This window comes from Podarcis raffonei, chromosome 3 (assembly GCF_027172205.1).
Source record: "Podarcis raffonei isolate rPodRaf1 chromosome 3, rPodRaf1.pri, whole genome shotgun sequence".
NCBI lineage: Eukaryota > Metazoa > Chordata > Lepidosauria > Squamata > Lacertidae > Podarcis > Podarcis raffonei.
In genome coordinates this window covers 71,283,124-71,344,104 of record NC_070604.1, presented here as the reverse complement: position 1 = coordinate 71,344,104, position 60,981 = coordinate 71,283,124, and the positions used below count along the sequence as shown (strand labels likewise).

General features: G+C 43.7%; 2 protein-coding genes and 1 long non-coding RNA gene across 8 annotated transcripts; 2 read left to right on the top strand and 1 right to left on the bottom strand.

Moving 5' to 3' along the window:
* Positions 1–15,369: 15,369 nt before the first annotated feature.
* On the top strand, positions 15,370–30,431 carry TAGAP (T cell activation RhoGTPase activating protein). 5 transcript variants are annotated; one of them, XM_053382293.1, is made up of 11 exons: positions 15,370–15,536; positions 19,585–19,663; positions 20,336–20,420; positions 20,531–20,584; positions 22,494–22,564; positions 23,552–23,717; positions 23,845–24,006; positions 24,140–24,249; positions 26,417–26,612; positions 27,092–27,197; positions 28,675–30,431. In XM_053382293.1, the coding sequence occupies exons 2-11, from the start codon at positions 19,644–19,646 to the stop codon at positions 29,958–29,960; spliced, it is 2,256 nt and encodes a 751-aa protein (XP_053238268.1). In that variant the 5' UTR covers positions 15,370–15,536; positions 19,585–19,643; the 3' UTR covers positions 29,961–30,431. The 5 variants fall into 5 exon arrangements, with proteins under 5 accessions (XP_053238268.1, XP_053238266.1, XP_053238269.1 ...); XM_053382291.1 differs by lacking the exon at positions 15,370–15,536 and having other exon boundaries at positions 19,535–19,663; positions 22,494–22,560; positions 23,548–23,717; XM_053382292.1 differs by lacking the exon at positions 15,370–15,536 and having other exon boundaries at positions 19,536–19,663.
* On the bottom strand, positions 19,046–48,566 carry LOC128410705 (uncharacterized). The gene is made up of 3 exons (XR_008329582.1): positions 48,379–48,566; positions 46,060–46,174; positions 19,046–19,632 (listed from the first exon to the last, which is right to left on the bottom strand). It is a non-coding gene; the product is annotated as an uncharacterized LOC128410705 (long non-coding RNA).
* On the top strand, positions 40,894–57,702 carry RSPH3 (radial spoke head 3). 2 transcript variants are annotated; one of them, XM_053382297.1, is made up of 9 exons: positions 40,894–41,075; positions 44,012–44,099; positions 45,121–45,265; positions 46,052–46,197; positions 48,061–48,264; positions 49,375–49,537; positions 50,392–50,478; positions 52,368–52,513; positions 57,518–57,702. In XM_053382297.1, exons 1-8 carry the CDS (start codon positions 40,951–40,953, stop codon positions 52,487–52,489), a joined length of 1,080 nt encoding a protein of 359 aa, XP_053238272.1. In that variant the 5' UTR covers positions 40,894–40,950; the 3' UTR covers positions 52,490–52,513; positions 57,518–57,702. The 2 variants fall into 2 exon arrangements, with proteins under 2 accessions (XP_053238272.1, XP_053238273.1); XM_053382298.1 differs by lacking the exon at positions 52,368–52,513.
* The last annotated feature ends 3,279 nt before the right edge of the window (positions 57,703–60,981 follow it).

Below are 60,981 nucleotides of genomic sequence, written 5' to 3'. Positions count from 1 at the left end.
GATGTTGGTACTCTGTACTAGTTAGTAGTGTCACAAAAAAAGCACTGATAACACTGCTATTTTAGGGAACAGGACAAAATCCCATCTACAGAAAGAGTTGAATTTGGCACTTAGATTTTGCATAGTGTTCTAATCTTCATGTCTGTTCACCACCTTTTCTAATCAATAATTAGAGCAATATAACACATCTCTGTCAAAGTCAAGTTTTTTTCTGTAGGAAAGATTTTGTCCTGACTATTTTTCATTATAGGAACATTGTTATAGTTGTCATAGGATTATTGAGCTGAGAACCAGCGCTAAATCAAGCACAGATGAAATCATTCATGACACATAATGTGGATTAAACTGCATTAAACTAGAATCTGTTTTGAGACCTTCTTTCTTGCACTTGGATGGTGTCGCTGTGACATGAATTGGTGCACTGGGAATAAGTTTTCCAACAGTCTATAAGGTAATTTTACTGACGGGATCTTCCTTTTCAAGAACCATTGTGTCTTGTGCTCACAGTGTAAGCCGCCGCCACCAACACCGCAACCACACACACACACACACAAAGAGAGAGAGAGAGAGAGTAACAACAAAGATATCTGCTTTCAGACATAGGCCATAGTATTTCTGAAAATTCAAGAAAGCAATTCTATTTTTCTTCTTATCATCCTATACGGCAAGCACGAAAATAAAACTCCCCAAAATGTTCACCTTCCCAGCAACTTCTCCTCCTCCAAAAACACACCCTAAGCCTGTTCAAGTAGGTACCACGTAGTGCCAGTGGTGGGGGAACCATCAATTTGATGTTGACCTTTAACTTCCCTCCTACATTCTTCTAATGGTTGTCTTCAGAAAGGCAGAACTTCATGCATTACTCATATTAAAGCTTTTTTTTAATCACATTTCAATGCTTTGGAAATAGCAGCTCTAACCAACAGCTTTCTGAATCAGCCTTGATTTCAGTATTTGCAAAAGTAATTATGAGATTTGTTTCCCATCACTACTATTAATTTTAGTGTGACAAACCTACTGAAATCTTATGGCAGGCACTGAGAACTAAAGCAATTTTTTCAAGTGTGGTATCTACAAACTTTGCTGTAGAGGAGAAAAGTTTGTACTGCTGCCCACCCCCCAGCCTTCCACACCTGGGGTTGGTCTCTCACCTTTGATGGCTGTTTGCCACTCCCTTAACTTGCCACCCAGGACACATTCCCCCTTTCACTGCCCCACCAGCTAGATCTGGTGATGTATCTATGGCCTCTCTTCCCTGAGGAGAAGTAACATTTATATACAGTGGTACCTCGGGTTACATACGCTTCAGGTTACAGACTCCGCTAACCCAGAAATAGTACCTCAGGTTAAGAACTTTGCTTCAGGATGAGAACAGAAATCGTGCTCCGGCGGCACAGCAGCAGCAGGAGGCCCCATTAGCTAAAGTGGTGCTTCAGGTTAAGAACAGTTTCAGGTTAAGAACAGACCTCCAGAATGAATTAAGTACTTAACCTGAGGTACCACTGTAATACTTAAGTCTGTGCAAAAAATGCAGCAGATATAACAATCTTGTAACCGTTACAGCATAGAATGTAGGCCGATTGTATTATATTTTTATTGCAGAAAGTTGTTGAGGGTGAGAGAGAGTTGCTTGCTTAAGGCTGAGGGAGATTCAAAGCAGGAATTAACTTTTAGCTGCTGAGTTTTCTTTTTAATGACTGTGTAGAACTTGCCCTGCCATTAGACAAAGTGAGGCAGCCCCCTCAGGTGGCTGATGCTGGGATGCAGTGGCAACACACACACACACACCACATTTATTCTGCACCTTCCCCAGACCAGTAGCAGGTGACATGCCTGGGCTGCACCATTCACCTAAACTCCCTCCAGTTGTATCACCGCTGCACACCAGGATGGAGAGGGAGAAAGGTGAGACTGCAGTAAGGTTGGCACAGAGCAAATGTGCCGGCGGAGAAGGAGGAGGAGAAGAAGAAGAAGAGGAGGAGGAGGAGTTTGGACTTGATATTCCGCCTTTCATTCCCCTTAAGGAGTGGCTAACCATCTCCTTTCCCTCCTCCCCCACAACAAACACTCTGTGAGGTGAGTGAGGCTGAGAGACTTCAGAGAAGTGTGACTAGCCCAAGGTCACCCAGCAGCTGCATGTGGAGGAGCGGAGACACAAACCTGGTTCACCAGATTATGAGACTACCGCTCTTAACCACTACACCACACTGGCTCCCTTGCCCCAGACACTCTCCTCTGTTGCAGGATAGAACTGTGTGTGCTATATGGCCTGACATATGCTCCTATGGCTAGCCAGCTGCGTTCAGGTCTGGTGAAGGATGCCATCTCCTCATAAATGTAGACATAAGATTCAGCTTCCAATCTGGCCAACTTCTGTACAACAAATGGGGTGGGGGCCATTCCTGATTGTGATATATCTTTTTAGCCTTAGTTTGAGGAGATTTCCATTATACAAGGTATTTCAGGTGTGTGGATTTGTGTTTTAGGTGCTTGGCGGGCTTCCCACACACACCTAGTTCTCCTTTGGCTGTTTAAACAAGAGGCACTTAAATAGCTATTGGAAGGATTCAAATCTGCTTGATGATGTCACACAATCTGACCTTAATATTCAAATAGAACTGTTTTATGCATCTAAATATACCAGTGTGGGAGAGTTCATGCCCTATATGGAGTCCCCAGATGGCATGTTTCTCTAGGGCAAAAATATAAATAAACAAAATGTACTTTTTTTAGAATGTGCATTTTCACAGATGCAAGAAGATGCTTATTTACCAGCTATTCAATAGCCTCTAGGCTAGTATTCAAATTAAATGTGGCTGTTTCCCATGTTACATGACACAAGAGCCATATGCTTAAATTTACAGCTCCTGGGCTTCCTTATACCTGTCTGCTCAGAAATAGGTCCCATTGCATTCAGTGATTTTTCTCCCAGGAAAGTAAATATCCTAAGGCAGATTCAATCACACTCGCCTCCGTTTTGAACTGTGGCCATTCAAGCATTACAAGTGAAAAGAAGCGCATTTTGAGGTTCTAGGGGACACAGAAAGGGATCTGTTTTCCAATTACTTGCCTGCTCAAAACAAGTACATATCTTAGTAAAGGCTTTTTGAATATGCTCAGCCAGTGTCTGAGGTGAAAGAGATGTCATTGTTATTTTACAGATAATTAAAGGTGCGACTCACGAAGGCATCAACATTCAAAAACTAACTGGGCAATCCTAATCATGTTCACTCAGTGGCAGGGATGGGGTTAGAAATGTGATTTAGTTCACATTTAAAGACAAATCTACCTAAATCACACTTTCCAAAATAATAAGCAAACTGAAACATAAGTACAGTGGTACCTCGGGTTATGAACTTAATTCATTCCGAAGGTCCGTTCTTAACCCGAAACCATTCTTAACCTGAGGTGCACTTTTGCTAATGGGGCCTCCTGCTGCCACTGTGCTGCCACCGCACAATTTCCGTTCTCATCCTGTGGCAAAGTTCTCAACCCAAGGTACTACTTCCAGGTTAGCGGAGATTGTAACCTGATGTGTTTGTAACCCGAGGTACCATTGTACTATTCAAGATTTGCTCTTTGAATTAAGCAATTCTCCAGCCAAGCAATTTGTACAAAAATGCATATTAGTGAAAGTAACATCCAAATGTACATTGTATATTAGGTAGAATGGCATAGAGAAATGTGTATATCATAAACATGCACTAAAATGTTGGTGGATTTTTAGAACTTTTTTTAATTGCAAACTGATATAGAAATGTGAAGAACTGAATTTAAGTTTGGAAAAATTAGCATCTGAAATTGTTAAATTCACCCATTGCGACTCAGAAATGTGTCTTAATGAGTTGAGTGAGTTCCGTGGGGTTTATTCCCCTAATAGGTTCCCTAGTAAATTATTGTTCTTGTTCAGTCCTTGCTTTCAGCTGAAATTAGAAGAAGTTCCAAAATACTGTAAGAAAGAGTGTGTTCCTGATGTGTCTAAAATTGCCAGAAATGGGAAGTTCCAACAAACAGACAGACTTGCTTTCACAAGACTGATCACTTAAGTTTCATTCAGAGTTTTTTTGTTTCACTATGAGTATATTTAAACAATTCTGAGTATATTTAAACAATCAGGTGTAAGGAAAACTGTCGTGATATGAGAAAACTTCAGTTAAAGCAACTGGTGTGACTTTGGCCAAAGTAACTGCTTTAGTTTCATAGCACAAGGATCAATACCTTCCTTGACCGACTAGCGCTGAGAATGCTTAAAAGCAAATGTTTGAGCAGAGCCAGTCCAAGGTGTTCTGCTGCTCTAAGCAAATCAAAAAAATGCCACTCCTCACTGCTGGTGTCTCTTTCTACCTTGAGCAGCAGAACATGTCTACCCTTTTCTTCAAATAGCTTAGGGTGACATGTGTGGTTGTCCCCCCCGCCCTTTTGCCCTCACAAGAACCCTGTGAAGTTGCTTTGTCTGAGATAACAACTGACCCAAGATCACCCAACGAGTTAGTGGGCTGAGCAGGCATCTATAGCTGGGTCTCCCTGGCAAGGGCAGAGGAAGGGGAGCGGGGGGGTGGCCCGCCTTGGGTGTCATTACGGAGGGGGTGACAATTGGTGCACTGCCCGCCCGTGACTCCCAAGCCTACCCTGAGCTGTCGGGGGAAGGGGCGGAACTGTGCCGCCTTGCTGGCGGCCTTCCCCCTTCATTTTGACACCTCGGGGGAGGCTTGGGAGTCGCGGACGGGTGGCGCGACATCCCCCCCCCCCCGCTTCTGGGCTGCTTCCTGGGGTGGGGAGCCTCCCCCAAGCTGTCAAAGGGAAGTGGAAAGGGAGGAAGGCTGCTGCAAAAGCGGCACAGCTCCCTCCCCCTGCCCAGGAAACAGCCCACCATGGGCAGTTTGCTCCGCCCCCCTGGGCGTCTCGCCCCCTGGGACTCCCACCCTACCCCCCTGGGATGCTTGCCCTGCCCCCATGGCCCCACCTCCAGGTGCACAGCATGTGCACCGCTCCGGATGCCGGAGCAGCTAGCTCCGCCTCTGCTCCCTGGTCTGAATCCAGTTAGCAAAATCACTTAAATAAAGTAGATGGAATCCAGGCAGAAATCCGGATAACTCTTTACTGAGGGAAAACCGAACAAAAAAAAATGTATACTTTGAGGAGAAATGAACAGAGAGGTTTTGTCTTTCTTAGCCTAGGCCTTGTACACAGTAAGGAGACATACAACTATGCATACAGAGGGAGAAACCCCTTAGAACTACACAGCCAATTAGGCAGGTGCTTACCTCAGCATATATCATGCCACTTTGCCTGGTTGCTAAACAATATGTCCTCAACCCTCTTGGTTAGCAAAACTGACATACTGATAACAGAATTAACCCTTGAGTTACAAACTAAATGATCACTTTTGCAACTCCAACACTTTCAGCATAATAACTTGCACACCACTCTGGCTGTTACTTCCAGGCAACCCCGCTCATTTTCATATGTTTATGAAATCTACACCTGCAGTTCCTACTGCTAGCAGTGCCCAATTAGAAGTGCTGACGGAACACTACCCAGGCCCAGAAGTCCAGAGGCTCCAGGCCTGGGCCGCAAGCTCAGTACCCTGAGGCTTAAGACTGTTTACACACATGTATTATAACCTTTTATCTAGGGTCTAGAACCTTTATAATTTTCTAAAATTTGTTAGAACCAACCAGAAGCTATGTCAGAACAGAACAAAGAATAATTGGCACATACTCTGTTTAGAAACACCACATAGACAATTTTGAAAGCTGCTTCTTCACAATGCATGATTAAAAGTTGAAGAGTTCATCTTGGCTGTTAGAAAATGCCGTACACGCTTCCACAAGAAACCACCAAATAAGGCCAAAACGCCAAGTTCTCCAGACTGGTCATGTGATTCCATTAGTCTTTTGGCTTTATAGAACAAGCATGCATTTCTTAGTAAGTTAATTTCTAGGATTGGGTTTTGTCAAGAATTTTTTTTCCCCTCCTTCCACCTGTCAAACTCTGAACTAACCAAACTTTATATCAGTCCAGGACAAAGCTGGAGAATGAAAGTATACTCAGTATCTGCCCCAATGTTGTGGAGCTCCCTTCTCACAGAGATGCTTCTGACAACTTCACTATACAGTTTTCTAGCAATGATGAAGACCTCTTTGGCACTAGAGATGTGAGACCCATCCAATTCCCCTTCTGACTCCCAGAAACTGGTATTCAGAGGCATACTTCATCTTACAGTGGGGGCAGAACATAGCTATCATGGCTTGCAGTCGCTAATAGCCCCATCCCTCATAAATGTGTCTATTCATCTTTTAAAACCAAGTTGGTAGCTGTCAGGGAACTGCCATCGGAACTAGAGGAGGAGGCGAGGCTCCACAGCGATGCTGGAGAGGGGCCAAGCAGGGAGAGAGGCAGGTCTCCAGTTGGGGAAGAAAATCAGCGCAACACCAGGGATAGAGGGGGGCCAATGGGGGAAGCAGAGAGCAGGCTCCGGGACTCTTCACTGGACACCAGCGGGGAGAGCACAGGTCCTCCGCTACCCACGCCCTCCCTGCGCAGAAGACTTCCGCGCAGGGAGAGTAGGAGGAGACTGGGCGTCAAACAACTTTTTTGTTGGAAAAGGTTTAAGAAACGCCCACTGACGGATTCTGCCAGCGACTGAACAGCCACGGAGTGGATGGCTGTCCAGCGAGAAATGGTTTAACCAGCCAACCTAGCCCAGAGCGGCGGCAACTTACGCACAAGCAACCCCTAAAGCCATTACAGTAGCCATCACTACTTCTCATGGGAGCAAATTCCATATTATAATTACGCACTGTGTGTATTAACCGTTGCCACTTTTTCTCTATAAAACAATAGCAGTTCTGAGGAAGCCCCCATTGTCCTTTAGTTTAGCAACTCGTGACAAGACACAGAGTCAAACCCACAGTCACCGGACCAAAGTTACGCAGGCCAGTCACTCTTCCTCTTTGTCCCAACTGTCACACAGACAGCTGATATTTTGTTGCCTTCCTCTAATTGCTGCAGCATTCTAGTAAAATGAAACTTAGCTTTTTTCCGTGTTTTTTTACTTCCAAAAACACTGGGTGGATGGGTCTAACTTAGTCATGCTCACAAATTTCAACAGGTCTATGTCATCCACTGCATCCATTATCTATGTCAGGGGTAGCCAGCCAGTTGCTGATTGTTCTCACCCATGACCATTGGCCAAAGTGGCTGAGGCTGATGGGAGTTGTAGTCCAACAACAACATTTGGTGGCCACCTAATTGGCTATCTCAGATGTATATCAATGGACAGAGAGCAGATCTAGTCAGTAAGAAACAACTCTTGCCATGTACTCAAATATAGAGTTCCAGTCTTAAGCGAGAGGGCAGCAGATCTATTTGTTTAAAGGTCTGGAATATGTAACATATAAAGCAGGGGCAAAGACCTCGTTTTTAAATGGTTTCCTCAATGAATTTGTCTAATCTTCCTTGAAAGCCCGTTCCTTGAGCTGTCTGGTTTGGCCAGCAACGCATGCCTTCATTACAATCCCGTTTGGATTATTGTAATGTGCTCTACATGGAGCTGCCTTTGAAAAGTGTTCAGGAAATTGAACTGGCTCAAAGAGCTGCAGCCTTTGTTTGCTGACTGGGTCTGGGAGCATATAACTCCCTTCCTACAACAGCTCCACTGGCTACCTGTCTGTTTTCAGGCACAATTAGAAGTGTTGCTTATGACCCATAAAGCCCTACACGGCTTAGGTCCAAGCTATCTAAAATACCGCATTCCCTCATACGAATCTCCTTGGGCTTTGAGATCTTCAGGGAAGGCCTTTCTCTCAATCCCGCCACCCTCACAGGTACATTTGGGATGTGGGACGTGGGAGAAGGCCTTCTCAGTGGGTTCTCCCATACCCTCACAGGTACATTTGGGACGTGGGACGTGGGAGAAGGCCTTCTCAGTGGGTTCTCCCATACTTTGGAACTCCCCACCCCCACCCCCGAGAAGTTAGACTGGCTCCCTCCCTGTTGTCCTTCCACCAGCGGATGAATCCCTTCTTGTTCCAACAGGCTTTTAGGAATTGACTGCTTTTAATGAAAGGACTGGTGCTGTAATTATTTGTATGTTTTAAACAGATTTTATATATGTATATAGCTTCATATATGTATATAGTTTTCATTCTGTCATTGCTTAATTATTTCTTAATGATTTTTTGTTTTGTTTTTAATTATTCTTGCTTTTATCTGTTAGTTGCCTTGAGTCCTGTAAGGGGAAAAGGTAGGGTGATAATAATAATAATTATTATTTATTTATACCCCACCCATCTGGCTGTGTTTCCCCAGTTACTCTGGGCAGCTTCCAACAAAATAATAAAAAAACAATAAAACACCAGACATTAAAAACTTCCCTAAACAGGGCTGTCTTCAGATGTCTTCTAAAAGTCAGATAGTTGTTTATTTCCTTGACATCTGATGGGAGGGCATTCCACAGGGCGGGCACCACAACTTCACTTCTCACAGTGAGGGAACCGCCAGAAGGCCCACAGAGCTGGACCTCAGGGTATAAATAAATATATAATTATAATTATAATAACGTCATGCTGAGGTCATTTTGTGACATTATCATATCTGACAGCCCTCTGGAGGGATATGAAGGTGCTACAACCCTCTTGATAATACAATATGGCTCCACCCTGCATGCTTGATGTAGGGCTTGCCTCCCAACACATGAAGCCAACAATGCATAGCTGGACAGCAGAGGTATTCCCTGCCTCCAGAACTGATTTGCCTACCCTTGTTAACTGCCATTCTCTGCTTTGAATGATACTGTAATGTTGCAGCTAGGGCATACACAGATTCAACGGGTTCAAATAAATGTAACGTCACGGTCACAAAACCATGCGAGTTCTAAGATGAAAACTGGAACTGGCACGTAAGTCACCTTTTAAGTGATGTTTTATCTTATTTAGAAGAAAAGGATCTCCCAAATGCTACTTAAGGTTCCGGATCACCAAGCAAAAGGTCCTTATTATGGGAAGTTTCAAGATGAGACCAAATAAGGCTCAGTTCGTAAGCTGTCTTTCTCACAGGGAATGATCTCAATTTCATTTATTCATCTGATAAATGAAAGGAAAGGTGAAGCCAAGATTCCTCTTTAAAAGGAAACATACGACTGGAAACTGTTTTTGAACAAGCAAATGTTTTTGTGCTGTGGTTACACAAACCCAGTCAATATTTAAGAAACGGAAAGCATATCAGGGGAAATGGCTCTAAATAACATAATAGGCTGTGTCATTATCCTTTGTCAGAAAGCATATGTGTGCATACACACATGTGAATGTGTGCACACACAATCATGTTATTTGGTTAATTGAATATGGTAAAGGAGAAACATACAGGTGAGCTTGAAACCCCATCACATTTGTTTTTCAAGATCTGGAGAATCTGCACTTTATATTGCCACTCTTTTGCCTGCCCGTTTTCAAAAGAAGTCTCGCCACTTATGCAATCCTGTGAGGTCAGACAAAGCTTGCAACAACTTGAGAAGTTGTAAGGCACCATTCCCAATGCTATTAAGCTCACGAACACTAGTGTTTGCCTCTCAGCTTTAATAACTGAGCTGAATAACTTCATGAAGGGGAATTATCTTTATGTTGCATCACTTTCAGTGTAGGATCTGGGTGTTTCACTTCCTCAAAGGCCTTATACATGCATGTACAGCAGGAAGAATGATCCAAGTGGCAAATGTTTTATTCCTCTTGTGAGATTGTTTTGATAATTCATGAACTGGTTGGGGGGGTACATTTCTTGACGACTTGCAGTTGAATGTGTGGAATGGTGATGTGAAAGTTCTGTCTGTGGACTTGGGTCTGTGATAAGCTATGCCCACAGCATCTGTGGGTACCAAACTTGTGAAGGAACTCTCTAGAATATACCTGGCCAGCCCCATCATTTAGACAAGGGCGCACATGCCAGACACACACACACAATGGGGCGCAGAGGGCAGCTGCCTCCCTAAATCAATAAAAATCTGAGGTTCTGCCCCCCTAACAAAAGCCTGCTCCTCCCTCTAACAAAAACCCTAGCTTCACCCATGCACACAAAACCTAGCTGAAGTGCAGTCAGCATCAGTCTAAAGGGAGCCCCTTGCAGGTAAAGCTATTGGCTTTCTTCAGACTGATACCAAGTGATTATTGCCCAGCAGTATGGCCGGTGCACATATAGGCTCCTACTGATGGTATGTGTGTTTTGTGTGCTTGGCTTATAGATTGCTTCAGGAAGTGTGAATAATCCCCCCCCCCATCCCTAAAAGCTATCTATAGATGCATAACCTCTGCCCACAATGCTCAATGATTTGCAGCTCTTGAATGTGTGAACTCTTCTAGCTGACAAACTACAATCATTGTGATAAGCATGCATGCATGTGAACCACAGGTTCCTCCATCACCTGCATACCTGCCTTAGCCTGTTTTAAGTTTGTTCTGTATTCCAGCTCATCCTAATATTTTTCAAGGATTTCATTGGTTGAAGAACAGTATGAACTGGATTCTCACTATACATGTACCCTTCTCCGGTGTTTTGCATCTTGAACAATATCTTTGTTGTTGTTTAGTTGTTTAGTCGTGTCCGACTCTTCATTACCCTATGGACCAGAGCACGCCAGGCACTCCTGTCTTCTACTGCCTCCCACAGTTTGGTCAAACTCATGTCCGTAGCTTCCAGAACACTGTCCAACCATCTCATCCTCTGTCGTCCCCTTCTCTTTGTGCCCTCCATCTTTCCCAACATCAGGGAATCTTCTCTTCTCATGAGGTGGCCAAAGTATATTTTGCCTAATTCTGTCTATTAGAAGATCAGTCTTTACTAACCTGCTGCCCTCTAGATGTTTTGGATTACAATTCCCATCAGCACCAGCCAGCTGGCTAGGATTGATGGGACTTGTATTTCAAAACATATGGAAGTCACTGGATTTGCAAAGGCTGTTCTAGATTGTAGGTATGTGAATAGAAGGACTTTGATAAACTAGCATGGGGAAGCATTATTGACTTTAACAATTATTAGAGAGTGAAGGAAATCTGGAACAATGAAAGGCAATTAAGGGGTATAAACATTTTATTGTGGAATATTCCATATCCCCAAACTGCGGGTTCTTACTTGCCGCATAGTATGATATATATCATGGGAAGAAAACTAAACTTTCAAGTTAATTCAAAAGTCATTCAATTTTAAAATACTGGTAGCAGTACAAACTAGCCTGTTTAAAACAGTAAAAGAGCAGTAGCAGGTTGCTAATGGCAACAACACAATACAAAGATCACAATCTACTTGGAAGATTAGTTTTCTCATTTGGAAGCATGATTTTGATGAATGGTTATCACGTTGTACTTTAGAACATTTTGTTCTACATTTTCTCTGTTAAAAATATGCAAGACTTATACAGGGAGGAGCATGGGATATAAACTGCTAACACAACACATCGCTATCCAATATTGATTTGGATACTTAGCTCTGTGTTGAAATGTCGCCACCCTACCATCTTAAGTAAGTAGCATTCCAGTCTCTGCGGTCCATTCAGAAACATTTTTTCCTCAGGGTCAAACTCCTTTGGTTCAAACAGCTGAGAGAAGTGTATTGGCCACAGTTTTTGTATGTGGCCCCTACAAAGATTCCTTGAGCCAAAATTCTCAATTTGTGTATTTAAACATGATTTCAAAACCGAGGCTGGCTCCACATAGTTTGCTACAAGGTGAAGTCCTATAGACCATTTCTACTAAAGGCTTGGCAACCAGAATAGTTGAATAAACCAGAGGAGAAGATGGTGCCCCTCAAAATCCCTATACAGAAATTGCCTGGAGTGGCATTTGAATCTAATTTCAGCATTGGTGATGATGCAGTGATCCTCATCACACATGAAGACTGCAGACTAGCTTAGGACAGCTCTGTCCTCCTTCCGAGGGGACTGGCTGACTGGACTTAGAAGGAATGACTGGTGTGGCTACTGTTTGCGCCTCACTCCACCCCAACCCCGCAATATTATCTGTTGTCTGCAGTAACTACCACATTCTGCCCAATAACAGAACCAGCCCTTCATGAAACACTGTTTCTGCAAGCTGAATGCATTCTGCAAACTTTATCAATTTACTGTGCTTTGTACAGACTGGGGATAATTTCACAATTGGCAGTATGTTTTCCAAAGCAGTTTTCTTTTGGTAATAAATTGCAGAGGACTCCTGTAACTCGTAGAATACTGAGAACAAGGAATAGAAGGTGAGAAGGGGCTCAGTGAAGTGAATACGCCCCACTTTCTCACTTCCCTGGGGATTCTAAATTGTCCCTTTGAAACTGCTTTGGTTGCAAAGCCTTTAGGAGAAGCTGTCTACATTGCTTCAGTGTCTTCTCAACATTAATACAGCCATGAGTCCTAGAACTTTCATTAAAATTGATTGGAGTTCAAAGAAAAGTTGTAAAAAAAGGTGTCAGGTACTCCAGCTGATTTTAAAAATAATCATAATAATATGAAGAGGTTTCTAGCCCTTCTAAAACCCAAGAGAACCTAGTGTTGCTATACCCATTTTGCAGGTGGTTGGGCAGTGGAGGGACATAGTTAAATAGTGTATGACAACCCTGGCATGTTGGCTTACTTAAGGTAAATGCAGTGTGAAGTTAATTGTAGCAGCAAACCCTGCTGGAACTGGTTTCACTCAGAAGCTCCCATTCTGAGCTCCCAACTTGAGCCAATCCTTGCCAAAAGCAGCAGGACTTGCCTTTGGTGCTGAAGTTGAACAGCACCAAATGCTAAGCCCCACTGCCTAGGAACAATTGCAAATGCACAGCTCAGATTCACGTTCCAAGTTGTTCCTTTGCAATGGGACTTGCACCAGACACTGTTTAAATTCAGCACCAAAGGCAAGCTCGGCTGCTGTCTAGCCACCTTAGATCCACCTCACATTGTAGGATGCCAGGTGATGGATAGATGGGGAGACCCCTCCACCTGCCAAAAGTAGCCTGTAGAGGAATGGCCACTGTTTGATCCAGCCCACCAGACAAAAATGGTTCCCCACCCCTGCCATAGATGGGCCGCAGTTCTTTTTTCAAAAAAGATTTTATTCATTTTCCATTTTCAAAACAAATATCCAATATCAATACTAAACATTTGTTTTTCATTCCCCCCCCCCCCGTTGACTTTCCTCAGCTTCCATTTCTGGTTTATTACATCAAATGATACGTTCTGCTGTTTATATACAATACTATGTTATCACAGTGTTATATTCCTTGTTTTATGTAAATGAAATTGTAAATGTTTATTTAAATCCTGCCAATGAGTCCATTTTTTTTTTGGTGTTTCTGCAAATATCTTGTAAAAGGTTCCCATTCTTTTTCAAAGTCCCTGTTGTCCTTTTCTCACAGTTTGTCCGTTAACTTTGCTAACTCTGCATAGTTCATCCATTTTTCTTGCCATTGTTCTTTAGATGGTACTTCTCCAGTCTTCCAATTTTGTGCTATTAGAATTCTTGCTGCTGTTGTAGCATACATAAATAATGTCCGTTTTTCTTTTGGCAGCTCTTGTCCTAAAATACCTAACAAAAAAGCTTCTGGTTTTTCAACAACTGTTATTTTAAACATTCTTTTCAGTTCATTGTATATCATTTCCCAAAATGTTTTGATAATCTTGCAATGCCACCACATATGATAAAATGTACCTTCCCCTTCTTTACACCTCCAACAGTTCTCTTGTTCTGTTTTATACATTTTTGCCAATTTTACTAGTGTGATATACCATCATTTTCATGTAATTCTCCTTCAGATGGGCAGCAGTTCTAACCAATGAGAAACTATGGAGTGGTCGGCCTGGAACACAGGCTTATCAGAAGCCAGGTCTGTCTAGGCTTCGCCACCACTCAGTCACCAGATGTATCTGACAGACTCGCTCTAGTTTTGTTTGTTTGTTTGGTGTATTTATTGTATGGAGATAGCCTGACATATGTGTATTATTCAGTTTTGCTGCTGAAAACAATGTATACAATCAGCCTACACCATGTGAGTTAGTCCATGTATACTATTCATTTCAGAGTAGGTTGTGGAGGAGAAATTCAGCTATTATATAAAGGTGAAGCTACCAAATTAACATTTTTTCAAAACAATACGTCAGCCAGCGCACGGCCATCCTTCAAAACTGCTCTGAATCATGCAGTGCAGGTCTCCAACCAAGTAATGTGTACTAAAATGCATAAGTAGTGTAAAGTGAAGCACATCTATTTGCAAAGTGGTGTGGAACTGTGCAGAACTGAACTGAAGACAGGAAAAATGAAAAAACACAGAGAAACTGAAATTGACAGGTTTATCCATCCCTATTTCACATTTTGCAAAAATGTGTGTGTGTGTGTGTGTGTGTGTGTGAGAGAGAGAGAGAGAGAGAGAGAGAGAGAGAGAGAACAAGCTAAGCATAATGAAAGCAATAGAGATGGTCCTATAAATCTGCTCTTTGCAATCCAAAATATTACAGGAGGGAGAAGTGGAGAAAGACAAATAGGACGACCAGCCTGTCCATGGGCTTACGTAACTGCTCCCTTTTTATTTGGTCAATGTTGCTATTGTTTCCCAGGAGACGGTTATGCTGCCAGCTCTGGCAAAGCTGGAATACATTCTATATATGAACATTCAGAGGCACCAGCGCAGAACTTGGGTTGTTTTACTAGATTATAGGGCGGGGGGGGAGGTTAAAGTGTCAATCGCTGAGTAGCATCCTTTTGTCCGCTCAGCTCTGTGGTAAGCTCTGCTGTTTTCTCATTAGCATGACACTGAAACAAGCACAGATTTGTCAGCCATTTGCTGCCATGCAACTCCCATTTGCAACGGTCATCAGGGGTGCCTCACGTCAGCTGAAAGCTCTATTGAAACAGACAAATGTTTGCCATGGTTGGGATTTTCCCATTTGGGGTTTCACAAAAGAAGGAAAACAGATGCTGCTCCTTGAGGGGAGGGGAAAAAGGGGGGGACGTAGCAGTTTGGTTCCTTATTTTCTGATTCCCATGAACCTCTTAGCTGCCCTGGCTTCAAAATAAACTTTCTCTGCCGACAATTTATGTTTGCAAGTTTTCCTCTTTCATAACATTGACAAACAGTGCATGCCTGTGCAGAAGTAAGCCCTGTTGAATTCAATGGGGCTTACTCTCAGGGTAAGTGGGGTTAGGATTGCAGTTTAAAAGTGTGTCTGAAGTTGCAGATTGCAAGCACACTAATCTGATAGCATTGCTCAGGAAACTGTGGGACAACCAGCCTCATATAACCAACATGTTTAAGTCTAATTAAGACATGAAGGGGTTAATACGATAGAGTAAGCTGTCCTGCCAGGCTTAGCTTACCTTGGGATGAAATGAGTAATCAAGCCTATTGTTCCCCTTCAGTCTACCTGAGAAGCTGAGTGTGTGAAGAGGTTTTGAACTAGCTGCCCCAGCTAAAACAGCATGTCTCTCACAAGCCACTTTTGAGTTCCTCTACCAATAATTTAGCAACTTTCCCCACTTGGTAACTAAACCAAGTTTTACTGTGCAACCTTTGGAGAGTTTGTAAGTAAACCACTTTTTAATTTACCAAATGTATGGTCTTTTTCTTATGCTGGGGGAAGAGGGAAACGTTTGGAACTTCACTGTGTTTGGTGCCTGCTAAAAACTTTTTTGTGTAGCCAAGCCTACCCTGACATGAAATTCAGCATGTATTTTAAAATGCCATTTTAATTTATTTAGTTTTTAATTGCTGGTTTTATTTTATTATTCTTTTGCTAAGTTTTCATTAAAATTTGTAAATTTTGTAAATTGTAACAGCTCAGTTCCGGGATTCAAAATGTATTCCTGCGCTCAGAACTGATTAATTCTCAATTAATTCTGAAAGTATGTTTTTGACACCTGACTCCAGTGGGCAGACTGTGAAGTTCTAGTAACAAAGAAAGTACAGTAAACCTTGCAAACCCAAAGTCTGCTTTAAAGTATGGTTTAACATTGTGTGCGAACCTGGCCACAGTAACAGGAACAGACTATTTGTTATTGCAGAAGATATTTATGCATAAATAATTCAGCACAAGATATGGGTGGCCATATGTACTGTTTTACAGGGAAAGCTCTCAGTGAAAAGGGCTCCCTAGACCAGATCCAGTTATTAGAGTTATTAAAGTCTAAGAATGGGAAGCAGTAGGCTTGAGGCTGTCTGTTGACAATTGGCAGCTGTACATCAGACAGCAGTAAGACAGGTCTGCTATTATGGGACTCAGCTATACAGCTCCAATTAAAACTTTTTAAGTGTGTTTTAAATGTAATATACAATGTCACACTAGATGGCGATGGTGAGCCTTATGGAAAATTCAATGTATTTTTAAAAATGACTCAGCTTTGCTGAAAGCCCAACTCCATCAGGCATCTCCTACCCCCTCAACTGTGCCAGATGGTGCCTGAGTTTAATTCCCCCCCCCCTTCCCTCATTATCCGTTCTTGTGTGCATGGGGACTTTTTAGATGGTAAGCCACCCTGGGAGCCTTTTGAGGCTGAAGAGTATGGTACAAATGCTCTCAATAAATAAATATTATTGCTAAATTTGCATCCAGGCATAGAAATTATCATACAAAGGTTCTATGCACATCTTTGTCCTCAGTTGGTCCTCTTTGTGGGGGGGGGGTAATAAAATTTCCACTTTTTCAGCAAGGCATAAGTAACAACTTTAATAAGATGTCCCGGAATTAAAGACCTGTCAATGCATTTTATGCATTCAAGACTTCTGGAAACTAGTTTGCAAGAAGTTTGTGAACATTCTACAGTACTAAGCAATTTCATACTTTCTAAGCGGATTTGATAGCTTTTGGAGGGGGATAATTTTCTGGTATTTTTGTTTGTGGGAATATTGATGGCAGTGGAAAAATAAGATTAGTGGTATGCCTTCAGTTCACTCTGTTTCATTCTTTATATTTTTGAGCTCCCACCCCCACCTCATAATTCAGCGGTGTGGATTCTCTGGCCCACGTGCCAAATTGGGCTAGGACAGGAGTCCTAATTTAGACCACCACGGGACAGTTTTCCCCAAGCCATTTCCATTTTATATCCCATCAGGTAATGTAGGTAAAGACACAGTTGCCAAGAACTGGTCACCTTAAAATGCACTCTTATTTGTTGCTTGGCAAGCAGGGCTCATATTCAGTGCCTATTAAAGTTGGCACCCAGTATAAGACCTGCTGGGCTTGATCCCAAGTAGATCCAATCCCTGCTGAAAATGGGGCTTGATGTCAGCAGCTGATTGGTGGTGACTTCAAGGCCTGCTGGGATTTGATTGGCCTGGAGTTTCTGGTTGGGACTTGAGGTCATCAGTGACCGGCTGATCAGTCATGATACCAAACACTGCTTGGATCAGCTTGGATCTTCCTTTGCAATGACCCTGAAGTCAAGCTACACTGCAGAGATAAAACAGGTCACCTGATGCATTTTTTAACTGGTCAAGTTTATTTTTTCCCATGTTCGAAGCTATAGATTCTAAATCGCTAATAATGTCACACACTAACAGCAATGTGTGACTTATCTGTGAGTTGAGAAGAAACGGCTTCAGTGCTGGCAACTAAGCCTGGTGATTGGCTGCCAACTCCCTCCTAACTCCTTCGGTTGTGAGTTGCCCTGTCAGATGGGGAGAGAAAGGTGCTAAAATGTGTGACTAAGAACTGCTCATCCCACCTCACCTCAAGCTTCCTGTTCCATTTTCCCTTCTTGCATGCCACATCTAGAGCCGTCACTGCAGAGCTGGGTGAGGAACCTTTTTCCGCCAGAGGGCCACATTCCATTCCAGGTGAACTTGCAAGGGCCACATGCCAGGGGTAGGCAGGGCCAGAGGCGAAAGTGTGCAGAGCAACAAGCGTAAATTTTACCTTTGTATAGTAGGCTAGTTCCTACACAGACACTCCTCTCTACAGTCCACCCAGACAAGCCAAAGGCATTATCAGAGTTCAAGGACACATGCCAGCCCAGCAGAAACACACATAAAAGTTGTGAAGCAGAGCCAAGGAGAGACATGGCCTGTGGTGAGTTCCAAGGGCCTGCTGGAGAGCGCTGAAGGGCTCCATTTGACCCCTGGCCTGAGGTTTCCCACTCCTGCTGTAGACTAGAGCCTTCTTTAAGTTTTATCATGATAGTCAATCATGATAAAACTTAAAGAAGTGAACAGGGAACAGGGAAGGTGGGATAATTTAGAGTGGTTTCCACTGTAGTGAAAACAGTCTGAAAATGAGTTACGCCAGGCTCTCCATTTATAATGTGATCCTGAGGGGGTTTTGTTTGGCAACCCCACAAAATGCAGTGTCAATCCCTCCTTAGTAAATGTGCTTAAGGACTGCAGCCTTGGTTCCTCTTGGCCTGCCAGGATCTGCTCCCATGAGGCATGAAACCCATTTTGGCAGCACCTGCTGTTTCACAGAGAGCGTGTGCTCACTCCGCCAGCTGTAATAAACCCCATTGTTCCTTCCAAAAGCAGCTTCCCCACTACTGACTATTGTTCCTCCCCACCTGGCGCTGCCTGCCTGCCACCATTTCTTGTTGAGGGGGTATTGCAGCTGGTCTCCTGGCTTTGTGGAGTTGTGTGGCGTTTTGTGAGGCTGCGTAAGGGCCAAGGCTTAATTTAACTCTCCCTTTTTAATCTGCAAAGTCACCTGGGATGTTGGCTGCTCCAGAGAAGGGTTAGTCATATACATCCCTAGGTATCCAAATCTGCAATGCTTCCCTCCGAAGACGGTGCTGGCCTTGTTGAGGGAAAGCAGCATTCTGGGAAATTCGTGTACTTAACCATTTTGTCCATTGCTTTTTTAATGGGTATTTCATTTGATTTTTTCCCCGCCAAGTACAATACATATGGGAGTGTCAGCAAACTTAATAGAAGTATCTGAGGCACAAATGTGTATAACTAATAGATAACTTTCTGCTTTTTGACCCTCCTCCCTCAATTTTTCTCCCCATATGCTCTATCCAACTCCATTGTAAAGGCTCAGACCCTGACCTACTTGCCTTGATTTGGAACTTTTTAAAAAGATGTCGTTTATTGATTTGAGGTCAGATTTGACGTCTTAAGAGTCGGGCACGCGGTGAAAGAAAGGTCTCTGAGAAGGATTCTCGTGCCTAAAACTGCAGAATGCCCTTTAAAAGGCCTCAAGGCAGCCTACACAAGACCACTTCTTTTTCTTCACACATCCCACCTGATTCCTGTCGTAAGGTGGAAAGCTTACCTGTGAGGCACTTCATCTGTTCCATTGCCTTTCTGTCTGTAACAATACTGGGGTTTTTTTTTAATTCAAGTAGGAAAAAACAAAACACCCAAACACACAGCCAGACTGCAGCTGCCCTAAAAGGAAAGAGGAAGCCAAGGGGACTGGGGAGCATCTGCTGGGGAGCTCTGACTTCTGCCTTTGAGCCATGATGCTCCTTCCTGTGCCTCTTACGTTTGTGACTTTCCACCTGCCCCCCTTTCCACCACAACTCATTTTGCATGCAGCACACGTGGTGCGGAAGGGCTCTCTGTGTGTGTCTCCGCATCTCTCTCAGGCAAATTAGTCTGAGGAGGAGGAGAGCGTCATGCTGGTTCCCTTTCTGTCTGCAGTTCACTCGAGTTGAAAGAACTCTGTCCGGATACCATTCTCTGGAGAGCCTAGAAGATGAATGTCTGTTAAAAGTTCACTGTAAGTAGCTCGCTGGGATTTTTGTTAAGAGAAATGTTTAGGGCAAGGCACCCACTGCCCAACTTAACTGTACCTCAGTACAGCTGATGGGGGCTTTTTGATGTTTAGCATTGTACATGGAACTTAGCACCAATATCAAGCAGGTTAGGGGTATTTGTACATTGACAGATGTAATCCATCTGATTACAACTGTCTGCATTCACATAGCTTACTTCTATATCTTTTCACATGGTTACATATTTTACAGCATGCTGTACATAGTGCTTGAATGGAGTGGATTCAAGAGTTGTTGTTTTCACTAGTGTAATGATGCTTTTATGTCAGGTTGTCGAGAGAATCTTTGTATGTGAGAGCATCTTTTAGTTCACATCTGATGCTTGAGGCTAATCAAAGCCTTTTCAGAGGATTGAAGGCAGTTTGAGAGAGAGCTTACCACTTGTGGTGTGCACACTCAGTCCACTTTTCGCTTGGGTAAAATAGACTTTGCAGATTTTGTACTGTGTCAAACACTCTCAGAAACCAGAGGTGACAGGGAGAGAAAACTAATGTGTGTGCATGTCACAGCCTCTCTCTCAAATCACTTTCAGCTCACGGTTGTTGTCTGTATTGAGCCTGAGTTTGCAGAAGGGGGGAATAAAATATTGTTAATATTTGCCTCCTCATTCTAAACAGGCAAACGAAAGGACTCAAAGTAGCAAACATCGTTAAAGCTTCCTTAACCAAAATCCTGATGAAGGTGCTAAGCAGCTGCAATACAGTGAGTATTTATTGCCTCTTCAACTAATCTACTCTCTGAAGACTATAGTATGTTATTACGCATAACTGAATGGGATTTTCACGATATCCTGCCTTTGTTTTGATTTGCAGCCCAAAACCATAAATGCGAGTGATATGGAGACTTTGATTGCATGCCAGTCTGAGGTAAACACCAGCTTCAAATTCTTTGCTGAGTCTTTACGTTACAGGCTACAATCTTAAGCATGCTTCCTAGGAAGTATGCCCCATTGAACTTAGTGGGGCTTACTTCTGAGCAAAGCTGCTCAGGACTGTACTACACAGCTCTGCCACTATGAAATCACAGTCAGTGAAGGTTTTGCTATGCTTAATTGAAGTCAGAACAGAAGCACTGCTATTATTGCTATTGCCATTATTGTTGTCTTTTTAAATACCCAGAGGTACCATGTACCCCTTAGATTGTGCCTTCATGCTTATCGCATTAAAATCGTGTTTGCCAAAATTCAGTCATGAGCCTTGAGTTACAGTCTGCAGTCTGATAACTTGCAAGCAGCTCTACGTGGTCTGTTCTAGAGTGAATTAGGGTGACATGCTTAACTGATATGGATTTACATCCCACTGAAATGAAAAAAATAGCTCTTTTCAGACGCTCTCGCCTGCTCACCCAATTACAGTTGTGTGAAGGGAGGAGCGGGGCCCCATTCACACACTGGGCGCCCGCTGTATGAGGTAGCAAGGTGCCCGCTGTACGACTGTGGGCTCACAGTATGAATTAGAACGCTGATCAAACCAAGCCAAGTTCACGGTGCTTGTTTTTATATATACAGCCTGATATGGCTAGGGACCAAGATATTTGATGAAATGCCTTATCTCATATCTACATTGCCTGGGCATGAAGGTCAGGTGGGAATGCCTTCCAGTTCCTGATGGTGCCACGTCTGCCACAAATCTGGTATGTGGTTACTTGACAAAAGGCATTCTCCACACACTCTGGAAACCCCTTTCGCTCTCAGACAAGATCAGTGGCGGCACTTCACAGCTTTCAATCAAAATTTCACCCAGGCTTGATTTTTGCTTTTGCTTGATTTTTGTTTCCATGGCTTTTTGCATTTTGTCATTACAATTTGTTCTTGTTCTATGGGCTGATGGTGCTTTTATAGATGGATTATTTAACGGCTTGGGTTGGTGTCTTTTTAATGCAAGTATATTGTAGACAAGTTTGAGTCTATTGCTTGATTCTCTTGCACATCTTTTGAGGGGGTACACCAGCTGCCAAGTTTTAAAAATAAAATAAATACATTTGTACAGCAGGTTCCCTGCTTCAGACCTTGTCCCTGTAATGTCTGAATGGAAGGGGACAGGGCCAGCAAAGACTAGGCAGCAGCCACCAAGGCCCTATTCTCCCATTCCCACCTGAAAAGGACCTGAAAAGGACATGAGACTTTGCTAAAGATGTTTTGTAAAGCTGAAGTAAAGCTGAAGCCTGTATGACCATAATACTGAAGCCTAAACATATTTCACTTTAAAGCCCCATCAATTTCAATGAGACACTGTCCTATGATGTGCAGTTAGAGCCTTACTTGGGTCTATGGCTAGGATCCAAAGACCTGCTTAGGTTCACAGAAGAAGCTTGCACTACTCCCTCTGGGATTGTTGACTTTTTCTGTGAGCCAATAACCCCCCTGCCAAATTGCAAGCTGTTTTCGAAACTCAGTTGCTCAGTTACAAAAGCTGAGGGTGTTGGTGATAGGGGAGAAAGGTATCTGAGAAAGCAACTTGTGCCCAACTCATCCCATAGTTCACTCTATTATTGTTTTCTATAAAAATTGGTAAGAGCTCCGCCAGGGAACCTAGCATGCTGCGATTGCGCATGCCAGTCCATGTAACTTCCAGCCCAACTGTTGCCAAAATTGACTGCTTGCTTATCCCCTGCCAAGTGCCAGGCAGAAGTTGTGAGATAACTTGAAGGAAGTTTGCTTTCCATTTGGGGGAAGAGACATTGCACAGATATATTATGGCAGTGAGCTACGTGGAAAAGCTAACAAAATAAACCATTTAAGTGACTTTCTTTCTTGCTGCTTATTGTTTATTCCAGGCTGACATCAAGAAATGCCACTTGTTCATGCCATGTGACACTGAAGATGGACTGTGTCATCTGACTGGTGCGTTTTAACAAGGAAATGATGCCCTTTGATAAGCATGAAAATGAGTCATTCTGCCATGCCATAACTATGCTCCTTAATTTTACTATACAAGTGCAATCAAGTGCTGAAACATTTACTTTGCTCCACTGTGCAGTAGCAGCAGATAGTAGGATCTGTCTTTTCAGAGGTTATACAGTGGTACCTCAGGTTAAGTACTTAATTCGTTCCGGAGGTCCGTACTTAACCTGAAACTGTTCTTAACCTGAAGCACCACTATAGCTAATCGGGCCTCCTGCTGCTGCCACTGTGCCGCCGTAGCATGATTTCTGTACTCATCCTGAAGCAAAGTTCTTAACCTGAAGCACTATTTCTGGGTTAGCGGAGTCTGTAACCTGAAGTGTATGTAACCTGAGGTACCACTGTACTTTGTTTCTTCCTGCTGGGGCCATTCTGTGCCATGGAACAGCAGCAGCCTGGCACGCCCCCACATTTAAGACTGGGATTACAATCAGCATCAGCCTTCTAAATTGCCCCCTGGTGGCAGCCCTGCATAGAACTAAGGTTTCTAATAGTAGGCAACGAGTTTGGCTGGAAGGCCATTGTAAAGCCAAAGCAAAGTGGCTACAGACTAAGTCTTCCACCTTAGTTATGCTGCATCTGGACTGTACATTTAAAGCACTGTTATACCACTTTAAGGGTACTGAGAATTGATAAGGTGCCTCTATTTCCCTCATAAAGCTCTATGAGCTTGTGCCCTCTTTCTCCTTGTCTGTTCGTTTTACGTTTTAGGTTGCACATCATATACTCACTTAGCTGGGAGTCAGGCCCATTGAATCTAATGGGGCTCACCTCTGAACCATTGCACCATTAATCGTCTATACTTCATGGCTTCGCTTTATTCCATGGGCGTTTTCCGTCTCTTTATACAATTTAGCAGTAATATGTCATTCACCCGTGTATCTAATGTTACTCATTTTTCTTGTTCCTTTTTCTTCTCTCCAACAGAGAGTAATAAGAAGAGAAAGAAAGTAATATCTTGGCCATTTATGCTGAGAAGAACCACCACTGGATCAGAGACTCTGGGGAATCTGGAATCTGACCTGAAGCCTCCTCTGTTTGATCAGCCATTGTCTATTGTCTGCAGTGAAGATGATATGCTGCCCAAGCCAATACAGGTAAGCAAAGCATATACATATTCCAGGTAAACAGTTGTGTTACAATGACTGTGTTGGGTTCTCTGAGGCTGTTCCTAATGAGATGACAAGCAGCCTTTCTTTTGTTCTTGTTCTTTTGCGTACATAGGATATCCTTACAATGCTCTTCTTGGAAGGGCCTTTAACGGAAGGAATATTCCGGAAAGCTGCCAACGAAAAGGCCCGCAAGGAGCTGAAAGAAGAGTTAAACTTTGGAGGGAAAGTTGATTTTGAAGATAAACCGGTTCATCTGTTAGCAGTGGTTTTAAAGGTATATTTGCTTGGTTTCTTGCTGTAACAATTTGTTTCATTACCCAAACTCTTGGAAAAGGCACCAATGATTACTGTTACACTATAGCAAAACATGTTTCCTCCATGCTAAAATGAGGCTCATTATCTTGCAGGATTTCCTTCGAAACATTCCCCATAAACTGCTGCTCTCTGAGCTTTATGATGAGTGGATGATGGCACTGGAGAAGATGACCCACCACAAAAGAACTGAAGCAATGAAAGAGTAAGCTGATCCTCCTTCAGAAAGTCTCTTATTGCTGTGCCTGCAATGCAGTGGGATCCTGATCCTAAACAGCTTTTATCTCAGCTCCTACAGCTTTTATCTCAGCTCATATTTATTCTGGTAATGGTTTAAGGAATCTAGTAATGGTTTAAGGAAACATTTAGGTGGCTTTTAAGAACACCTCCATGATTCCTCATGATTCTTATTGAAAGTACACCTGAACATGCTTATTTGTGAAACTGATCGATATCAATGGTAATCATGCTTAGGAATGCAGTCTAAGAGTGATTCTAAGTATGTTTGCTCAGAAATAAGTCTCTCTGAAGATGGGCTTATTCTCCAATAAGTATGGGTCAGATTGCATCCTAAGGCTTGCAATCATATAAACTTAGTGGGAACTTACTTAAGAATAAACCTATATATGGTGAAACTACAGTTTGTGCAGTCAACAACAAGGGAAGGTTTGAGGGTTTTCTCTTCCAAGCTATGACCTTGCTTTCAATCATTTTTCTTCTCTAGTTCAAAAGGGTGTGAAAGTGGTCCTAAGGGGACAAATATGGTAGAAGGTTATGTATTCCCACTGCCAAGGCAATTGGTATGTCAAGACAGAAAATGTTGTCTCAGTTGCCTAGGCCAGTGGTTTTTCAACCAGTGTGCCATGGAACCCTGGGGTGCCTTGAATGATGGCCAGGGGTGCTGCAGGCAACACTGGCCTCTGTCCCTCTTTCCTCCCCTCCCTCCCCTCATGCCCTCTCACATCTCTGCCTCCCATGGGCTTACACAGCTATTTGTTGCAACAGCTCTGGCTACAAGCTCCGTAGGCAATTGGTGTTTCTGGGGCTGGCCAGGGGGTGCTTCCCAGGTCCCTGTGAGGCAGTGTGAGGAGGTGCCTCTCTTTGGGGCAGGGGGGCAGCTCGGAGACCTGGGGTGGCAGCTGTGGTTGCCCAGGCGACTCCCAAGGAGAGAGGAGAGGAAGCTGAGGGAACACTCCACAAGGGAGGGTATTTGAAAAAGGGTGTGAGGCTGCCAGCTCTGCAGGCAAGAGGTGACATAACTGGGCCCTTGAGCCCCACAGGAGCACTGCAGAAAAAAATGTAGTCGGTCAAGGGAGCCAACTCAAAAAGTTTGAAAACCTCTGGCCTAGGCAATGGGGTTGTATTTACTCTTTCCTACAATTCAGAATGAGGACTTTGTTTGCCTCATGAAGTTATCAGCCGAATCTGAATGGCTACATGGCATCATGAAGGTATCATCCTGTCACAGTGATCACATCACCAGATCTGAATGATAATGTGAAACATATCATCTCTATGTGATCCCTATGATCTCAATGTGATCCCTGAATGGCAAGGATGAAGCAGTGAAGAAGCCCTTCACTGACTGCAGCTTGGTGCAGGACGGAGGCGAAAGAGTGAAACGTACAGTATTTTTCATAAACATTTTTGCACACTTTGAAATAGCAACTATCGCAGCAAAAACAAAGCTCACACAAATTTGGAACATCGTAAATTGTAGTCCTAAGTGTATTTACTTTCAAGCAAGCTCCACTGAATTCAATAGGATTTACTGCTGAGTAAGCATGATTAGGATCTGGTTATAACAAGGACTGAAAGCTTACAATCCAGTTACCATTTTACTAAAATAAACAGTGAGTGAGTAATGGTATGCCGCAAACAAATACATTCAACTACTGAGAACTTTTAAGCCACATTGAAGTCAGTAGGAGTAAAATGTGCTCAACCCTGGATGAACCGTGACCATATTTTCAGTCACCTTTTCAATCCTGTAGGGAGAATAGCCAACCCTCTGTGATAGCTAAGAACTGACTTACATGGAATAAATGTCAATATTTGTTTGTTTGTTTGTTTAAAAAATGTGCATACCATGCTTATTATTGTTACAAATATCAAATTGGGTGCTTTTTTAACTCCATAGTTTTACATCGGAATTACACTGTTTGGGGCCTGGTCAGGAGTTTGTGGTTAGCCAGTTTCGACCATGCAAAGCTGCAGTCTGGGGACTTTTGAATGGGAATTTTGAGAGACCACTTTAAGTGAGCATTTCCACATTTGAGCGGAAGTATCACTCATACTGGTGAATCTGATGGTTTAAAAAAAGCAGAAGTTTCTGAGGATGACTTTTTCCTCTCATATGTTCATTTCTTTAGGGTTGCAAGCAAACTCCCGAGACCCAACCTTCTTTTGCTCAAGCATTTGCTCTGCGTGCTTCACCACATCAGCAAAAGCTCAGAGGTCAACAAAATGGATTCCAGCAACCTTGCCATCTGTGTTGGGCCAAACATGCTGACTCCAGTTCATGACCAAAGCCTTCCACTTGAAGCCCAGAAAAAGCTAACAGATAAGGTTGGCTTACTTTTGCTTCCTGTTCACTTTTCGTCTTTTGCTATTTATTTTCCAAAGTAAAGGCCATTGCTATGACACACATTGAAACACAGGAAGCTGACTTATGGCAAATCGGACCAATAGTCCAGCTATTTCCCCATTGTCTACCCTGGCTTCAAGCAGCGCATAGTTAAACTATGAAGCTCACTCCTCAGAGTAATAATAATGATTTTATTATTTATACCCTGCCACCTGACTCCAGGGTTCTCCCAGGCATCTCCAGCAGGCTTCAATGGTGATGGGCAAAGGCCCTGAGCCAAAACAGGTGGGGAGAGCAAGGCAGGTTAGCCATACATTTCCTTTCCATCCCATCTGCAGGACTACACCATATATGTCCTGCGAATTTCCCTTCCAGAATTCTTAAATGTGAAGAACTATACAAATAACTGTTGGTTGAGACGAATGCCTGATTAACAAATATCCTTCTTTGATCTGCACAGGTGAAGACACTGGTGGAATTTCTCATTGATAACTGCTTTGATATATTTGGGGAAGAAATCTCTTCACTGTTCAGCATCTCTCCTGATGATTCCCTGGACAGGCCAGGTACTAATAATAGTCTATATTTGCATCCGGCTTCTTTAGCGATTTGGGTAATCACGATTCAGAGAAATGTTTTCTCTTGAATGTGCCAGGATTTCGTTGAAAGTGCCACACCGCTTGATATAATTGTTCATTGTTGGTTTATTTAGACATGTTCTAAACTGCTGAGGAAGTGGTTAGTGATAGCCAACAAACCACAATGCTGGATCCTGTCCAACTGTTAAGCAGATGTATCTCAAAAGGAACATAGGAAGCTGCCTTTTGTTTATCAGACCAGTGGTCCATTGAGCTCAGTGACAGTGGTTCTTCAGGGTTCTGTCAGGGGTCTCTTCCAGCCCTACCTGGGGGTAGAGTCTGGGGCCCCTGCTGCATGCAAACCAAATGCTCTCCTACTAAACTCGGGTCCTTCCTCTGACAGTCTCATATGTGAGTCTAATCCTATTAACCTACCACTAAAGTGGCTCTCCTACAGGAGTAGGCAAAAAGACCTCATTAAGCCCCGTGAAGCTTCAACTGGAGGTACAGCCTTGAGTGGTGCTTTGCAGGATCAATGGACATATGAAAGAACCCTGGGTAAATGTGGAATGTCAATGTCTTTGGTTCTCACTTCCTTTTTATGCAGTTTGAGAAGGGTCAAAATGAGGTATCTGCTTCACACACAGAAGATACCAGGCTCAGTTCCCAGTATCTCCAGGTGGAACTGGGGGTGTTCCCTGTCTAGAACCCTGGAATGTCGCTGCCTCTCAGTGCTGATGACATTGAGATAGCTGGGCCAGCATTCTGACTCTGTATGAGCCAGTTTCCTGTGTCCCTATGGCATCTCAGGATAGCTGTATGTTGACCTAATAGCAGGCAGTTGTATTTTACCTCAGAAACGTCAATAGAATTTCTCTGGCATTTAGAATGTGAGAAACCAGGATGAAGCACCTCTCATTTCTGAAGATAAAAAAATTTGCTGTATATGTTTATATAGTATTTTTAATCATCGGAGATATTAGACAGAGCATGGAGGGGAGAAAAACCATGTGTATTTTTGATAAAAACATGAAAAATAAAAGTCACCAGTTCCCTAGGTTGGTAGAATTGCACACTACAATTTTTGGTAAATTCAAAAATATTGTTCTTAATATTATGGAATGTGGGCATTTGTTCATGACACTTTTAGAAGTAGAAAAATTTCAGGGGTACCCTGCCCTCCAGTTGTTGTTTGTCAGACCCAACCAACAGAGCCAATAGTCGGGGGTGATGAGAATTGTAGTCCATCAACATCTGGAAGGTACCACTTTGGCTACCCTTAAATTATAGGCTTTCATATTGAAGAACCAGATTTGTCTTTCTACTGTGTCTGGAAGGTTTTAGCCCGCCCCTCCATTGCTATTTATATGCAATATATACATTTTTGTTGCTGCTAATGGTAATTGACTAATTTATAAAGACTGGACCTGCCCCAGTTTGCTCACATTTGCTTCATCTCCTCCAGATACGTTGTCTGCTAGACGCCAACATGATTCTGCCTATGACAGCACAGATTTTGAGGAAGAATGCAATTCCAGTGAACTCCAGGCCAACGATCTACCACAAGCCAGGGGGACAGAACACAGGTGCAGCAGTACAGAGCTGTACTCTCGAGAGCCAGTAGCCCAGACTCCACCTGTCTCTTCTCCTGTGACCCGGTTTAAAAAATCCATAGGCAACCTGGATAGGAGGTTCTCTGAGCCAGACATGCTCTCTTCTAAGGGCTGCCAGGGAAGCTGTATGAGAAGCCAGAAGTTAGCCAGAAGTGAGGAGAGTGTCATTCAGCAGGAGGAACTGCGGTTGAAGTGCCAAGGCCTGAGAGAGGAAATGGCAGGAGAACGTCGTCTTGCAGGCCTCTATAGGAACAAGAAGCCATCCAACCTGACAATAAAAACTAGTCTGCTGTCAGAATTGTCAAACAATTCATTGCCCAGAACATCCTCTGGCAGTTCGCTAGACAGTGCTTCTCCAGTCTCTGACTGTTCTGTCTTCACCAGCTCACCACTGACGTCGCCTTCCATCGCCAAGAAAAACGCCTTAACTCGGCCGCAGTCTTTTTCTACCAAGGCTTCCAGTGGAAGTGACACCACCTCCATCAGAGAGCTCAAGAGGCATTCCATGTCGTTTTCTGTGGCAACCCGCAAGAAGGTGCTAGCGAAAACCCAAAGCTGCGGTATAGGTGGCTTTCAGAGGGACAGTTTCAAGAAGGACTCCAAGAAAGAGAGACATCTTTCCTGCCGCATAGTCCACGCAACTTGTGCTGATGACCACAGCCCAGCACCTTCGCGGGGTCAACCGAGGTCTCGTTTCATGTCAGCAGATGAAGTGTTTCGGCTTGTGGACCAGAGGAATCCTGGGAATCCTCCGTCTTATGAGGAGGCTACCAGAAACTGCTCAGCTGCTAGGCTTCCCTCATACAGTAGCTTAACGGTTCGAAATATGAGATCCACTGTGCTGTCTCCAGACTTTGAGCCTCAGCGTTCGAGACTCAATAAAGAGGTTACAAACAAAGTATACAAGGACTTTTTTAACGACAGGCTCTCTGTGACCAGTGATCCTAAGGACAAGGCATCAGCCGTTGACTTTGTTATTGGAATACATTCCCGAGCTAACTTGCCCCTAACCCCTCAAGTCTATCGCCTCAGGACCATGTCTGGGTCTTATCAAAAGAACAAACAAGAATACCTGACCCAGCCATGCAGCCAGCCAGCCTTTGGCCATATAAACTGTGCTAAGGAATCCTATGTTTAAATTATCTGTCCCCTTTCAACACAATGTCTGCTGTACACATGGCACGAAAGCAAGTCTTTCAACTGCATCTAATATAAGCTCACCTATGTCTACCTTTCCTTGAAAAGGTAGCCTTCTCAGTGTCATATGGAATACGCACTGTTCTTCCTGAAATGTGTAGCTTTGTACATAATGGATATATCTCTTGTTATTTGTGTCTGTGGGTTTTAAAGCTATACAAGAGGACTGGCGATTTTTTCATCTTGTTCCTTATACATTGTGTGATCATTCCTTTCCCCCTTAAATATAGTCAGGAGTCAAGACTGCTGTAGGAAATGCTCTAGACCATCTTAACAATGAGCTGCTTTGTCTGGGTTTGCATTAATCAAGTGTCCTAGTGTCTACCACTTCCCCTTTATATGCTATTTCCAACTGAAATAAACCTCCGTCTTATGAAATGGTCCCCAGCCAAAAATAAAAAATAAAAATGCAGGATCTGCTTTCTGTTTCTTTAGGTTATCACTAAAAATCCAAGCAAATACCCTCATCTGCAACATCTTTTCTGCTAGTTCAATGGATCTGAAGATTTGCCTTTCTGAATAAATGTTCATCCAGGTCACTGTTCTGTCTCTTAATGTAGCCTGTCAGATGCTTGAGCACAATGGAGATTAGATCAACAGAAATATGCTACCTTTGAACTTCATTATTGCTGTTAGCTAAGAACCCATTACAACCGGGTGCTGTGCAGAAAATTATTTAAAAACAAAAAGGCACCAACCCCAAAGTTTCCAATTTTTAATGCTGTCTCCTCCCAATTTCATTACCCCACCTCAAATTCTAACAAGATCCCGCTTTTCGAAACCTAGCAGAGAATAATTCAGGGTAGTGTTCAACTAGGTTTTACTTATAGTAGACCAATTGTAGTTAATGAACCTAACTTAGTCATGTTCATCAATTTTAATGGATGTACTCTGAATCAAACTTAGTTGAATATTACATTCAGTTTCCTTTTTCAAGAATCCTGAACTCCCATAGGCAACTTGCATGCACATTCAACTGGTGATTAGAACGCCAGCTATTGCCACTGCTATCGGTTACAGCTTTTGGCAATAGCCCCAATCCACTCCATGCATGTATAGTACAACTAAATGGTGACATGCATTGTCCCAATCAAAGGATGCAAGATTAAACCAACTTACTGAGATCTGGATGATCCTTCTGATGTTGATGTCCACCTGCATCTTCTTTGATTCTCAGTCTAAGCCAGTTTTGAAGGTACAGTGGATTGCAGGAATTCTTTCAGGCAGGTAAAGGCTAGCAGTGCCTGCCAGCTATACTGGCTATCCTCTGTCTCCATGGTCAGAGGCAGTAGGCTTCTTGAATACTAGTTGCTAGAAATCGCAGGAGGGAGAGTGCTCTTGCGCTTGTGGGCTTCCCATAGGCATCTAGTTAGCCACCATGATAACAGGATGCTAGACTACATGGGCTATTGGCCTGAAACAACAGGCTCTTACTACGTACTTGTGACACCGTGGAATTGTATAAAATGGAGATTTGAGACCTGCTGAGAGTGCTCTTCTGAACTTGCAAGATTACTTTTAAAAACACATTGTTCTTGCTATATCAATAGCAGCAGTCTTTTTTATTCATGGCTCACAGTAACCTAGTAGAGTGAACATAGCAATGTGAAAGCAATTGTTTTTAATTCAGAAGTAGAATAAAGAATAAAGCACTTTTCCTGCCTAGAATACCTGTACTGAAGTTGCTGTTTGTTTTCTAATATGCAACCAATGTCTGCAAAAGGGGGGGGCAGAGCTGGATGAAAATACAGGAATGACTATGTGGTAATGTGTGACCTGGCTCTTAGGAGGTAGTCAAAAGTTTGCATGTAGATGACAAGAGGAGCTCCTTAATGATGACTCCTTAATGACAAGAGGAGCAAGAGGACTCCTTAAGATGACTCCTTAATGACAAGAGGAGCAAGAGGCACCTTGGCAGTTGCAGGTCATGATCCAACGCACAGCTTACATAAAAACAGCGTGTAACTGTCCATATTCTCACTAGCACTTCCACAAGATCAGTGGCAACCCCAAAATTTCACACATACCCTGAACACTGATGGATATTTTTTGATTAAATGTAGCTGAATTGTTTTACCACTAGCACCCGCACACTCAGTGTTGCTCAGGAATTCTAAGGACTCAAAAAAATCTTGATTCAAAATGAGGTCTAACGGTATCCAAACAGATATGGAAACTGCTCCTTGACCTCAAGGACCATCGTGCAAAATCTGCTCAAAACTGATCCAGTTCGGAAAAGTTAAGTCTACCAACTTGATTCAAAGTGGCATGCAAGTGTCCATATAGACAAAAGCCATCATGCAAAATTTGGCTACGTTATTTTAAGAGGTGTCCAAATGCACAATGAACCAACAACTCTCCAAGATATATAGCAGATTAAACCCCCCCTTCCACTGCCCCCACAGTATAAACCGATGTGCATGATAAAGTCATAAGGTGTTCTTGGACAAATAGCTGTCAGTGTTAAAATGCTGCAAAGGTTATTAGTAACTTGCAAAATGCACATGGTGATGACAGGTGGAATACATATGGAAGCAAGGTCTGTACTGCAGAGTCTCTTGGGTTGGTGTAAAATTGCCTGACACCGCTCCCTATGGTTTCTGTGTCAATAGAGCCTGCACTACTCATTGTCAGGTGTTAAATATGTCTCTGGAAGGTTAGTTACACCGTGTGTCTGACAGTGGGCTCCTTCAGACAAACTACTTATTGAGCATTCATCCTGCTCTGCTTGCACAGAGGTTATACTAAGCATTCTTTGTTTGCAGGACAGTTATATGACATCCTGATTGGCTTGTGGGGTGTTTATGTGTCTTCCCAGAATTCATTCATCCCACACTTTTCAGTGCATTTTCCCATCACTTTCCTAACAGCAAAAAGCAAATTTCTTCATCAAAGTGGATTTGTTGCACTAGGGTGACAGAGCACATTAATCCACTCTAATTAAATTAATGGCATGCGCTTGAATTCCTCCCACAAAACGGTAACATTCTGAAGGCACTCTAGCTTTGCAGAAATGCAACGAAACCCTGAGCTATACGGATATGAGGCAATCTGCTGGCTCAGTGGGGTAACCCACAAGATTGCCTTCATTCACGATAGGAAGGGTGCCAGAGGAGGTGAGGAAATCGCTTCCGTTTCAAACTGCTTAATCCTCATGTGAAGCAAAGCATTATGGCAGGAAACTAAAAACCAAGCTCGGCCTCGGCTTTTTGTTTTCTATGAAATCTGTTGTCAACATCAGCATTTATCTTTCACAGTATATCAACAGGGGATCCAAAGTTCTTTATCTGTGTTTGTTAACACTTCACCGGACAAGGTCATTTCTTAAATTATTTCGATTACAAAGTCCCATCTTTCATACAAGCTTACAGTTACATGATCCCAAGGATTTCTTTGTCACAGGAATGACTGCCCTCTAGGATGGTGACTCACAAGTAGGATTGCAACACTTTCCTCTATATTTCCTTGGGGTTTCAAGACACAGCTTTGGTTGCTATGGTGATGTGTTTCCTGATTCATATCTCCCGTTCAGCTTGGGTATGATCAGTTCTTGTTTTCTTGTAAGCACACACACATACAAGCACGCTACTGAGATACAGTTGTTACATCCACTTTCTGACTGGCAAGGTACTAGCTGAAAGGACCGGTTGTATGGATGAAGCACAACTCTAAAGCCTTGGAGAGAGCAAGTCAACAGGCAGAAACAGCTAAGAGGAAGAACAGCAGGTCCAAGAGGCTCCAAGGAGTGGCAGTGGGTCTGCGGCTGAAGCATGGGCCGCAAAGGATGCCCAACAGTGCCAACACCTTCTGCACACAGCCACCATTGGCTTCACATGGAAATTGCATGGACTCACCAAGTTATGAACCAAGGCCTCCACATTGTTGTTGTTGTTTAGTCGTTTAGTCGTGTCTGACTCTTCGTGACCCCATGGACCAGAGCACGCCAGGCACTCCTGTCTTCAACTGCCTCCCGCAGTTTGGTCAAACTCATGTTGGTAGCTTCAAGAACACTGTCCAACCATCTCATCCTTTGTCATCCCCTTCTCCTTGTGCCCTCCATCTTTCCCAACATCAGGGTCTTTTCCAGGGAGTCTTCTCTTCTCATGAGGTGGCCAAAGTACTGGAGCCTCAGCTTCAGGATCTGTCCTTCCAGTGAGCACTCAGGGCTGATTTCCTTAAGAATGGATAGGTTTGATCTTCTTGCAGTCCATGGGACTCTCAAGGGTCTCCTCCAGCACCATAATTCAAAAGCATCGATTCTTTGGCGATCAGCCTTCTTTATGGTCAGCTCTCACTTCCATACATCACTACTGGGAAAACCATAGCTTTAACAGGCCTCCACATGGCATATGCCAATTCTGCAATTACAACTTGTGATCATGGGAATTACAGGGTACAGGTGCACAGTGTTTTATAAAGGCTTGAACACTTTCATGAGGTCCTCACCAAGGTGTGAGCCCACCAGCAACCATTATGGCAACCAACAAGTGTGCCCATTCTACACTTCATGTTCCTGCCAGCGGAGCTTTCCCCCTGCTGGAGTCTTCCTGCCAGTGTTCCAGAAGTTTCAGCCAGTGGAGGTGTCATCCTGCCAGTGCAGCTTCATTTCTGTCAGTAGGGACATGCACAAACCAGAAAATTCAGTTCAGTTTGGTGCTTCAGAAAACTACTTGCCTCGGTCAAAAGCACTGTAGAGACTGCCTGATTTGCAAAACAGCCCACATTCGTTCGAAACACTTTAGAGACTACCTGGTTTGGCTCAGGGTCCAAGTCTGCTTCAGGAACAAAAAGGCTTCATTTCCTATCGTTCACAACTGGAAAATTTAAAAATAGCTATTACATTTTCTCCTTGTTGACAGAAGTGGATGAAATTGCACGAGAGCGGATTCAGCCTGCCAAATCAAAGACAAATAGATTGGTGGGGTTTCTGCTGAGCACCTTAAAAAAAAATTCTTTTGGGCAGAATTGGAAGAAATCTGCAAACATGTTTGCTCCTTTTGAGGGGATGTCTCCTACCAAATGTCAGAAAGAAGGTGCAGCTGTTTTCCTTCAAGGGCCTTTACAGTTTTGGAGCAGGTAAAAAAGGATTCAGTTAATCTTGCCTAATATTTAACAGACAATTGGTTTTGCAATAACGGATGTAAGAGAGGAGTTCCTACAAATCAATCTTGCCAAATTCCAAACAAATAGACAGTGGCAGAACTTTATGCCCCAGCACCAGGAGGGTGGAGAGCAGGCGGGGGCATGGCTGGAGCGTGTCCTAGGGGTGTGGCATGCCACCCACAGGGGCGTGGAATGAGTCCCAGGGGTGTGGCACACTGCCTGCGGGGGTGTGGCACCCAACGCGGGTGGGGGGCAGCCACGATGGCACCCCACTGGGATCATGCTGCCGGGGGCGGTGCGCATCCCCAGCACCCCTCTTCCTCTGCCAGTGCAAATAAGTCCAAGGCTTTTTACAATAGACAGCTTTTAAATTTGAAATTTTGAGAAGGAAGAATTAAGACAAATTTGTTTCCCTCCCCAAGCCAGCTGGATTAGAGAGTCTGGTTAAATAATTCCCTCTGATTACAAGCGAGACCTGTCAGTCACATAGAGTTCTGCCTTGTCCTTTTTCTTTGCACCCTGGTGTTTGCTCTACTTTTCCCCTCCCCACATCCATCCAAACATTTTCTTTATATGGTAAGCTTAGAAACACTGATTTCCCTTTCAGCAGACTTTTGCCTGTTGCTTTTTTGGACATCCAAGTCACCACAAGGAGTGGAGAGGGCCCTAATTTGGGGTACCTTGTACAGATCCCACTTCAGCTCAGACAAGACCACAATTATTATTATTTATTAAATTTGTATACCGCCCTTCATCTAAAATCTTAGGCTGGTTCACAGCATAAAAATACAAAATAAAAACACAAAATATGTAAGAAAAACAAGAACAAATATAAAGCAAACCAATAACCTCCCACTTCCTTCAAACTACAGTGGTACCTCGGGTTAAGTACTTAATTTGTTCTGGAGGTCCGTTCTTAACCTGAAACTGTTCTTAACCTGAAGCACCACTTTAGCTAATGGGGCCTCCTGCTGCTGCCGCCGCGCCAGAGCACGATTTCTGTTCTCATCCTGAAGCAAAGTTCTTAACCCGAGGTACTATTTCTGGGTTAGCGGAGTCTGTAACCTGAAGCATATGTAACCTGAAGCGTCTGTAACCCGAGGTACCACCATACCTCAGTTTGGCTCAGGAGCTGAAATTTGTCCAAACGCACTCACTGAACACACTTATCCAACAGCAGACTAGCAGACTGAGTGGTATTACTAGCCCTGCTCCTGTGCCTTTAACAGCCACATTTAGCAAGTAAATCTGTCCTGGCATAAAGATAAGAACTTAAGAAGAGTCTGCTAGGTCAGAGCAAAGGCCTATCTCCTCCTCCTCCTCCTCCTCCTCCTCCTCCTCCTCCTTCTTTGGCAATCACTCGTAGTTGAGTAAGATTGTATTCCATAAACACGGTTTTTACAGTGAGTCCATAAGTGACTGTGGAGGCCAATTCTGGATCCACACGTCCTTCCACACTGGGGACATTGGTTTCTGGGCAGGAGCTGATCACGGTGTGGATTTGCCAAGTGTGCCTTCCTCTTAGCTCATTTCTCCTTTTCGTCCTGAGTTCGAGCATCTTCAAAACCCATGACACCTTTGGTAAAGGCTGTTCTCCAACTGGAGCGCTCACAGGCCAGTGTTTCCCAGTTGTCAGCGTTTATACTACTTGTTTTAGATTTGCCTTGAGAGAGTCTTTGAACCTCTTTTGTTGACCGGCATTACGCTTTCCATTTTAAAGGTCAGAATAGAGTAGTTGCTTTGGAAGACGATAAACAGGCATCCACACAACATGACCAGTCCAATGAAGCTGATGTTGAAGAATCGTTGCTTCGACACTGGTGATCTTTGCTTCTTCCAGTACACTGGCATCAGTTTGCCTGTCTTCCCAGGTTATGTATAAATTTTTTCGGAGACACCGTTGATGGAATCTTTCGAGGAGTTGGAGATGGCGTTTATAAGTGGCCCACGTTCCACAAGCATATCTAGTCCAGCGTCCTGTTCTCACAGTGGCCAACCAGATGCCTATGGGAACCCCACAAGCAGGCTCTGAGTGCAACAGCACTCTCCCCACTTGTCATCCCCAGAAAATAACATTCAGGGGCGTGTTGCCTCTGACACTGGAGGCAGAACATGGTTGCCATGAGGCAGGTTTGTCTGCCAGTGATTAGTACTGGAAACTGGAAGCTAGCCACCAATGAGACCAAGTAATCCAAAGAAAGTACCGTATTTTTCGCCCCACAGGGCGCACCTAGGTTTTTTGGGGGGGGAATAAAGAATTTTTTTTTTATTTCCCCCCCAGGCACGGGGCTGGAGCGGGGGAAGCCCGAGCTTCCCCCGACCCCAGCCCCCAGAACAGGCTGCTATCCGCAAGCCTTGGGAGCCCGGCGGGAAGTCGCGCCGGGCTCCCAAGGCTTGCAGAGAGCTGCCCGAAGCCCGGGGCACGCTCCGCTGCGCTCCCCAGGTTTCAGGCTGCAGGCTGCTGTCCGCAAGCCTTGGGAGCCCAGCGGGAAGTCGCGCCAGGCTCCCAAGGCTTGCGGAGAGCTGCCCGAAGCCCGGGGCGCGCTCCGCTGCGCTCCCCAGGTTTCGGGCTGCAGGCTGCTGTCCGCAAGCCTTGGGAGCCCGGTGGGAACTCCCACGAGCTCCCAAGGCTTGCGGATAGCTTCCTGAAGCCTGGAGAGCAAGAGGGGTCGGTGCGCACCGACCCCTCTCGCTCTCCAGGCTTCAGCGAAAGCCTGCATTCGCCCCATAGGACGCACACACATTTCCCCTTCATTTTTGGAGGGGGAAAAGTACGTCCTATAGGGCGAAAAATACGGTAACAGGGAAGGTTTCACCTGCTTAACTTCTACATGTCAAGCGACTACTCAGCAACAACGAAAGGAATCAACTTGTTTACAGTTGTTGGACAATTGGGTTTTTTTTCATGCACATGGCAGAGCTTTTCCAGTAAGCATGTGGTTCTTTTTCATCAAAGCAATTATCAGCCTGTGTGTGTCTTACACATAGTTCTTTCCATGACTCTAATTCAGAGTGATGTGTATGTTTTATAGTCGAGACATTATTTTACTGTGTATCAAATACTATGTTGATTACAGCAGTGTACATTTGTATTCATCTGCACAAGAGCTGTATGCCTGAGAACATCTCGCTGTTTGAGGCTGCAGCCAGAGGAAAATATGTTCAGTGACACACACACAAAAGGATCGCAGTGACATCTTGTGGTAAAACTCCCAGGAGTGACCATTGCAAATGCTATAATACCAGTGACATGCATCATTTGCCTCTTTCCTCATGTGCAACTGGCAACAGAAGAACAGCACTGGCATGTTCTCATTTTTCTTTCATTGTTGTGCCTGATGTAAGCATAAAAGTAGCTTTTAAAAATAGCTTTGAAGAGGAAATGTTAAAGACAACAGAAGGATAGGCAAATGCTTATAATATGTGTCAGCGCTGCCCGAGGTCCCAGCTCACAGAAGACCAACGCTGCTTCGTTCTTTAGTATAAAAATCTTTATTGAAGTTCAGTTTCACTTCCGCACGCGCAGCGTGCAACGCTACGTCTCTAACCTTAGACCGCCGAAGCTCCGTCTGAATCTCCTCCCCCCTGACACCAGTTTAAGACTCTAGCCTTACTCCACCTCTTCCTCTGTTCCTTCCTCCTCTGGGTCCGCCTGCTAGTCGGGGTCTCACCCTTCCTAGACTCTTCTGACGCTGAGTCCCCTGACTCTTCTCCCTCCCTCCTTCGGGCTTTAGAACCTGGCTCCCAATCCGGGTTTTCTGCTGTCCCGCGCTCCTGCACATTTGAACTTGGCGCGCGCGCGCAGCCTCCCACTTCCCTTCTGACCGTTACACTTGTGTCACTGCTCCCTCCTTCGGGGAGGCTAGCTGGACCTGACCTCCCCTCCGTTTCCCCACTTTCCGATGGGGGCGTGGTCAGCCCTGACTCATCTTCTCTCCCCGCTGGAGGAGAGGCTGGTCCTGACTCATGTGACTCTTCCCCCCCCACTGCGCTCTGGTGGGGGAGCTGGTCCTGATCCTCCGCTGCTCCCTTGGGAGTCCCCGCTGGCCCCTTGCTTCTGGTGCGTCCCCCCTGGGACCCCCCTTGCCTTTACCATATGCGCCCCCTTCTGGGAATCTTCTGATTCGCTGGAGAAGCTCATGGAATCCCTCGGATCACTGTCATACTCCCCTACGCTCCCCTCGGATTCCTCTCCTCCGCTCTCTATTTGCTCTCTCCCCTGTGCTTCTGCTCCTGAGCGTCTGACAATATGCTTTCCCTGTATAATATCAGAATCCAAATTAACAGGCAATCCTACTCACAAGTAGGACCCGCTTAGTTTAGTAGGTGTCAGGAGTGAGTAGGCAGTAACATCATGCAAGTTGGAGTTCACTCTTTATTAGCAAGAGCACAATCTACACAGACCTGGCAGAGTGTCGGGCCTAATGAGCATAGCAGCTCATACCCAGTAGGTCTTGCCCCATGGATCAGTTGCCAAGACTGAGAGTCCCTGCCTCCCCAGGATTTCCCCCAAGCAATTGGAGATTGTACCTCCAGGCATGCAACCAACCTCTCCTCCTCCCTCTTCATGCCTCTTCTTGTTCCAAGATACAAGGGGGAACAGAAGCTGGTCACAGTAGAAGGGGGAGACACCCATGACTCTTCACCAGCCTGACTCATTATGGCCTCTTGGCCTCTCTCCTCCTGTAGCCTTATGAGGCTTTGCCTCGGGTGGGAAAAATATTGCGCCCGGGAAAGGGAAGTAGGAGTCAACAGACACTCAAGGAATAGTTTCGGAGAAAAAGCTTTATTTCTACCATCCATGAACTGGTAGAAGGAGCAAGAGTGATAATTCACAAAACAAGCACGGGTTCACAGTCATTTGCACAGAGCATATATTCCCCTTCTAGTTCCCTCCCCTTTCTCCTCCCTCAGGAGTCCTGCCCCATGAGTTCCTCTGAGCATGAACAGAAAGCTCCTGTCTTGGGACTCTTGGACTCTTGGCACCCTTCCCAGGAAAGGGGGAATGAGAGTGGTTCAGCATGTCCAAGAAGTTGCAACTAGAATGAGATAAAAGTCAGTTCTCAGGCCTGCTTTGAACAGAGCCTATTCATTAGCTTTTCGAAGCCTTCTTGTACTGATAAAAGTAACGGTTTGCCTATGCACATCATCTTGTGAGAAAAAGCAGAGGAAAGCTTTAGCTGTGGATTTTTAGAAGACAAAAGGAATTTTGGACAGTTTTGAGGCCTGGGGTGATTATTGGGGGGGGTGACTTCGGGCCTAGGTGGGGTCACCTGTCCTCACCTTCCTTCACTCCCATCCTCCTGTTGCAGCTTCTGATGCTGATTCCGGACTGCTCTCTGCCACAGACTCTCCCAGCTCACTAAGCCCTGTTACCTCTACAGCTTCTGACATCTCCTTTTCCCAATCTTCTCCTTCTTCCCCCTATGACTAGTCATTGTTGTCCCACCACCAATCCCTGGACTCTGAGCCTTCTTCCCTTGCTGGTTCCTCCCACCATTCCTCTACAACCAACCAGTCCATGACAATAGGGCTTATTCTGAGATCAGTGGGCACAGAAGTGCAGCCTAAGATACATTTAAGAAAAAGGAGCGACAATTGGCTCTGATAAAATTTATCAGGAAAAGTCTAGGAGAAGTTCAGAATGTTGGAGTGCCAGCTAATCAGCAGAGTTGCCTAACCCGGATCAGTTTACCTTGGCAACCGTTGTTTAGGATGGAACTCCACATCGCCTAGCAACAGTGGGCAAGGAGGATTCTTCTATTATGCCACCAAGACTTTGAAAAGTCTATTAGAACTAAAGTGGATAAAAGTGGACAAATCTCAGAATGACCACAGGCTCAGTGATTTTCACCCCAAATGGTGCTCCAGCATCTAGTACTTACTCCTACAGCACCCGCCCCCGAGTTGTGCCCTCTAGAAAACGATTTCCAGATCCAACAGCCAGTGATCAGTGAGTAGCATTGCCTGACCACAGTAGTCCTACCCTCAATCCTCAGTCCCAGAGTAGAGACTATCTTGGCATGAGCAGGCCCTCCCATCTCCAACTTTGGCTTTTCTACCCTATCATCTACTCTGATTCTTCTCCCACATATGCCCACATGAGCAGTAAGTGTGTCCCACTATTGGGGTACCTACTCTAGGGTTGCTGTATTTCCTCATACAGTTACCTTAGAGCAGCTTTCTCTAACCTTGTGCCCTCCAGCCAGATGTTTTTAGACTCCAGTTCCCATCTGCCCCAGCCTTGATGGCCAATGGTCAAGGATGAAGGGACTTGTAGGTCGCTTCCTGTTGGGTGTTTACCATGGAAATGGTGCTGTTCACACATGCAAGTTTTCCGCAGCATCCACACAACATCATCAGCATTGCAATGCCAGCTCATATCCCCTGCCCTGTTTAATCTGAATTTTCCCTTTCCATGAAAAATCTGGTAAATGTCACCAATGACAGATTCAGAAAATCTAAAGAGCAGCAGGCTGGGGAACACAGCTTTAGAGTTTAAAGCGGGAAGAAAACAAACGAACAAATGGTACATCATTGTACTCAAGTTCTTAAAAGTAGAATTATCTATCGGTTGCCATGTGAATAATGTGGTTTTTTAAGTGGTGGTAAAATAGTAGAAAGTGATGTCTTGCACAGTGTATATAACAAATGTTCCCTCTCCATGAGAAGGCAAAACCTTGTATCTCTGAACTTTTCTGTAAATAACAAGACTACTTATGAATCCATACATGCAGTTATAAATTTTGCTGTCCTGTTTTTCAAAGCTTCCATTTGTCACTCACTTAAGATCTTTCACTGAATTTTGGGCCATGTAATTCTTTTACTCTTAACCAGAACAACGCAGTACACCAGCCTCACAAAGGGGAAATGGATCCAATATGGCTCTTGTTGTGCTAATGCCCCACTTGCTAATTAATTTGTCACCTTACATAGCATTCAGCTTCATGGGGAGAATTCTCAGGCAATAACCTTTCGCTTTCATGGCTTATTCTAGAGAAATCCACCCACCAGAAGTAACATGTTGCACATTATACCATTAAAGCACCTTCAAAGGACATTGTTTCCACTAAAGAATTCTGGGCACTGTGCAGTTGTACCTTGGAAGTCCAAAAGCTTAGTTCCTGAACGTTTCGGCTCTGAACATCGCCAACCTGGTGACTGTTCCAGTTTGCAAACTATTTTTGGAAGCCGAACATCCAACGGGGCTCCTGCAGCTTCCGACTGGCTGCAGGAGTTCCCTGCAGCAAATCAGAAGCTGCGCTTTGGTTTTCAAACGTTTTGGAAGTCGAACGGACTTCCGGAATGGAAGGTGTGAAACTCCAAGGTGTGACTGTAGTTTGTTCAGGGTGGCTAGGAATTGTAACTCCGTAAGGGGTAAACTACAGCACCCAAAATTATTTGAGGAAAAGAAAGTGCCTGAAATGTACTTTAAAGATATTGTGTGTACACAGCCCTAGTTTAAGAGTGGAGTGGAGGTAGCCAGACAGCTATCCTTTGGGGAGGGATAATAGTTCAGTGGCAGAGCACACACCTTACATCCTAGGTTCAGTCTTTGGCATCTCCAAATGACCAGGTACCAAGGTTTGTGAAAGACTTCCACCCAAGATCTTAGAGAATACATCCACAGTGCATAATACTAGCCTGGGTGGGCAGATAGTTCATCTAAGTAGCTTTGTATGTTTTTATGCATTTCTAGGTTGGTAAGTACAGCTTTCTCTATCTTTTGTTCTTCCTTTTTCTTTTGTCCTTCATTTTTGGGTCCTTCTCAGACAGAGACAGGAAACCATTTTCAGTCCAACAGCCACATTCCCTTCTGGGCCACATACCAGTGGAGGGCAGAGGAATGAATATGAATTTTACCCTTGTACAGTAGGCTGGTCTCTACACACACCCCTCTCTGTCCTCCACCCCAGCAACCAAGAACATACCCTCCAACATTTCTCCAATGAAAATGGGGGTCTCCCATTCCATAACGATAATTTTACTATTTATACCCCACACCTTTTACTGGGTTGCCCCAGCCACTCTGAGCGACTTCCAACATTTATGAAAAACATAATAAAACATTAAACATTACAAAAACACACACACACACACACACACACACACACACCTTCCCTATACAGGATTGCCTTCAGACAGCTTGGGGATTGGGTAACTCCATACCCTCCAACATTCCTCCAATGAAAATAGGGACACCCTAAGAAAAAATAGGGACACCCTAAGGATGCGGGTGGCGCTGTGGGTTAAACCACAGAGCCTAGGACTTGCTGATCAGAAGATCGGCAGTTTGAATCCCCGCAACGGGGTGAACTCCTGTTGTTCAGTCCCTGCTCCTGCCAACCTAGCAGTTCGAAAGCACGTCAAAGTGCAAGTAGACAAATAGGTGGCGGGAAGGTAAACGGCGTTTCCGTGCGCTGCTCTGGTTCACCAGAAGCAGCTTAGTCGTGCTGGCCACATGACCCGGAAGCTGTATTCCGGCTCCCTCGGCCAATAAAGCGAGATGAGTGCCACAACCCCAGAGTCGTCCACGACTGGACCTAATGATCAGGGGTCCCTTTACCCTTTACCTTTAAGGAAAAATGGGACATTCCGGTATCAAATCAGAAACCGGGACGGCTTCTCTAAATCAGGGACATCCCTGGAGAATAGGGACACTTGGAGGGTCTGCAAGACACATTACCAGAGTTCCGGAACAAATTCCAGCCAGGCAAAAAGCACTTGAGGAGGGTACAAAGCAGTGCCAATAAGGAATGTGGCCTGGGGAGAATCCCATCGGCTAGCTAAAGAGGCCTGGGGGTCACCATCTCTGTTCTAAGAAATATTGGATTAACAACATTTCAAACTCCACTGAACTTTTTCTTGTCTTAATTTAATGTATTTCAGTGAAGAATACCCAGTCTGCTATGGGAATCTCATGTATGACAGAAGAGTGGTTCGAGGCAACACATATGCTCTTCAGTCATTACCTTGGGTAGGTCCTTTTTACACAAATCTTTATATTTTTCTTGAACATGAGAAAACAAGCAAATGGTGGTTGGAAATGCACACATATATCCAAGAGAACACTGTTGAGGCCGGTTCACACGTTAATGTTAATCAAATGATGACCAGCATCAAGCAACAACTTGCATGTGTGAATGGGCCATCACAGGTTTAGCAGAGGAATGCTGCAGATTAAGAGGACATGGTTGACAAATATTCTGGGGTAAGGCACATTTAAACATATGGAAAACTACTTTGGAACCTGTAGTGGATTCTGAAAGTATCCAGGGATTCCACAATTATCTCTCCAGGGGAGGGAGAACTTAGTTGGGACTGGAAAGTAAATCAGAGAGAATAGTTTTACCAGGACTCTCCAATCTCAGTGCTTTGGGGAAGAGAAGTTTAAGTAAATTGCAGTGCCACCTAGAGCACTTACACTGCCACAGATTGAAGGTTATATTTAAGTCCCATTGACCTTAATTCTATGCCTATTTTCTTGAGCCCCCCATTTTTGCAATGCTATTTTCAGGCACAGATGCAACACAGTTTGGACTGAAGTATGGTGGGGGACTTCCCACACTAGGGTCTCCCACACTTGTGGGAGGGAAATGCATTCCACCACATTACCCTTATTTAATTCTTAGTAGGCGTACATCTGATCAGAATGTATGTTCCATTGACTTCAATGGGATTTAAGCAGGCTAAGTTTTTTTTGGATTATTTCTTTGGATTATTCCTGGCCTAGGACTCCAAAGGAAAGAGTTTTGTTTACTAGCCAAAAGAGGAAAAAGAAACCTTAGGTTTTCTCATCTCTACCACCATTGCTATTTTTCTAGAAAAAAGGGTGCTGGAACGCACCATGAATGTCTCCCTTGTTCTCTTATTATGGCAATGGCTCTCACCTGAGAGGTGCTGGAACTAAGTTCCATTGAGTTCTGGCTGAAATAAAGCCCTGTCTTCTGCCTAGGTTAGCTGCTATTTTAAGAGGAACTTTCCACCCCATTTCCCAGTGCCCTGCTGAAACTGATCCTGTTGAGATTCAGAAGCAACGAGAAGCCCACCAGAAAATGCTTGCCAGAAAGAGAGCAAAGGAAGAGAGCGAAGTCCATGCCCCTCAGGTTGAGATTCCCCAGCTCCGGGCCGATGTGCAGACAGGTAAAGCGCCAGAAATCCTTGTGCAGGGCTTTTGCTGACACAACTCACTGGTTGACTCTGACCCACACTATTTCAGTAAAGATTATTGATTGGTTGGTTTTATTTATATCCTGCCCTTCCTCCAAAAGTAGCCAATGAGAGCCATGCTCAGGGCCACTAAGAAGGGGTTTGAACCCTGGTGGAAAAAATTCAGACCTCTCCACCCCAACAAGATCAGACCAGCTAAAAATATTTATGGTACATGGGATATAAAATAAATGTGTGGTCTCAATTTTACATTAATGATAAATATGATCATATCTGTACCTGTTAAGGATATTAAGAGCCTAATGACTTGTATCAATAATATAAGCACCCACACAATCATTGCTGAGCTTACCATACACTTTAAAAGTTAAATTTATACGTGTAACGCAACACAATGAGTATCACATAACAACTTTGTTATATTTGTACAGCGTTCACATACAAACGTGGCTGAGCATAATAAGTTGAGACTGCATTGTCCTAATAATGTCAAAGCGCAGAAGCCAATGTTCATATTAATACTGGGAATTGCTTGGTCCACAGCACAGGTTCACAAGCCATTATTCTGTGCACGCATTGACTATGAAACATATACTTTGGTAAGAATTACATAAAACATGCAAGATAGTTGGGCCCCAGGCGCCATTCTGAACCTTGGTAATTTGTACCAGCTTCCCCCACCCTTGTCAGCCTTGCCAATTTTAAATTGCGGAAGCTAGCAGCCCCCTAACCATAGTCTTAATTGTGTCACTGTTTCAGAATTGTACCTGGAAGAGATTGCAGACCGCATCATCGAAGTTGATATGGAATGTCAAACAGATGCTTTCCTGCTGAGACCAGACAGCCCCTTGTTCGTACCATCAAAAACTGGGGCAGATGTCGCTACACAAATAGAAGAAGGAGAGGTATTCAGAGCTTAATTTACCTGATAAAACTACCTGAACAGTAAAACCCCTTCTCCTCTTAAATTAAAGCATTCAGAAATGCTCTGCATTCACCACATTGTAAAATTCAATACTGGAAGAACAAAATAGCATGTGGCATGCAAGTTTTATCCTTTCCTGTTGACAAAATGCTTCCTAAGTAAATATGATTTAATTGGCCCTTTGGATCCAGTAGAGTTATCAAAAAGATACTATCTCTAGGTAATGGATCCCTGAACAGTTAAGTCCAGTCAAAGGAGACTATGGGGTATGACGCTCATGTCGCTTCAGGCTGAGGGAGCCGGCGTTTGTCCACAGACAGCTTTCTGGGTCATGTGCCCAGCATGAGCAAACCGCTTCTAGCACAACGGAACACTGTGACGGAAGTCAGAGTGCACGGAAACGCCATTTACCTTCCCACCACAATGGTCCTATTTATCTACTTGCACTGGTGTACTTTCAAACTGCTAGAAGCTGGGACACAGCAATGGAAGCTCACTCCGTCACACAGATTCAAACTGCTGACCTTCTGATCAGCAAGCCCAAGAGGCTCAGTGGTTTAGACCACAGGACCACCCGCTCCTGCTATCTCTGTTGTCCAACAGGCAGTACAGCAATTATCAGAGGCCAAGTGATGATTTTGTTATGCAATGGCAAACAGAGCAAGCGTAGTGCTAGGATTTACCTTTGTCTTGATTCTATGGCACAAAATCACCTAATGTGGAGGCCTGAAAGAAAATCACCGTTCTGCCTACCTCCTTGCCATAATTTTCTACAGGTAGATTTTCTGCATGCTTAAGTGCCCTTTCTCATATGCTAGCTGAGCGCAAAATTATGTCTAAAGGGGGGAAATAGAAGCAGGTCTATTTTGTCCCTGGCTTTGGTAAACGAACTGGCTACTCCTGAACAAGGTAAGCTATTTTGGCAAGAGATCTTCTCGAGTGTGTTGCTCCAGAATTACAAGCAGGTTCAGATGAAAAGCAACTAATTCTAATAGGATATCCGACCCTGCCAGATTTTGCCACAAAATGAAGCTAGAGAACAGGCAACAGCTGGCACAATGGGATGGATCCAGCCATGATCATGCTTAGAGTTGATCCATGGAAATCAGTAGAACTTAAATTATGATTAACTTAAGCTCCACTATTTCAATGGCTCTATGCTAAGATTGAATGTCCAGATCCAGCCCACTATCTCCCCCTGTTAGATTTGTTAGCAGCCTTGGATTTTGTTCTGGACAGAGTTTGTTTCAAGTTCCAAATAGTGTAAAAATAGTTATTACTTAATAATAATAATAATAATAATAATAATAATAATAATAATAATAATAATAATTTGTTATTTATACCCCGCCCATCTGGCTGAGTTTCCCCAGCCACTCTGGGCAGCTCCCAATCAGTGTTAAAAACAGTATTAAAAACATTTAATAAAAACTTCAGCATTTGCTATTATTAGTGTTACTGTTTGTCCATCATTTGTAAAAGGTTAACATGCTCCTTGCAAGTGCCTTATCTAGGGTTGCCATATTTCAAAAAGCTTTTTAGGAAGACCCCAAAATTGTTGAGGTTTTTTTATTTGTTTGTTTTAGGAAAACCCAAAAGTTGTTGAACTTTTTTTTACAAAAGTGTGATTTTTCAGTTGACTTGAAATTCCATCCAGACGTCAATTCCGCCTTTGAAATCCCATGGTAATGTCCGAGGAAATCCGGACATATGGCAACAATCTTGTCACCAATGAAAGGCTCATTTGTAATTTCAGCAATTGTTTCAGTAGTCAGTTATTTCTGTTCCCCCTTCATAAAACATAACATTATATGTTGACTCAGCGCTGGCTTTTTATCCTCAGCTCTTTGACTTTGATATTGAAGTCAGACCAATTGTTGAAGTTTTAGTTGGGAAAACCGTGGAGCAAGCTTTGCTGGAAGTCACGGAGGAAGAAGAGCTGGCCAATCTTCAGGCGCACCAGTTCGGATATCACGAACTGCGCAACGCAGAGCTGGCTGAAGTCCAGCGCCTTGAACAACAAGAGATACGGCGGAATGAGGAAAAGGTATAGCTGATGTGAACCCAAGTTTGCTTGTTCATTTGAAAAATTCCTAACCCGCTCTTCATTCTGTATAATCACACAGAGAGAGACATCATAATAAATGTAATGCAGTCGTACCCTGGAAGTCGAACGGAATCCGTTCCGGAAGTTTTTTGACTTCCAAAACGTTTGGAAACCAAAGCGCTGCTTCCGATTGGTTCCGATTTGGGACTGTATAGCTACATGCCACACTCATAGCATCTGAAGACTGGTTGGGTTTCACCAGTGGAATATGGCCAGAGCAGTGTTTTGGCAGAACTAAGGGGGCAAAAGAGAAAAGCACAATAGGGGAAGGAGGCAGTGCTGATGGTGCACCTCACCTGGTCACCTGGGAGCAATTGTCACTCACCATAGGTAACCAGGCAACCACTTAGTTAGAAAGCAGCCTTGTTTCATCAAAGGCCAGGCCATAAACTTTGCCATCAACAGACAGAAAAAGGTGTTATCACACAAAGGCATGGTAAGATGTGGTGAACTAAAATACAAAACAGGTAAACAGAAATAGTTCCTTTGCTGGACTCTAGATCCCATCATCCCTGAGCATTGACCATGTTGGCTACAGCTGATGGGAGCTGGGGTCCAATAGCATCTTCAGGACACAGGTTCTCTACCCCTGCTTCATAGATTTGCTCTTTGGAAAAAAATAAGCTTTTGAAGGCCTGGGATGAAGTACATGCTGTATTGTTCTCTTCAGTTTCCGTTTCTTGTATCATTTTTTTCCCCTTTTTATGAAAATGGTTTCTTCACACATTGCACAAATTAATAAAGTTTAATAAAGATTTTAATATCTCATTAAAAGTAATTAATAGGATTCTTACAGTTTCTTTTGTCAGGATTCAGCAAGCTTTTCAGCACTTAATTAAAGGGTTTTTTTTGTTTGTTTTAGAGCACTGGCATATTTTATGCAGAGACTGGGTGGGCATCTGTCATGTATGATTTAGTTAAGATTCCTGCATTTCAAGGGGTTGGATTAGATGACCTTTAGGTTCCCTTCCAGATCTACAATTCTATGGTTCCATAGAAAAATGTCTACATTGCTTGAAGTTATATGCTCCCTTTCCTTATTATTTAAAGGCTCGCCGTAAAGCGCAGCAGGTCACCGCAAATACAAAGTCGTCAGAAGTCAAGCAGAAAATTTCATCTCGAGCCTTTTCTCTGCAATACTTGTCGAACCTCATTCCTTCAGTCTTTAATGATCTTCACAATAAAGGTTTCTTCTTCGACATCATAGAAAGAGGTATGTATCATTCTTTATTGCACATAAGCTTTTAAAACGGGAATTCTGCATCACAAAGTTCAGGGCTGATTAACCCCCAGCTGAGGGTTAACCAGGCCTCCCCAAGCAATTTTTTTCTGGTCCCCCAATTTTGGAGGCACTGGCGAAAAAGACACATATTTAAACCTCTCCACCCAGTCCACCACCTTAACAGGGACGCATCTCACACCTCCCTAGTCATCAGATCAACAACCCTTTTGATAACGCCCCACCCCATGATCCATGGATCTACATGGACTGTGTGCTTACGTGTGTCCTGTGCGTGTACAGCCTTGTGAAGGTAGCCACACCTACAACTGGCACATGGTTGGCGAAGGGTGAACGTGCCCCTCAGACCAAAAAACAGGTTAGCCCCTGGTGGAAAGAATCAGCTAAAATGAACTAAACAAGGACACACACACACATATCTGCAGACAGCTGAGATATTTTGGAATATTAAAAAGAAGAGATGTATATTTCAGACCACTCAGCTTAGAACAGAAGAATCCCTGTCATCTTTGCTTGTTCCAAAATGAAGTCCTTCTGTGAAGCAATGCATAATTGAACTACCATAAAATGTAGGGATGCCCACCAATTCAGATGACTTTCAAACAGGGCACAAGTCAGGGTGGCTTTGTATTGCCTCCCCTCTCGGAGGCAGTATGCCTCTTGAATATCAGTTGCTAGGCAGCACAAGAGGGGAGATGTTACTGCACTCCTGCCCTGCCTTTCAGCTTCCCAGAGGCATCTGGGTGGCTATTGTGTGGGCTGAAGGATGGCCTTGTGGGTCTTTGGACTGATCCAGGTGGACTCTTTTGCTCTCTTACATCATATAGATGTTGAGAAAGAATTCCTTCCATATTTGATGAGCGGCGTGGTAAAAAGAATGGCGTCGAACCAGCTAGGAAGAGTAATGACTGACTGTAAGTTAGTAGAAATAAGGTAATACAGACTAGCTAACATTCTGCCATACTGATTACAGAATAGCACTGTGATCAGGGACTCAGCTACATTAGTAAAGAAACAGTAATTTGAATGCACTATAAGCATGCAACACCAGATGGTGCCAGAGACCAGGAAATTTAAAAACTCAATTTTCCATAGAGATTATTTTCTTTTGTTAACAAGGTCTAATTTCTGACTTATTTTTCCTGTGTTTAGATCCACTCCAAGTGTGATCTCAGGTACCGTTCTTATTAACAAACAAACAAACAAACAAACAAACAGAATTGAGCATTACAAGTATATTTCACCATGGCTGTTATAAACACACTTATTGTTAGAACTCAGCTTGCAAATTATCCATGAAGAGTTGATGTAGGTAAACTTAAGAGAAGTCCAAATGTGAGCCCAATTTTGTTTCTGGTACATAATAAGAAGGCTGATTCAAAAACTATTGAGAAAACCTAGAATGACAAGCCCAATAACAGGAATGTTTATTGTGAATAAGTAGTTCTGGGTTGCACCCCATTGAATTCCACTCAGTGACATTAATGGACCTTCATTAGCTGTCGTCTGTTAGCTACAGTGGGTCTACTTGTAGCTAATGTTCACGGCTGCCATATGTGCGGGGGGGGGGACACAATAATTTTGGGGTCTTCCTTCAAAAAGCTCAACAACTTTTAGGGTGTCCTGGTCTTCTTACTTTTTTAAATATGGGAACCCTCCAATGCTAGATGCAAACTTCTGTTTCTAACTGTATATTTCATAGAATCATGTGGAGTTAGTGGGGATCTTATAGAGTATATAGAATCATAGAATCATAGCATCATAGAGTTGGAAGAGACCACAAGGGCCATCGAGTCCAACCCCCTGCCAAGCAGGAAACACCATCAGAGCACTCCAGTGTCCAACTACTGCTCAGTTCAAGAAACCCAGAGCTAGAACATCCCTAATAGTTAGCTGCTACTGAAAGAGCACCACCAGGGAGAGGCCACCACCTTTATAAGTAATGGATTTCGTGGTTGAATTGCTCTTTCTGATATAAGTCAGCCAAAGTTAAATTTGGCTCAAATGATTTGAACAGTCTCTCATGCTGAAACTAGTGGGAAAGTCTTTACTTCAAGTCATACCCTGCCCTTCCTTCCTTTCCTATGTATTTAAAATTTCATAAACATGCCTAATGGGACTTTTGACTGTCTTAGGGCAGCAGACCCAGGCACCCCAAATTTCAGACATGATTTGCTGTGCTGGGGAATCATGCATGTGCCACTGGTTTTTTTAGGACATGCAAATCTAAAGACAATACAGTGCTTTTTTCTGGGGGGACGTAGGGGTATGCACATAGCTGTCAATGTTTCCCTTTTTTAAAGGGAAATTCTCTTATTCCGAATAGGATTCCTCACAAAAAAAGGGAAAAGTTGACAGCTATGGGTATGCATACCCCTAAAATCTTTGTGAATCTAAGTTTTGCCTCATTGAGGGGCAGTATTTAAATAGGAGTAGGAAAATTGGAGTACCCCTAAACATTTTTTTTAGGAAAAAAAGCACTGGGGATATGTATCTCTTGACTATCGTTGATCTTGCTAAGGAACTCCGAAAACAAGACAACACCCAAAGATGAAAAGCACTTTCCTGCACATGTAAACCTCTGTTTCTTTCATTTTCTAGCCTTTTTGCATTTAGTTTCTGACCTATGTATGTTTTATGAACTATGTATTCTTTTCCTAATGATATCTAATATCCCCTGAGCCCTTGTGGACAACTATGCATCAAAATAAATCAGTACAATTGCCGTGCCGACTATAGCTTCAAAGAAATTATCTAAATGGCTCATTGGATAAACTTCCATTCAAAGCAATTAAATTTTCAGGCTTAATTAATGACGTGGTTGGAAAGAGGTTGAAGGACTTTGCCGAAAATCAGCCAATTGGTCGCCTACCACGACGTCAAAAATCGTGGAAAAATGCTCGTTTCCCTACTACTGGAAAGTAAAGTGGCTAAACTCCAAAGAAGCAGGTAATGGGAAAGAAATTAGGTATTGGTCCTATCAAAATGATATACAGCCTGATGATAATAATCTCAATGACTGCTGATGGCCCTGCAGGGACCAGGGCCGCACTGCCTAGGCAGTGAGGTCAGAAAATTGCCTCAGGTGGCAGATCCCTCCTCTTGTGCCTTCTCTGCGCCTGGCTGCCTCCTCCATGCCTGCCTGCCACAGCTGTCTCCAAGGCAGGCGGAGGAGGAGGAGGCAGGCGGCAGCAGAGGAGGAAGACAGGTGGGCACGGAGGCAGCAGCAGTGGGGGGGGCAGCATTTTCTGTTTGACCTGGAGTGGCGGAACATCCATGGCTGGCCCTGGCAGCGACAGTTTTTAATGGGATTGCAGCTGGGGAAGGAAAGCTAAACCTCCCCTACACATCTACTGTAGTGCCCATGAAAATGACTCCACCCTCCCCAAACACATGCCAGGTGTTTACAAATCCAGATGTCTTTGCTAGCTATGCAATTAAAGTAATGTTTACTTAGGCCCTGGGATAATGAAGACATGGAGGGATCTGACCAAAATTCACTGCATTCCACTCACAATTATTTAAATCACAGAAGGTGCATTCAGGCATTATTAGAACTGAGGTGAAAGAAGTCGTGCGAATGTTGTGGGCAGCAGCCCTGTGCTCACATACCTGTTCATGGCTTTGCTAGATCCAGTTTCAACCTTCACTTGTTCAGCAGAAAAATATTCTGCACATGCTCAGTTAAAGGTGCTTAGGTGCCTCCTTGGGACTGCAAAACCTCATTACACAGGTCTCCTCACCTTAGGCAAGGTTCTGAGGGCATTCAGCTACATATTCTTAGAAGGTCCCTTCAATCTTTTGCACTGACGATGCAAAGGTTGAAAACAGCATCCATGTGGATGTTTGCGGGTGGGGGGTGAGGTCTGTGTGCATGGCCCCCAAAATTATTGCAAGTTATTATTAATAATAATAATAATAATAATAATAATAATAATAATAATAATGTTCTTATTTTACCCTAGCCGTTCTGGGCAGCTCCACTGGGCGTCTTAACAACGCCAGCTCTAATAACACCAGAATAAGGCTTCTGTTAAGAACGTGTGTGTGTTTTATTCCCATTCATATGGATGAGATTTTAAAACGTTTTAACACTGGCTGGATCAAACCTTTAAGATATAACTTTAAAATAGATTTTAATCCCTACACTGAAGTTTAGTAAGTTTTACCACTAGATGTCAGCAATGCCATTAGAAACCGAAAAATACGTATGCATTCTTTAATAGAGCAATCTGATGCATGCCTGCTCAGACTTGTTGAATCCAGTGGGACTTGCTGCCAGGTAAGAGTGCATAGGATTGCCCACACTGGGATAATAATCAGGAATTTAAAGACAATTTGCGGTTGCTGTTGCATCTTTCACAATCACTCTGGCCAACTGTTATCAGTGAAAAACAAGGCCAGAATTTGTGTTGGGGTGTAACTCAGATTGCTGTTATCAATGCCCAATGTCCACCCCCACCCCCAAATCCTATATCTGAGCTAGGTTTCCTTGGGAATTCAAACATAACCAGGTCAGGAGTATAACTACATTCGTAATTCCAATTATCCTTTTGTAATAATCTCAAGAGTAGTATGCCTGTCTATGTTAGGGATGGAGAACCTGTAGACCTCCAGCTAGTGCTGGATTGAAATTTCCAAATTAGCCATGTTCACTGCAGCTGGTGGAAACTAGACTCCAGCTAGTGCTGGATTGAAATTTCCAAATTAGCCATGTTCACTGCAGCTGGTGGAAACTAGACTCCAACATCTGGAGGGCCATGCATGAGCCACTCCTCTTTGAGCATGTAGCAGTCATAGTGGTGAATCACGTCGTTTACATGTTGAAAGACTCTTAGGAGCAAGAGAGATCTGCACTGGCTCCTGAGAGACCTGCATTGGCTCCCAGTATGTTTCCGAGCACAATTCATTGGTGCTGACCTTTAAAGCCCTAAACTGCCTCGGTCCAGTATACCTGAAGGAGCGTCTCCACCTCCATCGTTCTGCCTGGAAACTGAGGTCCAGCGCCGAGGGCCTTCTGGCGGTTCCCTCACTGCGAGAAGTGAAGTTACAGGGAACCAGGCAGAGAGCTTTCTCGGTAGTGGCGCCCACCTGTGGAACGCTCTCCCATCAGATGTCAAGGCAATAAGCAAGGCGATCTTACTTTTAAAAGATATCTGAAAGCAGCCCTGTTTAGGGAAGTTTTTAATGTTTAATGCTGTATTGTGTTTTAATGTTCGGTTGGGAGCTGCCCAAAGTGGCTGGGGAAACCCAGCCAGATGGGCGGGGTATAAATATATTATTATTATTATTATTATTATTATTATTATTATTATTATTATTATTATTAGCAAGTCAGGGAAAGGCCTTTCTTTCAGATCCTACTTGGCTAAATGGACCTTTGGTTTGACTCAGTATAAGCAGGCCCAACATTAGGGGTCAGCCAGGTCAGGCAACTGGGCTGAGGGCTTTGGGGATCAGAAAGACTGTCACTGACCAGCCTGATCCTCCTGTTGTCACTAGACGCAAACGCACACTGGCCTCCCAGATATGTTCTAGTGATGGGCGGCTGTGCCACTTTTGGATGGGAACCAAACTTGACTCCGATCTGCAGTGACCACTTACCATATTAGATTGCCCAAAATCAGGCTGTTTTAGGGTGGCGTGACTGGTGTGGCAGCACTGGGCGCCACACTGCAGGGAGCACTGAAACAGTGCTGTAGAACAGAGCGCGAGAGGCATGCGAGGAGCTGAATTTTGGCATTGCACAAGGCGCCACTGAAATTTGAGAGCCCAAGGTCCTCCACTGCCAAAATGCAATGGCTCATTCGCTGCCTATCATCAAAAAATGTCTGAAGACATGGCAGAGAGAGAGAGAGGAGAGTGACTGAGGGAACAGTGTCAGAGGAAATGTGTGGAACTACAATGGCAAGCAGCAGCACTGGACAGGGGAACCTGGTGGGCATTAGATGGGAGCCCATGGGTGACACCTACTGAAGTCCAAGTCAGACTGAACATTCCTTTCACACAGCTCTTCATAATAGTCTTCTTGCTTATGATGTGTCTGATCAGAATTTGCCACAACCAATATCTGCTGATGAGTAAGCCTTCTTAAGGAATGCACATTTGCAGGGGGATGCTGAGTCACATTAATGCATTATGCTAGGTGTGGTTATGTATCAGCTCTTAGACCTTGAAATCTTGGCCAGTTATAATAGGGAAGAACTGAGACCCTTCTTCTTTTCAAGAATCTCTAGATATTTCTGATATATAGGAGCCAGAGCAAGCTAGTTTTATTTTTAATTCATTCATTTAAACAATTTATATTAACGACAATAGTCCCTAAGCAGTTTACTGTACAAAGCTACAGTATAATGCTACAATGAATACATTCCTTTTAAAACAGATCTGGACCCAGGGATGGGGAATGTGTAGTCTGTAGATGGCAGCTGGACTATAACTTCCATCATCCCTGAACAAACAGCCTGGGGCTGATGGGAGTTGGAGTCCAACCACGTTCCCACTGAAATCAGACATGCACTTACCATTTTGGTATTTCATCACTGACTGAAAACACTTGTTTTGCCAAGCATTTTCAGAGACTTAATTTGATTCAGTGTCATCCATTTGTTTTCTGTTTCCTTATTTCATATTTTTATGATTATTTTTTTTAACACGGTTTTTAAAAATGTGTTGGCAGTTTGGTAATACTTTTATAAACTGGCTAAAAAAATAAATCTGGAGGAACACTATCCCATATGTAACCTGATGTGGTTGGAGGACTGTTTTCTGTATTCCAGAGGTGGCGCTGTGTCTTTGTTTTGCCACAGTTACACTTCATCTATGGGCAGAGGTGTAAACCAGGGGGAGTTGGGAGGGGGGTTCTCGTTTCCAGGGGTTTTTTCTGGCTGAGTCAGGCACTGTGAGCTGAATGCATCAGACCAGGTGTAACGGCAGGATGTATTTACTCTGCCACCTCAGGTATACCTCAAAAGCATGTGTATTGCTATGCCAACAGTTCAAGTGGAACCTTGCCACTTAAAAGAGGACCGCGGCATTCCGCTGTCGAAAAGCAGTGTAATCTTTAACCACACCTGAAAGCAGCCCCACCTTTTCAAAACTGAACGTCTCTTGTGCCAGCTCTGTAGAACAATCTGAAGTTGTTAATTAAGCCCATTTTATAAAGCCAAGTTTGAAAGTGAAGTACCGAGAGAATTAATTATTACATTTTCCAAAGGGCCTAAGTGATGCTCCTTCAAGCCTCACTGTCTAGGCAGCAAGTCTACATGTGTAGATTTCTTTGGCTCTCTAATTCTTTGGAGTAAATGAAGCAGTGACTTGTATGGAGCAGTCAGCCCCACTTTGCCAGGTGACCCTGTAACACAGTGGTGGAGCTTAGGCTTTGCCATGTCAAAAGATCCCAGGTTCAATCCCTGTCTGAAACCCTGGAAAGTTGCTGCCACTGTGTAGACAATACTAGATGCAAAGCAGATGCTCTGAACGATCAGCAAGTAGGTACAATGATACTGTCTAATAACAAAGGTCTGGATTTGTATCGAGCAATTCTTTTTCTGTAATATATACATATTTATAGGGATGATCACGGCAAAGTTAAGAAATCAGTGCATCTGATTTCAATGAGAAAGTTAAGCAGGTGTTTAACTTTCTCCTGCCGAAATCAATGTTGAACTTTTAAATGTTTGGCTGGATTGTGTCGTAAGTCTTGATGCAAAGTACTTTTAAGATAATGGTGTGAATTGGAGGTGATAAAACAAAAGACTGAATAAAATCAAGCACTTCTTAAAAAGTGATGTAGAGCCAAGTTCTCTGAACCCTTTCCAGGCTGTCAATGTCCTTGCTTACATATTCAAAATGGGCTCTCTCCAGTGTGAAGGTTGTAAAGCATTTTTAAATACTTAGATGATAAAAGAGACAATGCCCAGTTTTAACAGAAACTTTTCTGTGTTTTAACAGGAATCTTTAATATATTCAAGAAGATTGCACATCGTTATCTAGGAACATCGACCAAATATTGAATTTGTCCTGCTGAAAATTATCCCCAGGGCAAATAATAAAATGAAAATTACTGTTTTGTTTTTTTCCTAATGTTGGCAAACTTGATAATTTTATTACAACAAAATTGTTTGTTCTAATCTTAACTGTATGTTTTGCCCTTATTTCTCTTATTAGTTATTGTTATTGTTGTAAACACAGGATAGTAAGCTTTTAGGATGAGAAGAAAATTTCATAAATGTTGCATGTGTGTATTTTTCAGTACTTGGGGGGTGAGATCCAAGGTAGATCCAAGCAGGGATCTACTCACACAATGGGACTTCTGCTTCTGCTTCCTCTTGCAGTCCTACTTAAGCTCACCAAATCTGTGCTGGACTGTTGGCACAGATTTGGGGGAGATGTGGGGGTATGAGAAACCAGAAGTCACTCTGTCCAAGCAAATTTTCATTGCCCTAGCAGGCAGACATCGCCGGATGTTGCCCAGAGCTTTGAGTATGCTGTTTTTATTCATTTTAATATTGTTGCATTTTTAATTGTTTAAATGTTGTTTAATGCTCTAGAAGTGCTGTGGAGAAAACGTTTCTGAAGGGTGTAATATAAATCCTATCACTGATAAGTAGAAGCGGATTGTACTCATTCTTTATATATGTGTGTTTCATTCAGGCGCTGCACATGCTGTTTCGCAGCTTGAGTTGAAACAGAAAGCACCGCCTGGCCCTGCCACTGCAGCCCCCACTGTCATACCTGCTGCCACTGGAGCCGCTTCCCCACCTGCCCTGCCACCTTTGCCGCTGGTGAAGCGGTGCCATCATTGGCTTCAATTTTGGGTTGGATCTCACCTGATTGGGCCGAAACAAGTGCTGTTACTGCACTGGTGGCAGGACAGATGGGGCCCCTGCAGGACTAATGCCTTGGTGGCTGCTTCTGCCCTAAGACAGCTTCCTCAGTCCGTCTAATGACTGAGCCGGCTCTGGTTTCATTGTGTAAAGAGAATTAAAATGCATTTTAAAAATAAATGAAACTTCTACAGTTAAAAACCGCTTCCTTATTTTGTAATATACTGCAACCCACCTCCCCCATTATATTTCGTTAAACTGTGGATTGTGAAGTTTAGGCCTGCAGAACATGCAAGGGCAATTCTGCTTTTCCCTCTGTTTCTGTCTTCAGAAAGCGAGAATCATCGAATCATACAATGGTAGAATTGGAAGGGACCCCAAGGGTTGTCTATCCTGGCTCCGTGCAATGCAGGAATCACAACTAAAGAATCCCTGATAGATGGCCCTCCAACCTCTGCTTTAAAACCTCCAAGGAAGGAGAGCCCAGCACCTTCAGAGGGAGTCCGTTCCACTCAGTGGTTTTTTGGAAGAAAAATAGGTGGCGGTATGAGGAGAGGGTGGAGCAAGTGAATGTGGGGGCGGGCATGTGGCAGCAGCAAGATGGTGATGGGAAGGGAGAGAGAGAGATGTGGCGGTATGCCATACAGACCGAAAAAAGCACTGGTTCCACTGTCAAACAGCTCTTACTATTAGAAAATTATTCCTAATGTTTATTTGCAATCTGCTTTCCTGTAATTTGAATCTGTTGGTCTGGTTCCTCCCTTCTGGAGCAGCAGAGAGAGGGGCTTCTTTTTTTGCATTTAGAGTGTACAATGGTACCTCAGGTTAAGTACTTAATTCGTTCTGGAGGTCCGTTCTTAACCTGAAACTGTTCTTAACCTGAAGCACCACTTTAGCTAATGGGGCCTCCTGCTGCCGCTGCGCCGCCGGAGCACAATTTCTGTTCTTATCCTGAAGCAAAGTTCTTAACCTGAGGTAATATTTCTGGGTTAGCGGAGTCTGTAACCTGAAGCGTATGTAACCTGAAGCGTATGTAACCTGAGGTACCACTGTAATTCATTGTCCAGGGGGCATAGAATCAAACTACATGTGAAGCATCAACATCCTTTGTAGTGGTGCAAAACATTTTTATTTTTTTTGTAATGTGGATCAGGACCACAGCACTCGGGGAGAGGTTAACCATTTCCTCCCTGCCAGATACCAGTCACACAGACACTCATTCCCTCCTATTAGCCCTGGCAAAGAAGCTCCCATTGGCATCACTGGGAACAATATTTCCTCCTTCTGTCTCTTTTTTCCATCCTCAGTTCACAATTTATAGCATAAAACATACGGAACACTTTACAGCCACAGTGGCATTACAATATATAAGTTTCATCATCAAATAAAAATTTAAAACACTCTCAATAATTCAGCCATCGTGGCTAATTCCCATCAATAGACAATGCATCCAGAGACCTCTGTAGTCGTGGCTTCTTACGTCATTCTCTTTTCAGACCTATGAACCGCAGCACACCTTAGAGAACAACAAATTACAAACTGGCTTTATACTGGTTTCAGTGTGTGGTCATTTTGTAATGGAGGTATTCGGTTTATTTTTATTTTTATTTATTGTTTATTACATTTGTATACCGCCCTATACCTGCAGGTCTCTGGGTGGTTCACAGGATAAAATTGCAATACAAAAACACAAAATACGTAAGCAAAATAAAAACAACCCCCCCAAAAAAAACCCCACAACCCCCTTTAGGCCAGGAATGGGGGATCTGAGGCCCTCTTGATGCTTCTCTCTTCATCCTGACCATTGAGTATACTGGCTGGGATGGGTGGGAATTTGACTCCAACAACATCCAAGACGTGTTGAGCACAAGGAATGTGTGATGTGACAGAATCATGTCCAGCATTTCCACACTCCCTGCAAGCAGTAGTCAACGATAAGGATATGCTGCTATGTACAATGACATAATGTCACATGTTCCTTTTATGAGATATTGCTAGAAACACATGAGGGGAGAGGCTGGTTGGCGGCACTCGTGTCCGTCCCCCCCATGACATCTAGTTAGGCCGAAATTTTATTCCTTTCCCCCTAGCTTTATAATGTTTCTCAATGAGGCTTTAAACCAGCACGGAACCCATATTGTGTAACTGCACAGAAATCATGAAGATTGGCCAAAAACGACCAATTTACAGATATACAACCAACTACTCACCAGACCCTGAGAGGTAAAACTAATGCAAATGGTTTAATATTGTGTGTTTTTCTTCGGAAACTGTAGTCCATTTTTGTTTCTCAGAAGGTCACTTGTTTGATATTGGGACATTTCCACTGAGTTTATGTTTGCAAATCCAGTGTATTTCTATAATCATATCTATACTTTCCAGATTACTTAGGTAAAAACAAACATAATGTGACGATAGTTCTATGGTATAAACTTTCTTTGACGATAAAATCCCCACAATGTTTTCCCAATCTGGCTTATTACATAGCATATGTTCTATGATCAGCTAAATGTTCTAGCTGGCAAGAAATCCAGTATCAAACAAGCTTCCCCATGCCCGCCCTCCCACTTCCATTCTCCTGAATACAGT

Bases quoted from the DNA above. Each gene is read 5' to 3' on its own strand.
- TAGAP (XM_053382293.1), top strand. From the start codon at position 19,644: ATGTCTGTTAAAAGTTCACT. The intron at 20,585-22,493 runs GTAAACACCAGC...TGTTTATTCCAG, and splicing joins TGATTGCATGCCAGTCTGAG to GCTGACATCAAGAAATGCCA. The intron at 23,718-23,844 runs GTAAGCAAAGCA...TTGCGTACATAG, and splicing joins TGCTGCCCAAGCCAATACAG to GATATCCTTACAATGCTCTT.
- RSPH3 (XM_053382297.1), top strand. From the start codon at position 40,951: ATGACCACAGGCTCAGTGATTTTCACCCCAAATGGTGCTCCAGCATCT. The intron at 44,100-45,120 runs GTAGGTCCTTTT...CCCATTTCCCAG, and splicing joins CTCTTCAGTCATTACCTTGG to TGCCCTGCTGAAACTGATCC. The intron at 49,538-50,391 runs GTATGTATCATT...TACATCATATAG, and splicing joins CTTCGACATCATAGAAAGAG to ATGTTGAGAAAGAATTCCTT.